The 62,792-nt window shown below is 34.4% G+C and overlaps 6 protein-coding genes across 6 annotated transcripts; 2 read left to right on the forward strand and 4 right to left on the reverse strand.

Moving 5' to 3' along the window:
- Nucleotides 1-2,192: 2,192 nt before the first annotated feature.
- On the reverse strand, nt 2,193-5,744 carry LOC132183940 (glycine-rich cell wall structural protein 1.0-like). Its single transcript, XM_059597409.1, has 2 exons — nt 5,727-5,744; nt 2,193-2,564 (listed from the first exon to the last, which is right to left on the reverse strand). Exons 1-2 carry the CDS (start codon nt 5,742-5,744, stop codon nt 2,193-2,195), a joined length of 390 nt encoding a protein of 129 aa, XP_059453392.1.
- A 12,145-nt stretch (nt 5,745-17,889) lies between these two features.
- On the reverse strand, nt 17,890-21,742 carry LOC132184568 (uncharacterized). The gene is made up of 6 exons (XM_059598247.1): nt 21,283-21,742; nt 19,475-19,601; nt 18,839-18,978; nt 18,632-18,694; nt 18,462-18,530; nt 17,890-18,302 (listed from the first exon to the last, which is right to left on the reverse strand). Exons 1-6 carry the CDS (start codon nt 21,481-21,483, stop codon nt 18,231-18,233), a joined length of 672 nt encoding a protein of 223 aa, XP_059454230.1. The 5' UTR covers nt 21,484-21,742; the 3' UTR covers nt 17,890-18,230.
- Nucleotides 21,743-28,272: 6,530 nt separating this feature from the next.
- LOC132184615 (NAC domain-containing protein 83-like) lies at nt 28,273-34,740 on the reverse strand. Its single transcript, XM_059598310.1, has 6 exons — nt 34,632-34,740; nt 32,873-33,101; nt 31,492-31,718; nt 31,230-31,397; nt 29,744-30,086; nt 28,273-28,872 (listed from the first exon to the last, which is right to left on the reverse strand). The coding sequence occupies exons 2-6, from the start codon at nt 33,021-33,023 to the stop codon at nt 28,643-28,645; spliced, it is 1,119 nt and encodes a 372-aa protein (XP_059454293.1). The 5' UTR covers nt 33,024-33,101; nt 34,632-34,740; the 3' UTR covers nt 28,273-28,642.
- A 6,342-nt stretch (nt 34,741-41,082) lies between these two features.
- On the forward strand, nt 41,083-45,207 carry LOC132184656 (methyltransferase-like protein 2). The gene is made up of 9 exons (XM_059598374.1): nt 41,083-41,402; nt 41,594-41,825; nt 42,385-42,524; nt 42,936-42,969; nt 43,335-43,410; nt 43,867-44,044; nt 44,156-44,245; nt 44,353-44,452; nt 44,722-45,207. The coding sequence occupies exons 1-9, from the start codon at nt 41,109-41,111 to the stop codon at nt 44,862-44,864; spliced, it is 1,287 nt and encodes a 428-aa protein (XP_059454357.1). The 5' UTR covers nt 41,083-41,108; the 3' UTR covers nt 44,865-45,207.
- Nucleotides 45,208-46,779: 1,572 nt separating this feature from the next.
- Nucleotides 46,780-48,782, forward strand: LOC132184160 (protein BRASSINAZOLE-RESISTANT 1-like). The gene is made up of 2 exons (XM_059597672.1): nt 46,780-47,201; nt 47,821-48,782. Exons 1-2 carry the CDS (start codon nt 46,962-46,964, stop codon nt 48,511-48,513), a joined length of 933 nt encoding a protein of 310 aa, XP_059453655.1. The 5' UTR covers nt 46,780-46,961; the 3' UTR covers nt 48,514-48,782.
- Nucleotides 48,783-49,775: 993 nt separating this feature from the next.
- On the reverse strand, nt 49,776-53,827 carry LOC132184298 (uncharacterized). Its single transcript, XM_059597877.1, has 4 exons — nt 53,028-53,827; nt 50,947-51,088; nt 50,717-50,858; nt 49,776-50,425 (listed from the first exon to the last, which is right to left on the reverse strand). Exons 1-4 carry the CDS (start codon nt 53,410-53,412, stop codon nt 50,090-50,092), a joined length of 1,005 nt encoding a protein of 334 aa, XP_059453860.1. The 5' UTR covers nt 53,413-53,827; the 3' UTR covers nt 49,776-50,089.
- Between the last annotated feature and the right edge of the window lie 8,965 nt (nt 53,828-62,792).

The raw sequence follows: 62,792 nt of genomic DNA on the forward strand, positions 1-62,792 counted from the left end.
TGCCACCAAAAGAAGAGGAAACCAAGTTTTAGGAACAAATGCGTTAACCAATTTGCTCTGATACCATGAAAATGTTTGAGAGAAGTTCTGTTTGGTTAACTTACCAAAACAGAGGATTCTGATCTTATTTGTAGAGAGACTCATGGTGTCATTTTACATAGAAAGGGCTTCAGATACACAGAGGAGTACCACGTGGATACAATACAAAGGGAAAACTAAAGGGTTAAATACCAAATACCCCTCTGGAATTTGGTAACTTTATTTTTACTTTCCTGGAGTTTCATTTTTATCACAGAACTCCATGGAGTTTTGATAAATGACCAAGTTAATCCATCCGTTAGTTGACTGTTAATTGACCGTTAGAACTAACACGTGGACCAATAAGATGTTAACACGTGGCACCTATTTAAATTTTTTAGTTTTTTTTAAAAAAAAAAAAAAATTGAGGTGTAGCCAGTGGTGATATGCGCTCACTGGGCGCTCCGAGGGGTGGTAGAAACCATATAAAACTAAAGGGAGTGAAATGACCACCCCAATCTAACAGATGGTAGGCCATTTTGATTTTTTTTTTTTTTTTTTTTTTAAATTTAAAAAATATATTAAAAAAAATTAAATATGTGCCACGTGTTAACATCTGATTAGTCTACGTGTCAGTCCTAACAGTCAACTAACGAATGAACTAACTTGATCTTTTATCAAAACCCCCAAGAAGGTCCTATAATAAAAATAAAATTTCAGGAAGGTTAAAATAAAATTACCAAACCCCATAAGGGCATTTGATATTGGGAAATTGTATATAAAATCCTTAGGTAAACGCGCCTTTTTTAAAAACTCCCTGGGTTTTTTTTTTCGAAAATTTACTCCCTGGGTTAATGGAAATGACAATAAAATCCATGCCGTCAAAAATTTTTAACAGCCGTTAGTCAAATTCAAAACGCACCGTTTCACCTTATTAAAATATTAATTTTTTTTTATTAATTTAATTTTAAAATTTAAATCTAAAAATAAAAAAATTAAAAAATTAATCTTTTGTCAACTCACGACTTCTTTCCTCAACCCCGGCGAACACACCCCAGCTCTCGAATCTCTCCGGCAACATCAACGGTGGTTTGGCTTCGGTGGTGCCTTCTCCAGTTGTTGGAGAACAATTGATTTCTCAGTTAGATTTCCAGTTGGTGACTTCTTGCCTTCAAATTGATTTTTCAAGTTGAAGAACAAGAAAAAGAGAATTTTACTGTTGGTTCTTGTTATTATATCTTGATGGTCTTTTATCTTTACAATTTCAGGGTCTCTACTGCAATTACCAAAGGGAGAAAAGGAGACTGTTGTCGATCTGATCATTGCTCAAAGTTTTTGGTTTCTTGCTCTGGGTTTTGTTGGTAGAAGGATTTTCTGAATGGGTTTTGCTTAGTCTTTTTTTTTTTCTTTTTATTTCTGGTATATGGGATTTTTTCAGCTTGTCAGATGTCAACGTTTGGAGAATCTGGTTGTTTCCCTCAGAGCCAAGCTAACGTTTACCCAAGTCAATCTGATCATTGTTTCCCTCTTGCCTTCAAGGAGAATTACAGCAAGCATCAGAAAGGTTTAAAAAAATTCCACAGGCGTCAAAAGATTCCAACTTGTTTAAGACGGCTAAAACACATTAGCAGAGGCATGCATAACATTGTCCCTTAAGATGTTGGATTCTCATACACAAGACTCAGGAGCCCAATTTCAATAGCCCTTCTCAGAAAGGGAATTACATCAAAATTGCACATCTAAAAAAGGGATTCTGGTAGATTGGTAGCGCCTGGTTTGATGGAATTGCGTTTTTTCTGGGGTTGTCAATACTGAGAAAATTTGAGTGTTTTTTACTTTGTTTGGTTTGAGGAAGACCTTTTTTGGCATTGGATTGTGCTCTGTAATTGTGTATTGTTTTGAGGAAAAATTGGAGGTTTGGATGTTTGTGATTACTCTAATCATTCAAATATGACAATGGAACTGTAGTAGTGCATTGTCGTTGTTAGGAAAGATCCATAGGAAGATGGACTCCACAACCCCTCCCTCCTCTCATGTGCGAATTTACCAACTTCCTCTGTCACCTCACCACCACCACCTTCTTCCCCTGCTCCGTCGAATTCTTCAACTACGCCTACTCAGACTACTGACACCCCAGCGCCTTCATCCCCTTCAACCCCTTCACCTCTAGCTCCTCAGTCTCCTCCACCGCCAGCCCCTGCTGCTCCTCCTCCATCCCCACCAGCTTCACCCCCACCGGTATTAACACCACCTCCAACCTCACTGCCACCTTCTCCGCCAACCACCATCAACTTCACCACCGCCATCGCTACCAGCATGACCCCCACCATCTGCCCCTTTGCCAGATCACCCCCTCCAGTTTTATCTTCGCTACCACCACCACTAGGAGGCTCTCCTCCGCAAGCATCCCTTACACCTCCGGTGGCATCCCCACCTCCCCCTCGAGCCATTCCACCAACTGCATCTTTACCTCCTCCACCCAATGATCCAGCACCGCCTTCCTCCAATCTAGATCTGGGAAATTCTGGGAAATTTTTACGATCTCTCTGGAATTTAAATTAATTTTAAAATTAAATTAATAAAAAAAAATTAATATTTTAATAAGGTGAAACGGTGCGTTTTGAATTTGACTAACGGCTGTTAAAAATTTTTGACGGCATGGATTTTATTGTCATTTCCATTAACCCAGGGAGTAAATTTTCGAAAAAAAAAACCCAGGGAATTTTTAAAAAAGGCGCGTTTACCTAAGGATTTTATATACAATTTCCCTATTTGAAAAGCCAAAAGCTTCTCACCAAATTATATATTTGTTTGATCTTTGATAACCAGAAGTGACATACTGTCATTGTTTATTTTATTTATTAGCTTGTGGTGGGCAGGTAAAGAAAATATAATGAAAATAAAATAAAATAGATATACTATATTTCATGAATTAAATCAAATTTCACACATTTTAATGGTGTATATGCTATTACATTATTTAAAAAATTTAAACTTATGGCACTGAGAACACTGTTAACTAAATACACAAAATTTAATATAAATTATGAAATAATGGAGAGAGGAATGTATGAGGAGGCTTTTATGTGAGTGATTTAGAAAAGTTGGTAAAGAAAGTGAAAGTGAGGTAAGTAGTGGGACGAATTGGTTGGTTTGTAAAAGGTTTTTGAATAATTTATTAAACTATCATTGTAATCATAAGTTTTTATGTGTTTAATTAAGAAAGTTGATAGGGAGGAATGCATTTCCAGGAATTAAAAATGACAAAGACTATTTATTAAAGGATTATTTAAGGGTCTCTTTATTAATTATGAGTAACGAAGTAGTAAATATTGTGCATATTATGTAATGATTTGCCAAATATTAAATGATTTGCCATATCAATGATGCATACAAGCACAGAAGGAATTAGGGACGGGACTTGACGGACCGTCTATAACTTTTAATTGGTTCATTTATATTATTAATAATTTTGCATACTTTATGACTTTTTGAATAAGGCTAAAGGAAAATTTTCAAAATTGGGAGCCCCGACCCTGCTGTTGCATCCCTGCGTGAAGGCGAAAGCAGCATATGCTAAAACAAGTTGCCAATATATATATTTTTTTCTTCCCCCTATTTTATTTCGAAGGAGAAAACTTTTTGTTATGTATACAAGACTGTAAGAAAGAAAATCAGAAAATGTTCAAGGCAAGTGAAATGTTATTTAAGCTCGATATATATATTTTTAAATATCTTAAAATTTAATATAATAAAAATAATTGATCAGTTTTTTTAAAAAAGTTTCTATACTCCCATTTCTTTGCACTACATTTATAATTCCACACATGGAATTTTGAAGGTGAGGAACTCTTGACCAATTGTTTTTGTGTGTGTCTCTCTCTTTTAATCAAATAGGGAAAAATGTTACATGGAAATAAAAAAATTAAGACGGCTGGGTTGGACTCTCCAACAACATATTCAAATGGAAATACAATGTAGAAGTTAAGAGCAATAAATATGAAATTGGTCAAAAAATGGCTCCGTCCTTGATATCTTGGGCAAAAAGCCAAGCCGCATAATGTGGTTTCTGAAGCAAGCCAAAAAGCTAACCCACTTGAAAGGGGATTCAAATCCCATGCAATTCCTAGGAAAATTTCAATTTCTGAAATTTCAGATCCAAGTCATTTATTTTTATTTAAGAATCATTATCATGCCACGTGTCCTACTACTAATAAAATAATAAAATAATGATGATTATTAATATTATTAAAAATTTATTATTATTTTATTAGTAGTTGAACACGTGGCAAGATAATGGCTCTTGGATGAAAATGGATGGCCTAGATCTGAAATTTCAGAAACTAAAATTTCCTTAGGAATTTCAAGTGATCCAGATCCCTGGAAAGGTACAACAACTACATAAAAGAAGTTGAATGAGAGACACTGTCATTTTTTGACCTAGAGCCGTTGAATATAAAAATTTGGCAAAATATATAGTGACATGTGGAAGGTGACATTTTAAGCCCAAAAAACTTATCTATTTAATTAGGGATGTTCGAATAGTGACATTTAGTAAATGTTCTTAAGTATAATGACTAGAATAAAAATTATGAACATTTAAACAGTAAAAAAAGTCAACTCGAATTACAAAGTCTCCACAATAAACAAAAGTCGCCACCGTGGCCGACCCCGCCACTGTGCTCATGTTGGAGATCGAGATCAGTGCTGAAACGTATAGATTGGATTTGGGTAGCATATTCTTCCATAGAACAACTAGTAAAAGCAGTATATTCTAGCAACACAAACTTCGTACGTCGACATCCTTATTCTCTTTCCAACTCCTGCACAATTACGTGATCTTTCATTCTTTGTCTTCCGTTTACAGATCGATTCGCATGATTGATGCATGTATTTACAGATTACAAACATCATGGAAATTTCTTTCTTTCTTTCTTACTTTCCCCTTCACTCCCCTTTGAGATTTCGTGACAGAATTTCTTTTGTCGATGATATGGGAAATTAATGGTTTTTTTTTCCTGTTTCTTTTAAGAATTCTTTCCGCCTCTGCTTTAGTTAGTGTCACATGATCAAGTGCAATCCCCGACAACCAAAAAGAAAATGAGGTGGAAGCAAAAGAATGTTGACATTTGGGAGTAGAATATATTTCATAGCAGAAATGCATGATCAATATACTAAAAACAAGATACTTTCCAGCGTTTTAAACAAATTTAAATATTAGTACGTGTGAAAATATCTCCAAATCTTATAAAGTTCCTCGCTAGGCTTAAAAAAAAAAAGTAGAGGAAAAAAAAAAAAACGAATTTAATTGGTATTAAATCCATGATTACATAAAGAATTACTCCATCATGAGCTTTTACTATCATCTTTTGTCATCGACCCTCTGTAGAAGAAGCTTGGACAATAGCACAATTAATAAAGATAATTAAATTATGGTACTTTTTCTTTACCATTTTATTAATGTCTATTAATTAAATGAAATGAGCTTCCCTACTCGGACCGATATCCCCTACAATTGAGGATCCCGGGATGTAATTTGGGGCATGTAGAACCCTTCTGTCCGGACAAAGGCTCTTTAGTATCCGAACAAATTTGCTCAGACAGTGAGCTTCCTACTCGAGCATTGAGCTCTCTTTTATGTTGTTGCTACAATTTTTATATTCTTCCTACGCAAATTTATAATTGAATATTTCCAAAAATTAGCATACCTCATGGATGTTGGCCATTGCCAATAATGGATTGTACATTCCAAAATCAAGTGGGACAGAGATTCCTAGCCTAAGAAAAAGGTGACAACTTTCATCAAAGGAAGATCGAATGACTGATTAAGCAAGCATCAGAAGAATGATCAGGCCACAAGGAAAAATAAAAATAAAATAAAATTAAAAGAATCTATAAAATAATGAGAAGAATTCACGCGAGAATCCTTGTCAGTTCACTGAATAAGAATTACAGAAATTCCAACAAATTGGGGGGAGAATCACCAGATTGTTGGATGCCATTGGAGAAATTCTCAGGGGGCCCTACCTAGTGGAAGTCTACTACCCCCATTTTCTCACGTGCCTTACGTGTGATCGACCTTCCCTTGCCAACTTCCTACAATGGTGGGGTCCCCATTCCCCAAAGGATTTGGATATGGTGCAATACTAATTAAGGTATTTCATTGGGTACGTGTATAGTTCATTTAAATAAACAGTTCAAACGATGAAATAATATTAAAAAAAAAAAAGTGAGTTATGCAACTATTGATCAGCAGGCGAACCATCCAAAAGGATTGGACAATATTGGGGTGGCCGAACCTTCTAAATGGGTAGATTTATCACACAAGTGAAGCTACTTTCTTGTATTTATTGTTACAATTTGAGCCGTTCATTTTAAATAAATGAAAAAAAGAAAAAAAAAAGAAAAAAAAAAGGAGGTTATCCAAAGTATTGCACCGCAAATCGCAATAGAAATGGATAACGAAAACTATTTGTGCATCATATCCGCAGTGCTGGTGTCCTACAAGTGTAACAGGTAGAATCCAAGTGTTGGAAATGTCGGGGAAATTGGCGTGCAAACTCAGGCACCATTACGATATCAAGGTTCCCAAAGTTAGGGGTCTTTGTCAGTGGGAATCTGTCATGGCCTCCTCTTTCAGACACTATAATAATTGATGCTGATGACATAATCATGGAACATGATTTTCTGTAAAGTTTTTAAGTTTTCTATCCAGGAATATGATTAATCGTGCTTTGTTAGACGTTTCTACGTAAGCCCACTTGAACATTTTTTTTCTTGTTTTTTTGTGGGCTATCATAATGAATAGGAAGCCATGGAGGCTAGCTAGTGATGCCATTTTGGTGACAACAAGAAGCTTTTTTCCGACGAGGTCCACTAAGGTTGTCACTAGGCACTTGAAAATTGAAATATGAAATTTTTGTGGCATGTTTTGGATCATGACGTACGTGCATGATTGATACAAGTCGAAAAGGATCTGCTCTTGTCACGCTTATTGATTAGCTGGCCACATATGAATGCACCAATCCCTTAATGGCTATAATATTGTCTAATTTGGTCGGAGTCTTAGTGAGCATTACCGTCTGAAAATGATTGGGCAAGATGAGAACTAGCTATGGCGTCAAAGCCATGGTTCCTGCGCCTCTCTGAGTGTGTGTTGTGTACTCCGGCATATGTTCTTGAGAGAGATGATCATGTGTTGAACTTGTAGAGGGAACACTCAATATTTTTCCACGATTCTTTTACGGAACTAGGATTTGAGTTTTTGTCTAAAAGGATCTGTTAAAGTATAAATGAGCGGCTAAGCTTAATTTTAAGAGAAAACTTGAAAAATGGGGAGCCGTGGGCCACGACCCTCTAACCGACACTTAGTTTGGTCCCTCGTGCTGACGTGCTTATATGAATGTTTAAAAGTAGAGGGAAAAAAAAATCAACCAATATATAATACTCTACTGTTTTGAAGTCAAGCTTAATTAATTTGTAGATCGAATAAGCTTCTAATCAACCAATATACAATACTCTACTGTTTTCTTTGTTCTTTGTTTGTTTTTTGGGTTAATGGCGTAACCATGAATAAACTTTCGGAAAGCGGGTCTCTCCATGCCCATTTGGTTAGTCCAAACAGGCCCATTTATTTCAAGTCCAATAGGACGATTGAACCTAGCCATGTCCAAGTGGATGGACGCATAAGCAATAGAGAGATGCCGTCATGTTCATAGTATTCGGATCACTGCTACCTAGACTCCTAACGTCTTTTTATTCTGGAATATAAGAGATGTTTATATAATGAAGTAGGAGTCACAGAATCAAATCAGTTATCCTATGGACCCCCCGTTCCCCCCACCTCTCCTAACAAACCAAGCATTAGAAAACACTCCATAAAGAGGTACGCATCATTCTAGCCAAACACTTTTCTTTTAGAATTTCCTTTAACTCATTAATTACATTCTTCAACTAATTATATTAACTTAAGTATCGGAGTAACTCCCAGTAGTTCTTAGTGGGACACTTTGTGATGGACTATCCTTTTTCTTTACATGTTCTTTCGATTCAGGATTTGCGTGCAACCAACTGTATTCTTCTACCAAATCTACTTCCTCCTTAAAATCTTATTCTTAACTCTTAAGTAAGTACGTTTGTAAAGAAAATAAGACATGTATGTCGACATAATCATCTAAGTAAAACAAATAGGAAAAATAAAATAAAATCATCTGAGTAAGACAATGTCACTAAGTTTTCATCACCTTTTTATTTCCTCCAAAAAAAAAAAAAAAAATTCATATTCAATAGTATGTTGAATACGGCTCCGATGACACATATTTGCACATTATATGTACTTAATTTGCGTTTTATATCTTGTGCACACAAAAAGCAAGAACCCGCTCTCTAAACGCAAAACAACCCTTAAATTCAACAAGGGGTTTTTAAACTTTCCGCCACGTCCTAAAGAGATTTAACTCTCTTGCATTAAGAAAGTGGAACAAATAATTTGGTTGTATATGAACACCATTATGCAACCTAACCCAACCAATAGCTTTTAGATATATATATATATATGGATGAAGAACTTTTTGGAACATTAAAACCTTATATATAATTAAACATAGTGGAGTAGTACTAGAACCAATTATATATATATAATATATTTATAAATTGTAAATTGCTTTTTAGGCCATATATATATTGTAGGGCCAGAAAGGAAGAGAGGCTTCCAAAATTTGCAACATGCGGTCCGAATCTGACGCACTAGCTAGGAGAGAAAAATAAATGCAATGGTAAATTGACAGCAGTGGGGAGGGAATTAAGAGTTGTTTGGGATTGTGTTTGAGGGGTAAAAGTGTTTTTAACACTTAAAAAGCTCGTTTGAAGAAAAAAAAATGTTTGTTTGGTAAAAAAAGTTAAAAGCGATTTTAAGGGTCCAAAAAGATTAAAAACAACCAAAAAACACTTTTGGCAAAAGCTTAAAAATAAAACTTTTGCCCAAAAACTTTTTTTGACTTAAAAGCTCTATTTCTCAAATATAATCTCAAATAAACTCTTAACCAGTGCCACTAGATAATGAAGCCTGAGAAATTGCTTCTGATTTATTTTAATAGGAATGGCAGCAAAGTCTAAGGTTTTGATGCCTGAAACCAAAATCTTTTTCTTTTTTTTAATAATTTTTTTGAAGAATCTTCTTGCAAATATGCTCTTAATTGGATGTGAATAGTAGCAAGTCGGTGCTTAATGGGGCTGCATATCTGCAAAGGTAGCCAAAGATTTGCCATGTCCACGTCTACAGTAAACAAGTGGAGCTTTTATTTTCGGGTCGAGGTGGATTTCAAGTTCTCACACAAAACAAATAATATGCTAAAATATGTCCGGGGTGGAAAAGATTCAAAATTGAGTAATATTATATATTATATTTTTATTCCACAATACTAATTAATGCTGTAATTACAATTAACCTATGAATTTTTTATTTTTTTCTTTAACAATGATTGGTTTCAATAATTAATTGGAACCGTCATGTTTGTGTTGTTGTCTAACATTTCTCTTCAAAATTACCTTCAATTAAAACCTTTTTCTCAAATATTCCTCTCGTCTACGAATAAAAATCAATTCTAATTTTGATTCCATATATAAATTATTTTGAATAAATTATCGAATACTTTTAATTTATGTCTATTTAAAAGGTATATGGTGTGTGTGTCACACTTTAATAATTAAAAGAGTCCTACAAGGTCACCCTATAGTTGGAGGTAGTTGACATTGTCGATCAAGTTGGGGAAGAAAAGCTGCCATGAATTCCTGTATCAGGACATCCATGGAGGTAGAATTTCAACTAGAACTAGCTAGTAGCACAAAAATGATTCCCACATTAGATTTGGGGGAATTCTAATCTCTATAGATGGTCCACTCTGGATAAACATAACCTATGGCTATGTTTGGCAATAGAATGGACTTGGGAAGTGGATCAGCACTGTAGCAGATTTAATTAATGTGAGAGAAAAAAGTAAGAATGTTTTGTTTAAAAAAATGAAAAATTTTGTTTTGTAGTAATTTTTTTTTATTTGAATTGTAATAAAAAAATAATTGATTTAATGTAAAAAGTAAGAATGTTGGGATTTATTTTAAGAGAAAAAGTGTAAAAAAAAATTTTGGGTAAAATTTTCACTTGTATTTTAAAAAGATTAACAAAGTATATTATGTGGCATCTGTACGTCTTTAGAGCACGTTATTTTTATACAAATTTTAAAGACAAATATCAATCTAATAGACAAAATTAAAAGAATTTATTTGAACCCAATTCGAAGAAAATTGTCCATCATGCATGTACAATTGGGTAGATGCTGTAGAGATAAACGTCATGCATGTGTGTTAACCATCTAGTGTTAGATGCGAAATTCCTTTTTATAATGCCAATATTGGAATTTGGGGAGGCTGCAGCTCCATTAAGCCTATGAATCTTTTGCTTTACTTCAAAATGAGATACCCATATTTACATCATTAGATTCATATCAGGTAGCTTTGTGACGACTTAGAAAGAGAATAGATGCATATATGTCTCATTACAATTATGATATATATATATATATGCTTGGCTCACAACGCCAAGAATGTTCCAAAGAGTGACATGAGATGAATACGATGAATCTTTCCACCATCACAACTAGACCCATTGACATACAAATTATGTCGTCACCATTGAGTATACGCATGTCAGCGGTTAATAAAACATATATAATTGAGCCAAAGATTATAAACTTAATTTTTCAGATTGGTTGGTGTCCCGACACTCTAAAATATTAATCTCCCTAAGAATGGGTTCATTAGATCCTTAAATTACCAAGCAATTTGAGAAGCCCCACAAACTTTAAAACATTTTAATTTGGACTCCTGAACTTTTAATGGTAATCTATTTGAACCATTCCATCAAATTTTAAACGTTAAAAGTGAGATAATAACATTTATACCTTTAACTTTTTTATAAAATTTCAAATTAAAAAATAATAAATAATAAAGTAAAAAATAAATCATGGATATTTTGGTCTTTTTATAGGTAAATTAGGGAAGTTAATAGTTAAATCTGATGGAGTGGTTCAAATTGACTGCAATTGAAAGTTTAGGCGTTCAAATTGAGAAGTTTTGAAGTTTAAGGGACTTCTGAAATTAATAATTCATGGGTCTAAAATAAAGTTACCCAAAAAAAAAAAAACTTACACAAAATGTCGAATTTTAAATATTAATCATGCAACTTTACTGATTTTCTCTTTCACTTATTTGCCTTTTCGATGATAGCTATGATCATTCAGTTGAATGTTTGACTGCAATAAGCTCTGTCGTCCTACTAAGCAGATATGGGTGAAAACCGATCGTCCAAAGCAGGAAGAATAGCTGTAAAGCTACTGCATACAAAGCCAAACAGAGAATGAATTTGCAAAATGGTTGGACGGGAATGGCCACAGTCCTTTCTCCTCCATTTCTCCTTTATCTTTTCTTCCATCAATTGCAGAACTTTTTCGAAACAATCTGGTAGGGCTAACTTCTCATATTATAACGTTACAGTGTGGGACTGAAACTCCATTAGCCAATGTATGAGGAAAAAGAACACATCCAAAAAGATGCCTTAATTGACTACTAAGAAATATCCAAACTTTAACCAAATTAAATTATCTCCTTTCATTAATATCAGAACAACACCTAGTTATTGGCCTTCTTTTCTTTTTTTTCTGTAATTCAACTCTGAAAAAGCATAATAGACAAGGGAAGCCATAAAAGACAACTGGTAGTGGCTGATTCATTGGAAAATAAAGGCAGCCCACATTGTGGAATCTAGATTGAATCTTTGACTAGAAGAATTCTCAAGTAAAATGACATCATGTCACTCAATTATGGAGAGTTTGCCAAGGTCACGACAATGGATCAGCAATGATAATGGTGGAGAAGAAGCAATTCTAGGTGGCAAGGGTTTCATAATGCGTGCCTACGAAGGCAAGCATGCAGTAGTCTTGGCCAACATGCACCTCAACTTTTCATGGTTGAAACTTGAGAGGGAGGGGGGGAGAGAGCTTAAGGAAGATAAAAAGAAACTAATTGATAAAGCAATCACCAGGCGTTACGTCTTCAAACTTTGGATACGTCTTAGAAAATTCACAATGAACTCTTTCTTCTAAAAGCAACAAAATTCGGTAAAATTGCAGTTTAATCTTAAAAATCGTGTACTCTTAAAAATGTCTACCTTTGTTTAGGAAATACAAATTTTTCTATGTTTTCAAACCAGCATTTGTCTAAAACGATACAATTTTCATAATTTTGTTTAGAAAACGTGAGATTAGAGATGTCTAATTATTTGTTCTTATCCCCAACCACCTCAGAATGGGTCCCCCACCTTAAAAGTGGGAGTTTGTGGGAAAGGCATAGGCCCAATTAACAAACATGGAGGACCAGAAACAAAAAGACTTTCGGTGATAAAACTAAAGTCCATAAAATCACTAGTTATAATTTTCTTCTCACTGGGCCTAGTGGGCTCAAAAACTTATTATCGTGTCTACACTTTCCACGTTAAACTCCCCCAAATATAGGTCCAATTTTTAGCAATATTTCGCCCATGCCTGTGTAAATGACATGTCCCTTTCTTTTCTTTTTTTTTTTTTTCTTTCTTTTTTTTTTTTCTTCTTTTTACAGTGATAGCATGTGCTTTTTGTCCATTTTTCGGATTTTTTTATTATTATTATTTGCTTTTGTTCCATGTTGTTCGGAATAAAAAACAATGCACACACATCTTAAATTTCGATGGAAAAAAAAAAAAAAAATTTAGAATGTCGTCAACTGTTTGAGTTAGACAACCTCGGCTAGGGAAAAAAAATTTATATGATAGCTAGATAACACAAGGATTTGGTGTAACTTAATTAAAATGAAAATGCTATGAGTCCTTACAAACTCACATAAAATTTTCATTCTATGAAAATGATTGTCACATGAATTGCTAGTTGGTAAACATAATAAGTATTATATAAACTGTTACATGACAATTCATATTTTAGTTGCTTACATCAGTTTGCAAAGGACTGTAAAAGCTATAATAACTCTAATAATAGTTTAATTAAAAATGTAGTACATTTTTTCATCATTTTCTTTGTTCGACCACAAAAAAAAAAAAAAAAAAGTTTTCATCTAACATTATCGAAGATAATGCTTGCTTTAATGTTGGAGTGTGCGCAAACATCCAATTGATTGTTCTTCTCTTGCGTAAATCACCCTTTGTGGACTCAATTATAAAACCCGACGCCTTGGTGAAAGTGGTGGTGGTGGATATGAGTATTTAGGAGAGGGTGGAGGACTAGGTGGTGGGGGTGAGTAAAAGTAGAACCATGCCGGTGGCCGGGGAAGTCGCGGAGGTGGCGGATTAAACTTCGACACAAGCGGTGGCGACGGAGATGATTGTTTTGGTGAAATAGAAGGTTGCGAATGTTGAGGAAAGTATGGAGGTGGGGGCGAGTAGAAATAAAACCATGCTGGTGAGAGTGGTGGTGGACTCCTCTGGCGGTGGTGGTGGCGGTGGTGGTGGTGGTGGGGATTGCCATAGTGTGGGGATTGAGGAGTAGAAATGTGACATGGGCTGGGGTTGGGGTTGGGGTATGAATAAAGAAGCTTACATGAATTGAAAAGAAACAACAGTAGAAGTAACACATTCATGGTATTTGGTAGCTTGGAGCAATGGCTAACTTGGTGGTTGTAGGCTTCTTGAAGCCAATTTATAGGCCAAGAAGACTGAAGTAAGTTTATAGGGAAGTGAATTATGGTGTTTTGTCAACAAAGAAGACAACCTTGTGGAAAAGGTTTCCAAATTTTTTTATGATTCCTGCGAATCCAACAACCTCCAACTTTTTGGGCATGCAGGTGCCGCTCACTTTTTGGTCTCATATCTTTCCTTTTGGCCAGGCGGGAATTAAGGCTATCTCTGTCGGTGTTTTTATTTGTTTACTTTCTGCTCAAAATAAATAAATTAATGAATAAATAACTTGAGACCCAAAATATTTCTTTATAAATATGTTTTCTTATTTTTTTGGGCAGGATTATTTTGACAAAAGATGGCATTATAGACATATTGTGAATGTGCGCATCTTCTATTTGTCGATCCACGAAAGTCATAGGATGATAGGAGCATTGTTTTTGTCGTTATAAGAAAGTCATATATATTAGCTCCAAATGGAGATTGTAAGGTATCTTATGGTTGACCAACTTACTGAACAACTATATTATTATATTAATAAAATCCAAGAAAAATATTTGAGTAGGTTTTACTACTTTTATTACAATTTTCTTATAACTTGTTATGATCGTTTATAATTGGTGAAATGATTATCAATTCAATAATTATCAATTACTCAATAGTAATTTTAGAAGTCATATCATTCAGTGACTTATAATATTACTCAATCAAAATAATGTCTTAAAATTGAATTATTCATTTTACTTATAATTTATGTATTGATAATTCTATCTCAAAATGGGCCTTCACTCCCTCTAAGCCCATCTATCTGGGCTATGTCAATTGTTACAATTGGATTTTACACTCTCCGTTTGAATGCATATAAAATTTGTAAGATTTTTTCTAATTCCCCAAAAGAAATTTTTTTTAATGCAAATCTCCCCTCCCTTTTTTTATATTTTAAATTTATTTTCTTTTTAATATATATAAATATATTAATCTGATATGGCAAAAATGCTGACTTGGCATTGACAAACCTTACTAAATTGGATGGAAAACAAATAGAAGGACCCAATTGCAATCACGAACAACTTAATGGTTTTAAAATTAAGATTGAAAAATTCAGGAAGCAAATTGTAAAAGCACTTACTCATAATTTTTTTTTTGTATACTTACCGTAATATTATCCCACTTGATCATAATCATCAATCAATACAGCCTAGTAGTGCATCTCATTTGCTATTTTCAACTTTATTTAGGGCCTGTTTGGGATTGTAATTGAGGGGCTTAAAAGTACTTTTAACACTCAAAAAGCCCGTTTGAAGAAAAAAATATTCATTTGATAAAAAAATTAAAAGCGCTTTTAAGTGTTCAAAAAACCTAAAAATAGCCAAAACGTACTTTTAACAAAAGCTTAAAAATGAAGCTTTTGCCTAAATTTTTTTTGTACTTAAAAATTCTATTTCTCAAACGCAATCTCAAACATACTCTTTATACGAATTCCTATAGACAAACATATAAGCAATTGTAGAACGGAAATAGTTTATGTGCTGTCATTTTTTCAACTGTTCAAATTTAATTTTACTATTTATTTTTCTCATTAAAAAAAAAAAAACTTGAAATTAAAGGTAATTTGGCTAATGCCTTTAATGATAGATTGCGTGTGACCACACCAAAATAATGCAACCCATTGTTTAAGTTATAATTAATGTCTTAATGGAATGGTAGCTAACAGCTGAAACCAATTGGATGCAAAGTGCGTATAAAGCAGAGCCACGTGGTCCCACAACCATTTACGGTGTTTTGTCAATAAAAATAAAATCCCTGAAAAAAGGTGTTCAAATTTCAAAAGACGACACTGCCTCTCTCCCACTCCACAACAAACCCCAACCTCCCAACTTTTTGGGCGTGCAGCGTTGCTTTCCAGTCTTTTTCTTTCTTTTTTCCTGGCGGGGAATTCAGATTTGAACGGCGGGAAAAATGCAAAATCCGTTATTTTATTTTTTACCTATTTACAATTAAACCCTTTGGGTTATAAAAATTTGGCTGGAAACTTTTTTTGGTAGGCAAAAATCATAAACAGTCCTGGTTTGTACTCAACTTTTTTTTTTAAAAAAAAAAGAAATAATTGTCTTTTTAGATACATATCAATTTAATAGACATTATGTGCCCATCACATATTTACATTTCATTTTTGGTAAAGTCTATGACATGTTTGGGCCAGAATCTCTCATATATCTTAAATGATAAATATTTTGCCTACTTTTATTTAGGGGCGGGCAAAAACCTACCGTCTCGACCATTTCCTAACCTGTCTCTAACCCCGCATGGGTTAGATGGGAGAAAAGTCAAAATAGGAGGTAAAAATTCCAATTCCAACCTAAGAATTATTCAAAACAACATCGTACATATGCCAAACATTAAAATCCACCTTTGACATTTTAGAGACAATAAGAAAAAAAAGCGGAAAGCCTATTTCCTAAGTTTCATCGTTGATTACGACAATTTTAGACCATAATCCTAGAAGCTTTGAATAACTAACTCCTTGAGTGCTCCTGCAAAGCTTGTATTCTCTACAAATTTAAGTTATAATAAGAGGTGAAAAATGTTGACCAGTGAGAAGCAACGACCCTGTTATGAGGAAAGCATCAATTGTTTAACACTATCCTCTTCTTCTTCTTTTTTTTTTGTTTTTTTGTTTTTTTTTTTTTGTAAAGTCTACTTAACCCTTTTAAACTACTACTCTAATGACAATTTACTCTCAAACTATCAATTGCGACAATTTACCCTAAAAACTACCAAAACAATGACAATGCACCCCTAATTTTAACAAAATGACGAAACTACCCTTACTAAAATAAAAACATTGTCAAAAATTTAAAAGTATTTTTTGTCTTATTGAAAATTTTATAACGATAATTTCAACATTTTGCTAGCATTAGAAAATACATTTTTATTATTTTGATAGTTTAGATATAAAGGGGTTAAGTAAACTTTATTTATTTATTTATTTTCTATTACTTTACCCCTTGGGTTGTTGGAGAGGGCGGGGTGAGATAGATAAATATAATTAAAGAAGTGGGTCCCTTTTTGATGCTAAAAAATCTGCCGATATTGACTTCGTAGGATGTATTATGTATAGAATAATATGGATCTTATCTTGCCCTACAATGCAAGCAATAAATTAATACTTTGCAGCATCACGTCAAATTCAATTCTGTCCGTATACCCCTTCTCAACAAGCCATTCAAACCCTCTCAGACAATAATGATAATAATAAAGAGTAGTCACGTGGATAATATTTTTTTTAAAACTAAATTTTAAAAAATTCAATTCGGTCTGCTTAATTCATATTTATCTTTAAAACATACATTTTTAAATATATGTGTCGGAATAGTCATTCCTTCTTGAAGCAATCGTTCACTAGTTCAAAGTTCCCCATTTAAGCAAGTAAAAGTAGTAAAATTATTAACACTAAGGGCATGTTTGCCAATTGCGTCGGCATCCAAAAACTTTAAAAGTGCTTTTAATATATAAAAAGTTAACCCAATCAAAAATCAATTTGATTTAAAAAAAAAATAACACATTTTGCTCTAAATAAGCTCAAAACTACATCAGGAGAAAGCTTGAAAATAAAGCTTTTTTTATAGACAAATGTTTTATTTTCCAACGCAATCGCAAACAGGCTCTAAATGACATAAGCAACATGCAAATAATCCCCGGTAGATAATACCTAATGAGATTTCAAGGGAATGGTAGCAACCATGTAGGAATCAAGAGATATGGACATAGCTCAATAACGTTGAGCCATAGTCCCCAAAGACAGACCACACCTCATGGAACAAAGGTTTCTAATTCAAATTTTCACACCTCCTTTCCGTCCTATAGTGCTGACATGTAAATATATATAACATTGAGCCATGAATTTCACTAATAACACAAGGCAAACAGAAAACAAGGAAGCAGGACCCATGTGATGGGATCCGAATCCACAATAATATGGATAGAGATTGGCAACAATTTTGGCAAATTCGAATTGCTAGTAATTCGAACCACAAATGTAAAAGAGCCCTACATAAAACCCACCAGACCAAGCAGCAAATGATATATCATGGGGCTCCTTATGGTAGAAGAAATTCAAATTTAGCACCACTTTGAATGACCAATAAATCAAAGGATGCAAAGTAATAACAAATATATACATTTTAAAACCCCACTTCCTCAAGTCAGCAGTACATTCAACCGAGTTTGGAAAGAAAGCCACAAGGGACTTCTTTAAAGGTCTGATCACGACCTTACATATATCTACATAACTACACTACCAAAAAGAAAGAAAGAAAGTAAGAACCTCTATAACTCAGAACAAAGTAATACTACCCTAGTAACCGAAACCGATAGACATAAACAAGCCACAGATAAATATGTTACAGAAATCACTGCAGAGGGAAGTGGACATTTAGGTACCAGTATCAGTTAGCAGAGACAACCAAATGCAAAGATCTCTTCATTTCTCTCCAGGTCATTTGCACACAGTCTTCAATCTCTTTGCAGCCTGAACAAATCCCAAAATGACCTGCAACTCGTCCATTTGCTTCACCACCAGAAAAGAAAAGAAAAGAAAAGAAAAAATGGATTTTCATTTTTCATAACAGAATAATGCTATCTAGTATTAAAAAGCTGCTGAACCTAAACAATGTAAGTGTAACACCTAGCAGTCCAATATGTTAGCAGCAACCAGTTTTGCAAGTACCTGTGACATGAAATGCCTCTGAACAACATCAACTAGTTGTTCTTTTGATGGGTTGGGGATAGCATCCACCTAGCAATTCAATATGTTAGTACACACCAAAAAAAAGAAAGAAAGTGACTCAATGCTGGCAACAGACCAATAATTAACTTTCTCCTATTAGAAAAACTCACAAGGTTAAAGTGTCGCCAATATCTCCACAAAGCAGCCATCTCCAGTTTGCTTAAGTCAACCCTCTGGCAAAGAAGATGTTTTAGTAGTAAATAAGTTTAATAGTAAACCCCAAAAACGTTAAACACCTTTTACCGCATAAAAGCTAGATAGCCTTAAGATAGGAGAATAGGAAAGGGTAAACAGAAAAATAGTACAGGCTTACATACCATGGACCCACGAGGAGTAGAAACAGATCCCTTAGACTGCGAGTCACATGAGAGAGATCTGCTCATAGTCCTATGAGATGACACGGATGATTTGTGCATTCTATGCCTCGATCTGTGGGACTTTTGGGTGTCATCAGATCCTGGGAAATCAGAAATAGCAGTACCACAATCAAAAAGTGTTGCGGGTCCAATAAAAAGATAAAGAAATAAGACAACGAAGCTTTTGAGAATAGTAAAAGTAAAAGTTGAAGACAGAATGGATCCTATGTACCAACCTCAATCACTTTTCTCTAGAAAACATTCTGTTCCAAACCCACGATTACAGAGGCCCAAGAAAATAACAAGTAGATTATCAAAAGATCACAGGCATGCATTCAATATGAGCAATGGCATTCAGTATTTGATATTACACCCAGTAAAATATAGCTTCACTAGATCATGAATCTATATTCAGACTACCATTCAAAAGAAATTATTCTTCAGATTCCATATCAACACATGAAGAAGAAAATCAAGGTTTTGCAAAACCTATGCTCTACTAATCTCTGTAACTTTCCAAACAAGTCTCGAGTGTCATGTAACAAAATTTGGTGACAGCAGCACACTAATCATATAGAATTCGTTATCGAAACTCACCCATATCTGAACCATTCCATGGCATGTGCTCAAATTCAAGGTCATCATCTTCCTCATTACCGGTAGGAGCTTCAATCACGCTCAGGGCATTCCTCTGTAGCTTTACTTCTATGCCATTTGTGAGAACCTGCAAATTGCACAATCAAGTACCATTGTCAAGACCAAAATAAATGCCTCATGTCAGAATGTATGACAAGAACAAAAAAGAAACCCAGAAAACTAGCAGCGCACAGGAAGAAAATAAAAAGTGCAAGAAAGGATCAATCCAATTCAAATCAAATAAAAAAAGTTGCATTTCAATTCAGAATTTAAAAAAAAATCAAGGAATTTGAAGAAAAATTGCAATTATTAATAGCATCTTACACCTAATCATTTCAAACCCACATATTAAATTAATAATAAGGCTTAAAAGCACTCCATGAATTTCATCCATAGAAAAATGATGTACCTTTCATAGTTAATTAAAGCCATTTAAACTAAGAACTGAAATCTAAATCCTTCCCTGCAAATGCTTCCGTCAAATTAAACATCAATTAAGTTCTATTCCGGTACACTAGCAGAGCCCCCCTGATTTCAAAACTTTTTTTTTAATTTTAGGATTAAGATCAAGTAAAACAGGGTCCAAGAAAAGAATTGAAGAATCAAAAATAAGAGCTTATAGATATTGACGACAAGAATTAAAATGGGAGAAAAAAGTAGTTGATCAAAAAGGTGGCCAGCCAGCTTAACCATTGAAATGATAACATGCGAAACGAAGTTAACCACAGTAATCCAAAACACTCTCTCGATTTCAACTGGGCACAGTAAAATGAACAGTAAATTCAATGCGGACTGCATTTCAAGGAATTTAAACCAAAAAAAAAAAAAAAAAAATCCAATTAAAATTGCATATCTTAGAGGAAAAGAAACACAACTTCAATTCACCACAACACAATTGCGTTTAAAAAATGACATTATCCACTAAATATAGAAGTATATCAGAAAACAACAGGAGTATCTTTCAAAAAAAAATAATAATAAACATAGAATTATTTCCAGTATAAACAACTTCAATAACTGCTGAGCATATGAACCTCAAGATAAACATACAATTATTTCAAGCAATTCAATCACACCATCAAAAGCAAATACCAACATCCAAGAAAAGAAAAAAGAACCGGTTAAGTGTAAATCATTTTCAGTCCAAGCAATCCTAACAATCCGAGAAAGATCCTTCCCCATAAGCCAATCATGCAAAACTGCTAATCAACCCAAATTTAACGGAAAAATATCAAGGCTTGCACTAAGATAAAATTGGAAAGTAAAATCTAAGAAATGTACACCCAAAAAATTTAAAAGCCATACCGATAACGCAATTCGAAACCACACATATAGAAAACTTATCAGATCACCAGATCCATTGATAAAACCAAGCATGCAATCAAAACCCTTATCCAAAATCTAAAATTTGAAAGTATTTATCCTCACAGATCATCTTAAAACTCACAAAAATTAGAAATTTTGTATCAAAAACTACATGCTGGAACAGACAAAAAATGCACTAATGTCCGCACAATGGTGAATTCAAACTGGAAGGCTATCAATGAACAGAGTCAATGAAGCATACAAGCAACCAGCATTACCAAATAACATTGTTAAAAAACAAAATGACCCACATTGCTGACACAATTCCAATCAAATGTCCCAAAACACAAAATTCAAAGACCAAATTTGCAAACGAAACACATTACAAACCAAAATTTAGACCCGGAAAACCCAAAATAAACCCAACCCATTCCCCGAAAACTCAAATTGACCAAGCCAATTACCAGCCAATGCCACCCGCCTAGCCCAACGGCCTTCTTGACCACACCTTGAAGACCCACAAGCACCGATTTGGTCCGATTATTCCCGGTCACCACAACCTTGGTGTGACGAGGCAGCACCGAGAGCTCCTCTTCGCTACTGTCTCCACAGCTCTGCAACTGCGAAAACCCGCCATTGATCGAACTCTCAACCGCCTCGAGCATTTCCGGTCGGACTCAGTGAGTTTAGCGAGCGACAAACTCCGTGAAAACTCGAGAATCAGAGCTCGAAACCATACATATTAGAAAGATCCTGTAGTGCTCATCACGTATTCGTGGGTTTCGGAGGCAAAAGCGAGAGAAACGGAAGAGAAATTTGGGTTTTTCCGGAGAGAAAAAACACAGAGTTAGAGAGAGAGAGGGAGAGAGAAAGCAGAGAGTGTTTTGTGTGTGTTTGTGAGAGAGAGAAGAGAGAGAGAGAGGGTGAGAGTGACTGGTATCGTTTATTGGTGTGTTGCTATGAATCCCGGAGACGCGAAACAGGCTAATGGGAGAGCGCCACGTCTCGAAGAAAAGAAAGCTCGTTAATCATGCACTTCGAGGGCGCTTAGGTTGCGGCATGACGCTTCATACCACTAGCGGTTTGGGTTTTGGGGGGGGGGCTTTTACTGGAGGTTGACCGTTTGACTAGTTAGGAGCATAGTTGGCGAAATGACCACTATGCCATTGTCTCTGTTTTCAACTGCAATTAGGCAACCTGCAACGTGTGGTTTCAAATTTTTTGGAATCATAAAAGGTTTCTTTTTAAAATTTTTATTTTCTGTTTCTTCTTTTTATTTTCTTTTTTTTTTTTACACGTCTACGAAAAAGGAAAAGAATGAGATGAATTCGAATTAGTGATTTCTGTTTCATTAGACGTGACATCAGCCGATTGAATTATCTCTTGAAAACTTTATTTTTTATCTTTTAAAAATAGTTAAAACACAAAATACCTTAAAAAATATTAACACGCTAATTTCTTAATTAAATCATTTAAAATACCTTTAAAAATATTAACACGTTAATTTCTTAATTAAATTATTTAAGTTGATCTTAAAATAGTGTTTTTTGTAATTTTTTTTTCGTTGGGGCTTATTGAATATTTATATATCTTATATAAGCAATGGGAGGGAGGGGTCTTCTTCTTGAATTAAGGTCCCTTGCATAAAATTACAGACACCTACAAATTACATGGCTATTAGCGTACATGTGGCCTGATTAGGCTTAGTAAATAAATAATTGAAGACCAATAAACACTAACACATCAACCTATATTCAATGTTTGCTTAATCAACCGAAAATCATGTTTCATAAAGCGATGAACATGTAAAAAAAAATAGGGATGTGAATATGAAGGGGAGTACCGTAATTTACAGCATATCTCTCTCTCTCTCTCTCTAAATCTTAAATTAATCTTAAAGTTAACAGCATATATCTTCTTTTGATATTTTAGTTAACATAAATAAAACATAACATTGAAGAGAAGTGGCTGGTTGGTAATTTAGCCTAGGAAGGCACAAAAAAACAAATTAAGGAAAGTGTAAAGTAACGTAGAGGGGAACGTAACGGACACCCGACATTCATCCAACGGCCCCACGTGTAGTGAGGCTCTACCTGCCGTCGGTGTTGTCTTATCCAACATGGGATACCCATACCTCCCTCCAAAAACAAAAAATTTAATTAAATTTTTTTTTGTTCACGCACAATTTTCCCGCCACATCCGAGCAACATTAGCCGTGGATCTTGGCTGAGCAGCATGACTGCCGTCGAATCATTCTGGCGTCAGTGTAGCCGTTGGATTCTGGATATCCTTAGCAGCAGCTACAGTGGTCGTAGGAAAAGCAGACATGTTCACACAACATGTGTAATGATCATAAAGTTGAAAGAGGGGGTGGACCTTTTGGACTCCTCGGCATAAAGCGAAAGGATAGGGACGAAAACATAAATTAAAAAAACAAAAAAAAGAACGAATGGTGGAGTGTATCTGGTGGACAGCACAGTAAAATGATGGTGATCCACCAGTTCATCTCAGCCGTTGATCAGTGGATAATTCTTGATGAGGCAGCGCTGTCAGTGATCTGAAACGTGGACCACCCTAGTCTATGGAGGCAGCGGAGCACAGTTACATTGGCTATAAAAGTATGGAAAAGTAATAGTAATGCATTTAATCAAACAGTATTAATTATTTGGTGTTTGTAGGCTTAAGTTTGACTAAAGTCTGCAGTGTGTGGTGGTATTCTAGGCTTGTTTTTTCAGCTAATTGTGTAATGTGTATCACCGTCTTTGTCTTTACATGGGGATTAGAGAAAGAGGACCTTTAGTCCTCGATTCCTTGTGTGTTACGTTACTGACATGATAGAGATTTTCAACAAATCAGAATGTTATGTGCTTAATTTTTTATTTTTAATGTAACAATCACGCTGAACTTTTCTATAATTTTTTATTTTTAATGTAACAATCACGCTGAACTTTTCTAATTTTACTGTGGGATAAAAATGTAATTTTTTCGTTAATCTTCAACAATTTAATTGTAAAAATTTATAATAATTTTGGACAGTAAATATGAAAGAACGTTCATAAAACTTACTTATCCAAGTATTGAACAGCTCATGTACCCAAATGGGTGCGTGAGTCTCATAAAAACTTTTATATTTAGTGTCAAAATTTGTAGCAATTCAAACAAAAAAATTGCCAAAAATTCGAATCCCATTGGCTACTGCCTTTGCTCAGCTGCTTTATATTGCTAGCAATTTTTGTTTTATATTCCACTTTTTAATTTAAATAGAGCATCTGACATGCCTTTTTAAAAAATGTATTTAAGAATTAGATAGTTTAAAGATAAATGTTGGTTTAATAGATTATTATTATTTAAAAAATAAAAAATAAAAAAAAATAAATCCAACCCAATTTCTCCTTATAAGTATATTTAGAGAAATGCTAAACATCTTAAATTTTTGTTCCAATTTCGGCTTACATGCTGTAATTTAATTAACGGTCAAGATTGAATTTCTCAAAATCTCTCTTCATTTTTTCTCTCCTATTAAAAGCTTGTAAAAGTAAGTCAACTTTAAGATTCAATCTTGATCGTTGATTAAACTACAGCATACATGCTGTTATTAAAATAACAGCATGTAAGCCAGATCCGATTCTTCCAAATAATGTGGAATCCGAATCCCCTCCAATTGAGAAGAAATTGGAGATTATCCAGTTGTTAATCGTGACCCTTCATTTTAAATTCAATAGTATATAAAATCATTTAAACCTTGGTAAAACAAAAGCCAGCATTTAATGTCCCGGTTATACAAAAGCAACTGGTATTTTATAGACCATTAAATTTAAAATGAAGGGCCACGATTAACAATTGAAAAATCTTCAATTTTTCCTCAATTGGAAGGGATCTCAATTCAATAATGTGTCACCATCCAATGAGTTAGTGATACATTTTCCAAAATAATAAATCTTATGAAATAATGACACATCATTTGATAACCAACTTTTGAAAAAAAAAATTTAAAATGTGTAGCTCTTCTCATGTATTTATGGCGAGTAGCTAAGCACGTGTTTGTACTGAAATGAATGTAATCCAAATTAATACAAGTGTGTATGCCGTGGTAGCAAAGACATAGAATCTTACAGTAACTGGAGAAGGTTGAAGATAGGAGAGAAGTACGAGCCCGAGCCCCTGAAATGGAGTGGGTGGCTAAAGCAGACAAGCCATGGGGCTCCACCATGCAACCACTTTGTCGCCCCTACTTATTCTGTTTGTTTATGTGGTTTGGAAATATTTGTTGCAGATAATTAAAAACAAACATCCTCAGTAATTTATTTGTCCATATTATTAGTAATTTGAATAATAAATATAAAAAAGTTTTTATAAATCTCATTAGTCCGAACACTACTTAGGTAGAACTCACCTACTTTTTAGGCAAATAGACCTTATAGAAGCTTTCATATATTTATTATCTAAATAGTTATCAATTCGAACAACAGTAAAGGTACTCACATCTCTCGTTGAAAACAATCAGAGATTAATCGATTAGTTGTAGTGTAGGAATAAAATGGTAATACATTACAACTAACCGATCCCTGTTCGTCTCACAACTGATTCATTGCCATTGGCCAATGTTATTTATGATGTTTTTATTTAGGTCAAAGGTTGATTGGAAAAATATAGTCAAATGAATAATGTAGGAAAATTTGTTTGTTTCACCAATTCTTCTTCGTCCTTTCATTTTCTTTCTCTCTTTTTTTTGACTAGTTGTTATTAATAGATTTGCTGGTTACTTTTGTGGATGACATGAGTGTCAAGTGGGTGCGTTCTTGATTGGGATTAGCCCTTGCTTTATCCTTAAAAAGAAAGACATGGGAGTTAAGTGGACATTTCAATTGAAAACAAATTAGTTACGTCGGGGGTAAGTTTGGAAGTGATCTAGTAACACCAATGACCTCCCATATATACTAAGAATAAAAACATTTAGAACAAAGTTAGAAACGATAGATTATGATTGAGTGTCATCTATCTCATTTATCGTTCGACAGTTATTTATGGGCTTTAACTGATAATTCGAGTTGTTTCTCTTTCAATAATAGAGTTTATCTCTCATTGGCTCACTGGCCGACCTTGACAAATTAAAAAAAGAAACAATAGTCAGTAATTTGAGTTACAAAATAAGATAAAACTTAGAAAACTTTTTTCATTGCTTACCCTATTGGGCTGGAGTTAGAAATTTCATGTAGGAAGTAACAATGAGTATGGGCGGTAGAATGCACAGGAAGAAATGATTATTACATTAAACATTTACGTCTAGTTTAACCACAGTAATTGTATACAAAATTTACCCTTAAGTAATCATAGTTGGGTTTTACTTTGTCACTTTTTTTATTTTACTAAACCTAGTTTACACCTATTTATTATTATTATTTTTAAGTGAACTCTCACATGTTTGATAATGGTTTTGAAAAGTGATTTTTTAATATGTTTAGATATATTATAAAAGTGAAAAATATTTTTTTGTAAAGTCTACATTTAAAAATTGTTTTCTGTTTTGATTATCGATTTTGTAATTTAGTAAGAGGGCCAGAAGAAAAACTAGAGGAAGAATATCAATACAATTTTTAAACATTGGTAGAATTAATAAATTAAATAACAAGTGACCTTTTGTGTTTTCGTTAAGCTTATAAACATAAACAATTAATTTTGTAATAATTTAATACTCTAACTGTTTTCTTTTTTCGTTTTTTTTATAAGCTAGCTAATTGCTTCACCTAACCTCTAATTAACTCAAAGAATATTCAACCAAGTAACTCTTGCATCACTTGAATGGACGGTCATCAAGAAAGTATTTGCTTCGTGTTTGTTAATACGTTTTGTATAATTTTTTTTTTTTTTTGAAAAAGTATTTTGATATGAGATAAATATATTTTATAAATGTTTTAATATTTTTATTATTATTTTTTTTTTTAAAAAAAAGGAAATTTTTGTTACTTCCAGACAAAGCCGTAGCTCGTAGTATATTCCGTAGTATATTGTTGGGCCATATTAAAATATCCTCTCAACAGTCTTTATTTTGGCGGGAGAGACACGATCCATGTGGGGGCCACGAAAGCGGACGAAAATCCTGAGTTTTGTATGTGGACCATGGTTTGTTGGTCATTATGTAATAGAAAAAGCCAATTTGCTGTATCCTTGGGAAGACAGTGGTCAGTGGTCATCTCCCTCTTTCCTTCCTTCTTTATTTTATTATTATTATTTTTTTATTTTATTTTATTAAGGTGTAACACGGATACTCTGTTCCACATGAATAGTTCTCAAAATATCGATCCAACAATTTATTATTATTTTTATGAATACAATTTTCTTTTAAATTATATTGAAATAATTTATTATACTTTTTAACATAAATCAAGAATCAGTATTCATAATAGGCTTTTTAGATCTGGTGCAATAAGCAGTTCATGTGAAAGCTTTTTCGAACATAAGTTTGAACCCAATTTATTCAAACAGACTGACTCTCATATAAGGTTATCCTATTCCACAGGATCCCATCACAAGATTGGCTAACACTGCCTGAACTAGAGGGTAATTGGGAGGGGATTCTACTTTCTAGAAGTTGGATATGGAAGAGACAAATCATATGGGTAAGGGGGACATTCATGTTTGGAGATTGACTTCCAAAGCAAAAGTTGGGCAAATAACATTGGACCGAGGATGTTTTTATTATTCTCTAGTGAGTGCTGGTAGTTGGAGATTTAATATATCTATCTAAGAGAAATACAGAATTGGTAAATAGATCCCTTTATATTTTATCTGTATCCAATATGCTTGTACGATGTAATTAAATACTACTCTCTCTCTCTGCCTCCTATTTCAAAGGCCAATAAAGTAGGTTACAAATATCAATTCTGAAGGGGATGCTCCGAAGGTGACTAAATCCAATTTTAGATGCTTCTGTCCGCCCGAGAAAAAAAAAACACACACACACACACAATGCAACCCGTATGCTAAAATGACCTCACAAAATTTGGCCCAGTGGGCCTCATTTATAATCATTCTAAGCCCCCCACCATTATACATTCTCTCCTAACTGAATACTTTTACTTTCATGAGTGGATGTCATTTACTATCCCACTGATACACTCTTTTCCTTTTTAATGATTCTTAATATTAAAAAAAAAAAAAAAAAAACCTAAGATTTCAAACGTTTTATGGACAAGGGAATCTTAATCTTCAATCATCTTGATCTCAGATTCTCATCTATCTATGGGAAAATAAAATAATGTAGTACGATCAGAAGTGGAACTACAATTTACGTGCGTGTGTGTGTGTGTGTTGGGGTGGGGAGGTTTATCAAAATACTTATCCAATGGAAAGTTATTTAGAGGTGTAACATTGACAAAAATAACATGTTGTACAATTTGAACCTAAATCTAAATTTAGAATCTAGTATTGTTATACAGCACTAAAGAGGAAAAAAAAAAGTGAAAGGCTGAATTTGCATGTATGTAATAAATATAATTCTAAGTACAACTAAAAGAAGAAATACAGGCAGCTCAACAGACAGAAAAAACGGCTGAAAAAACACCTATTCTTCCTGCCTCTGATATCAGTCTCCCTACATTTTGTTTTCCTTAAATTAGTCTCCTACTCTTCCTGCCTCTGATATCAAATGCCACCTAGATGTACATCTTCCACTTACCAGCTAAACCAGAAAACAAACCAATTAATTTAATTACATATGAAATGACTTTTTTTTCTCTTTTCTTTTTTTCTTTTTCTTTTTTTGGGCACAGATACAATTGACCTACATATGCAAATTCCATACCACCTATTAAATGCAAGGAGAATCTAAAATGACATAAAGCACAGAAACTTCATCAAGTATTTCTTTCTGCCTCCGGCAGCCATGATTTTACCAGCTGGGGCTGCTGGGGTCACACTCTGATTATTTGATGATGGACCTTCATTCCTGAGGTTTGGATTCTGATTTCTGCTGGCAGGCTTTGGGGCATCTTTTGAGTTGATTGTTTTGGGGATTTCTTCAGGTGGCAATACGTCTGTTCTACTGCTTATAGGAGCTGCAAAGCAGACATCAAATAAATTGATTGATGAGTATGTGCAGCGAAATTCAGGAGAGAAACAACAGTAAGCAGTGAACAAGATCCTCTCAATTTCAAGTAAAATGAAAATGATCAATTTCATGACTCATATTAGATTTCACAGATCAAATGGTGTATGTGTTGCAATGTCCACTTTTAGATGCAATGTAAAATGGAGAGGGGAAGCTATTCCCATCAGGTAGAGGGTAGGTGGATTTGCTGTTTATGGCAATAAAGTAAAACTTAACCAAAGCACATATTTGAGCAAGGGTCGCAATTAGGCAAGAGTAGCATGATAATAGAACAAGAGAAATTCAGCACTTGGTAAAAGATGATTTGAACTGCAATAGACCACACTCACTCAGCATATCTAAATGAAAGCAACTGACGGAATTTAAAATCCCAATCTCACTAAAACACATCTGGTCTTACTTGACAGCCTGCATGGTTCAATAAGATCAAGATGCCAATAACATACACTTGCACTACAATTTCCACATATATGGAACTCTATCTTCAAAGTAAGAGGGTATTTTTTTTTCTCTTCAAGATATCAAGAAAACTAGAGTCTTCCAACCAGCTTGATAAGGTAATTCTTGCATCTTTGAGTTTCATTGAAATCAAGACCATAAATCTAGAAACCATGTGGCTGCTCAGCTTAAGCTAAAAATGGAAAAGAAGTAACCAAGTCCTCTTTGACAAACACCATAGTCACATAGTTATCTATATGTACCTTAAATTTCCTCGAGTTAAAAGGATATATATGTTTTCAAGAAAGATGATAGTAATAACAATAATAATTTATAACAGTGAATGTGACGCAGGGGACTGTATAAAAATGTTGACAGACCTGAAGTGGCTGGAAGCACGACCACCTCGTTTGGTCTGTGAGATGCCGACACACTGAACTTGCAACCAGCATCCTTCTGGCTATTTTCAGGCTCTAGGTCTTGCAACAAAGCCAATGAATCAAAACATTCACCTGATGATATGCTCAAGCAACTGGAATTTTCTGAGCTTGAAGAAGACAATGCTGGATTATCAAGATAAGGTGGTATTGGGTTATCAAGATCCAATAATTCCAAGTAATCACCTCCGGAAAAGTAATCTATTTCAAGCGAATTTTCTAGGCAAGAATCTGGAACTCTCTTTGTCAAAAAAGCCAATACACCTGAGCTGTCATCCTCACTTACCTACAAAACGAAATTACACTTTTAAGATATAGAGAGAACCTCTTCCCCAAACCCAACCCAGCAAAGAACCAAACCAATCCCCACAGAAACTGAAGAAGGGGTAAAATCTTCTTAGTAAGTCCCACTAACAACCAACAGATAAAAGTAGACCAATTCTCTACATGTCAAGGAATGCATAATGTTCTCAATGTGTTAAGATCCAGAATTCTCATTGTCATGAAGACCTTCTTGTAGAGAAATATCCTCATTAAGTTGATAATTAGCAATAAAGAATATTTCATATGGTAATTGTTATGGAGAGAAACACCATGTAAGTCAAACAAGAGTAAGTTAATATATTTTACTTATAAAAAAAAAAAAAAAAAAAAAAGTAAGTTAATATACATATTAGGACACCACTTCTAACCCGAAAGCCTAAGCTTAGGTATATATATATTAACTACGCATTTTTTTTATACTTTACTAATGTGGGACACAAACCTCATAAGTGTACTCACAATAAATCTTCCACTCGCGTGAGTCTCTTACACAAGTGTCACGCGTACTCCAAGAGCGGAGCTAAATTCTTTTGTTGGAGTCAAACTAAACGCATCGAACCAAGACACTTGTATTAACAACGGAAGTTAATCATGGCCCTGATACCAATTGTTAGGGAAAGAAACACCATAAGAGTCAAACAAGAGTAAGTTAATATACATATTAGAATACCACTTCTAGCTCAAAAACCTAAGCTGATGGACCTGGGTCCACTTAATATACATATTAACTACTCACTTTCTTTATACTTTACCAATGCAGGACACGAACCTCACATGTGCCCTCACAATTTACTAATAGAGTTATATCTTACCAATAATTTCGTTGCTTCATTGGTTAAAGGCATTTGGTGGTTCTTGTTCCGAGTAATCTCAGAAGTGCATTCATGGCCATATGAAGGCAAATAGGCAAACAGGAAAACTATTGAACCCCCTATAGAAGTCAATAACTCAGAAAATTAAATTAAATTAAATCTTGTGCAAAAGCAGCTTCTCGTGAATTAGTGTCAAACAAAGACATGAATATTGATATTTTTCTATCAGGAAATAAAGCTGCAAAATCCAACCCAAGCCGCGTACGAATACCACCAAGCTGAGGCTGACAAACCTGAGGCCTACTTATGGAACTTTGTCCAATATCAGCATCTGGAACATTTGACTGACTAGGGCGAATGTTGTTTGCCCTTGCAGTGTCAGTGCTAGCCAGTTTCTGCAGCATTTGATGGGTTTTGCTTCCTTCATGGTCAAGGAAGACTCTACATAGTGAGCTTGCTTCCTGCACATCATCCAACCAAACCGGCAGTTGAATGGAAGGATGGGATGATAACAAAAAGAAAACAACAATAGTTCTAACAAATTCCATACAATACCTTAGTGTTGCTGCCTTCACACAGTCCTCTCTGCGATATCCTATATTCTTGCATCACCCAATCAGTTTTACACTGATGAGGGGCTTGGCCTTTATAGAATTCAAAAGTACTTCTCCAACCAGAGATCCCAGAATGAGAGAATATCTTACAGGGCTCGCCTTTGGTCTTCCAGAGCCCATCTTTGTTATCCTTATTCACGTTAGAGTGAATGAGAAACCAAATGCAGCCTGCATATACCAAATTACCAACTAACTTCATAAGATTCTTTCATTATTGAGTCTAGCTGATCTGGCATGTTATTGTTTGTACAGAAGAGAAGATCGGCATTCCCAAAAGAAAGCCAGCAGCATGCTACATGCACTACGTTGAAGAGAAGTAACTTGCTCAAACTAGATTGTAGTCTGTCACCTAAAATGTTTGCTTGACATGGGGTCATACTACATCTACATTGAAGATCATTATTGCAACGAAAAATGCTATGGGTACCAAATTTTTTATCAAAAGATGGGTACCAAAAATGATGTAGAGCTTATTCATTAATACCCTTAATATTTTTTTTTAATTAATTGTTTTCATCATCTCCAATGAATAAGTTCCACATCATTTTGGTGCCCATCTCTTGATAAAAGATTTGGTACCCCTGACATTTCTCTATCGCAACCAAGCCAAGGCATGATTACACTTAAATAGTTCAAAACATTAAAGAGAAGCCAGAAATATATTAATAAGAGCAACTGTTACTCAAAGATTGACACTAAATTGAGCATACGCACAAGAGAAGAAAACTAACATCTTTTCCTATTATAAAAGTACTATTCTATTCTCTAAATATAACTGGAAATTCTACTTGTTTAATAAGACATGCTTACTAATTGATAAAGCTTTAACATCACACTTAGTAGCAGACTGTTGCATAAAATTAATTCAAAAAAGAAAAAGGAAACTCATCTTATGTCTTACATCTAGTATGAATAAATAGCTGTAGCCTGTAACATTAAATTCAAAAACCCTTTATGGTGTTTCACTTATGCACTTTAGAAATCTTTTACCAATTCAAAAACATATACATGCAACACCAGCATTTATGAATGCCAACGGAATTAAGCTACAGAACCTAGGAACGTATAACACGAATATAATCTTTGCAGTTAAGATAGAACTTTAGAAGTAAATATGTAAATGGTTAATATCGAAAAACATATTATGTCTATGTATACAGCCCATTAAAATTTAATTAATGATTAAAACGAGAGTTCAAATAAGTCTTAAACAATGGGTGAGATTTTGGGAGAAGAGAGAAGGGAGGTGGTGGGTGGTGGGTAAGATGCCGATAGCTTACAAATGATCACGATATGATAATCTGAAAAAACATGACACTTACCAGGTAGATTTTCTGGCATGTGACTGAAAGGATTGATATCATCTAACACATTGTCTGGGAGAGGGGCTCCATGGATCACCTTGTTCAGAGACGAAATGCCCTCCTCATCCGTGGGATTTGATTCGGACTTGGAAGCTGCTGGGGAATACATGGTAAGACAATTCAAAGGGAAACAAGACCGTGATCGAAATCTCTCTGTGGGTAGACTGTCAAAGAAAGGTTCGTCAAGCTGTCAAAGAGGACAACAAATTAGATGAGGTAGTCAGATACCAAGTTGCCAATTATAGAGTCAAAAAAGAAAAAAGGACAGAATTATGTAGAACTAAGAAATGATTTGTTAGTTTCAGCATGCAAGTAGGAATCAAATTCATTGAAGAAAACCATGTGGAATCCTTGGACATCTGTTTGCCACCAATATTGAATGAAACAGAAAAAGAGTAACAAAAAACAAAAACAAAGCCTTGCATTCAGGCAAATTCCATAGAGGTCATAAACACATGGTCTAAAACAAAAATCAATCACTAATACGAATAGTGCATAAACCCAACATGATTTTCATCAAATAATAATCAGTAGCCAGATTACATATCCCTGCAAATCTAACATGATTGCTCAACATCGTGCTTAACCCAAAGGATTTAAGACAAAAAATTCTAAGCCACGAAAATTCATATCTTTAAAAAAAAATCACTACCTTGCAACGAAATAATTTATAGCAATTTCATTAAATTGAAATACTGGTTGGACGAAAATTAATTCTAACCACAAGAACAGGGCGTCATAAGAAAATTAATTTTTCTACCAGACACAGACCAAAACCTCTGTCAGGCATAAAGTAGAACAAAAAACACGAGAAACAGTTTAATATGGTCTTTTTCCATTCATGAAACATAAAGTAGAATTTCAAAAACTAAAAGTTCCTTTGCACTGTTCTTTTATTTTTCTTCCACTTTCACGTCAAACAAACGGATTGCTCCGTTTAAGCAAACGAACAACTAATAACGGAATCGCGACTCTAATCAATAAATTACCGAAAATTAGGAGGTAAGATAAGATTAGTCGTAATTAATCGAGTTTTCCTTTTCATCCACTCATCAAACTAACGGTGAAAAAATGATAAAAAAGAAAGCAGATAACGAAGAACGAAATCGTGGTTCTCATCAAGAAATTACGCAAAAAAGAATTAATCATAATTAAAAGTTCCGTCGCACTTTCCTTCTCTTTTTCCTGCACTTTCTCGTTAAACAAACGGCGAAAAAGAAAAAAGACAAAAAGAGCAACGCATAACAAACAACGGTACTTTCAACTTAATTACCAAACAAACGGCCAAAAAAACAAAAACAAAACAAAAAAAGAGCAACGGATAACGAAAAACGGAATAGCGGTTCTAATCAACAAATTAGGGAAAAAATAATCATAACTACAAGTTCCGTCCTACTTTCCTTTTTCTTTTTCCCCCACTTTCTCGTCAAACAAACGGCGAAAAAAAAAAAAATGCAACGGATAACGAATAACGAATAACGGAATCGCATTTCTCTACGGAAAATTAGGAATGAATCATAATCGAAAGTTCCACCGCTTCTTCCACTTTCTCAGCAAACAAACAGAGAGAGAGAGAGAGAGAGAGAGAGAGAGAAGGCAACCGATAACGAAAAACGAATGGTGAATTGCGATCGTGCGATCGTAATCAATAACTACGGATAATTAGAAAGTAAGATAAGATCAATCGGAATTAATGAGGTGAACAGTGAATCCAAACCTGTGAGACGACGACTGAGGGACGACTTGGTTGGACTGAGTGAGTCTGCCTCGTTCCTTCGTCGCCAAGCTAAACTTAGGTCGACTCTGGTTTTTTTATAGGGCATCTGACTAAACCATGGTTACTTATTACCGCGCCCGCAGTTTCCCAAATAGATTACGCGGGCTTTCATTTGTTGGCTGAGCTCATGCAATCACCGGTTGGTCCGGTTCCTCTGGTGGGACTCCACAGTGGCCGCCCTTACACGGAAGTAGGAAGGAACCTTCCTTCTTGCTTCTTTAGACTCGCGATATTTTCACACGTTCTCGGCTACGGATATGTTGAGCTGTGGGTAACACTTACGTGGCACGGTGGCATAGTTGGTCTTTGTCAATATCCTTTTATTTTCAGACATCAATTTATTCCTCTGTTTAGAGCAATAAATGGTAGTGTTTTGTTTCTTAGAGCTTAGTGAGATTGATTTATTATTATTATTATTATTATTATTTAGCATTTATTTTTTTTAATAAGGATTTATGGAATAAATTCAATAAAAAAAAGTAATTTTAAAAAAAAATAAGACGGCCTAAAAGTCATGGGTTTTATACTTTTATACAAATAAACGCTTACAACAAGATAGAAATAAATAAATAAAACTAAAAAGATTTACATCACAAAAACCCTAAAACTCAACTAAAAAGTAATTACCAAAGAATCATTAATAATCTTAAAGAAATTAACTTTAAACTTAACCCAAAATATAATTTATGAAATAATATATCCAAATCTTAGACAGACAATTTATTCAATGAGTGTGTTTTGGAATTTTTTTGTTATTTTTGTTTGCTTGAGTGATAATAAAAATTAATTGATGTGATATAATCGTGAAATGAGTTTTAAATTTGTTTTTAAGAGCAAAATAAAACAAAAGTTGTTTGGTAACATTAAAAGAAAAAAACTTTTGACTTTTTAAGAAAAATGAAAAAGAAAAGAAAGGTAGAAAGAATTGCCAAATACAAAATATATCTAATCGTGGTACACCTTTTGTACCTTGATATTGAATAAAGTTAAACCTATAGTAATGCATGGAACATTCCATTGATACATCACATGATATTTTGAAATCATGACACACTATATCACTCGTGTCATATGGCAAATTGACAAAATTGAATAATTCGTACATTAGGTACATGTAACCTAAGTGTAGCAATAATGAGCATGAAAGCACGATGTATGCATGGTTCAATGTTTTAGCCAAGGGAAATGCTATAAATTTTATTGTTATCTTATAATCATTGTAGATTGTTAATGTAAACAAAATTTGGTCAAAATGGTCACGTTAGTATATATATTTTTTTTCCTCCAAAGTCCAACCCTCCATTATTATTATTATTATTTTTTTTAGGGAAATCTTTTATATTCATTCATTGAGGAAAGATCAAGAGTATAAAGTTAGGACAAATCATAGCCAAAGTTATGAGATTACAACGTCATAGATACAAACTTCAGCATGTATCGATGATAGTAGATACATACTTACAACTTTGGCTATGACTTTAACTTCTGTTAACCCATATCCAAACTTCAGTTATAGAACGGATAGATTAAATCTAATATATAAGTAGTTCATATTCTAAACTTTTATTTTTCCAGCTATAAGCGCAAAATCCTCATACCAAAACTAATCATTCTCGACCTAAAGGCTCGGACAAAAACTTCCACTCCAAATATTGCTTATGAAAACAATTTAAGGAGAAGTCAAACTCTTATTAAAAAAATAATATATGTCACATTAGTATTGAAAGATAATTATAAGACAAAAACATAATATATGTCATTACTCTTTTAGGAAAACATCTATTCATAAATAAGTAATAATACTATATTTTGATCTCATAATATTAAAGTAATACTTTCAACTAATTTTTTTAAATGATTAATTAAGATTATCTAATCAAGTATCAACTTTATAAAACAATTTATCGCATTTCTCATTACCTATCGTTCCTGTGGCCGTCTCTTGTGCGTCCAATTTTGTCCGTCAGCAACCAACTTGGCGAGAATTCAGGCAAAAAATCGACTTGATACGTAACACAATAGAATCCCTGTCAGCACGGTGTTCTAGAAACAAAAACATCACTCGCAATCGCACCAAGCTCGTTCGCTTATTACTTGCTGTTTACGCATATTGGATTATTAATCCAGCCCCCATCGTGGCTTTATACGGATTGCCCTGTGCTACTATCAACTCAAGTTGCAAATAACAGTAAAACATTAAAGCTTACAATGAATTATAATAATTTTAAGAATTACATTAGTTTAAAATAAGCTCTAAAACGTCAGAGAAGATAAACAGAAGGTCTTAATTGCCCCTATCATTTGACTATGATAAGATGCAGGAGAGAGCTTCATGCCCCGAAACAATCTTATCATGTCCATAAGACACAAAAAAATTGATAAAATAGTGGTGAAGAAAAGTACAAAATTTTCGGCAAAATCAAACGATCATATACAGTTCGGGACCATGTTTGTTTGTTTTATATTTGATTTAATCTCCCTACAATTACAAAGTTGTAAACAGCTATTAACTAACAACTGTCATCCTCCTGGGGAAATGGATCGGGTTGGTAGCAAAAGTAAATACGTAATATTCCAATTTCCAACCACAAATGTCATTTTCTGCGGGTCATTGAATTTTTAATGGAGATACATAATACATTGGATGGTTCGTTTTATGATTCATTTATGTCTATTTATTTGTTTTTTTTATAGGCGCTGTATTTTTTATTTAGATTTTATTGTTCGGGCACCAATTCCTCTTATTTTTATGTTTTCTTATAACCCTTTTTTCTATTTTTTATTATTGAATATAAAAAGAAATGTAAGCTTTTTTTTTTTTTTTTTTTTTTTTTGCGGAGTTGACTATGCCAACGGTAAAACATAGACTGAGAATGATAAGTTCCAATGTGAAAAGCATTAGGGTTAAATAAACTTTTAAAATGTGAAAAATTTGTTTTACGTGATCGTAATTAATATATTATTATGTTATTAATTTTTTTTATCAATGCAATATTATATATGCCATTATATAAAACAAAATAAAATAACGTGCACCATTAAAATCCACCCATGGTTTTGACGTTGAAAGAAAACACGACTTCATAAGTAGTTGGAGATAATAGACTTTTACTTCACATCCTTGTGTCCAAGTTTGTTAAGTACGAAAAATAAAGGAGCCAAAGAATCTTGGCGACAAATTCAGTCAAGAGATCGACCATTTTAATTTTAATTTTATGTGATACGCAACAAAATATGACCAACTATTTAGAGTTGGACATCGTTTTCAATTCACACACACCAAGTAGTCCAAGCTCGTTTGGATATTACGGAGAGATAATTAAGACTGTTTGGTATTGCTTAGAGGTGTTAACTCAGTTTAATTTTTTGGTTTTTGGCCAAAATTAGGGATTAGAATTGGGGTACCCGATTTACTGGGGTCCTGGTTACCGGCTGGTCCGGTTTATACTCAATTCGATAACCAATTTGTATATATATTAATTTAAATACCTAAAGTATATATATATATATATATATATATATATATATATATACCCAGTAAAAACCGGGTCCCAGAAATCAGGTACCGAAACCAGGTACCTGGTTTTTGGTTTTTTCAAACCGGAACCGGAATCGGTTTCCTAGTTCTAGTTTCCTGATAATTTGTAACACCCTTCTTGCGATTCTATAAATAAAAAAGTGTAATTTTAAATTAAATTGTAAAAAATTAATTATTTAGTATTGTGTTTTTTAAAAAATTGCATCACATGGGTAAAGGATGTGTTTTTTTTTTTTTTTTTTTTTTAACACACAATTTTGAATGACTAAACTGTGATTTTAAACATCAAACTTTAATTTTGCCAAATGCTTTAATTGTACTTTTTAAAATTGCTATTTGTTAATGGCTCCTTTTGAAATCACAATCCAAACACACTAAATCTGAGAATGAGCAAAGTTTTGCTTGACTATCAAGGAAAATGAAAGCAATTATTGAGGCATGAAGGCGAAGCACCGCGTATGAACTTTATTCCATCCATGACAAGTCAAAAGGATAGTGGAAGAATGAACCCACCACAAAACTCTTTTACTTCCTAAATTGAATTCTTAATAATGTTCAAACTAAACAGTTACAAGTGTCATTTTCACAGCGTTTCTAAGCATCCTCCATCTTATTTAATATTTAATTTGGAAAGAGACCAAGTCTAATCTCTCATGCACTATTATTAAATCACTATATATATCATCGTCCTTAAGAGGTAGCTCAATCAGCTGAGATTATGTTTAATAAAACAGAGGTCACTAGTTTAAATTATTCTTCCCCCTCTTATGCGGACATATAAAAAAAAAAAAAATCATCATATATTTAAAATGTTTAAGATAGTAAACAAATAAAATTTAATTAATATTTTAACACTTATTTATGCATGGATTCAATTTTATTTATTTTTTTATTTTTAAAAAGCGAGGCCTAATGGATAAAATATTTATTTGAAATTAAGTAGATTAAAAAGTTAAGACTTGAATTAAAAATATCTAATTTGATATGATATTAAATTATCATTATTAAAAATTGATTAAAGATGAAGATATATGTATTTTACTTTTACAAGGACCATAAAAAAAAATTGTAATTTTAAATTTTTTTTTTTTTATTTTAATTTTAAAAAAAGCGAGGCATGAAGGCGAAGCACCGCGTATGAACTTTATTCCATCCATGACAAGTCAAAAGGATAGTGAGAATGAACCCACCACAAAACTCTTTTACTTCCTAAATTGAATTCTTAATAATGTTCAAACTAAACAGTCACAAGTGTCACTTTCACAGCGTTTCTAACCATCCTCCATCTTATTTAATATTTAATTTGGAAAGAGACCAAGTCTAATCTCTCATGCACTATTATTAAATCACTATATATATCATCGTCTGTTTCAAAAAATATATATATATATATATATCATCGTTCTTAAGAGGTAGTTTAATCAGTTGGGATCATGTTTAATGAAGCAGATGTCACTAGTTTAAATTATTCTTCCCTCTCTTATGCGGACATTTAAAAATAAAAAAATAAAAATCATCATATATTTAAAATGTTTAAGATAGTAAACAAATAAAATTTAATTAATATTTTTACACTTATTTATGTATGGATTCAATTTTATTTATTTTTTATTATTTTTTTAAAAAAAGCGAGGCCTAATGGATAAAATATTTATTTGAAATTAAGTAGATTAAAAAGTTAAGATTTGAATTAAAAATATCTAATTTGATATGATATTAAATTATCATTATTAAAATTTGATTAAAGATGCAGATATATGTATTTTATTTTTACAAGGACCATAAAAAGAATTGTCTGCATAGACCATGCCAAATAAAGAATTAGGTAATTAGAAAAAATAAAAAAATAAAGAATTAGGTGAGAGTCCTAGGGCTGTTAAGTGAGCGAAGCGTCTCGCGAGCAAGCTTGGGCTCGGCTCGCATAAGCTCGGCTCGTGCTCGACTCGAATATTAAATAAAGCACTTCATGAACACAAATCCTAGTTCGAATATTAAACGAAGTAAGCTCGGCTCGACTCGGCTAAGCTCGTGAACAGATTGTATAAGCTCGAGTGTGTGTATATATATATATAAACTAAGTAATACGTAATTAATTATAAATCTCATAATTATTAAAACCTTAAAATTGCATTTATATTTAAGCGTTAGAGAATGGAAAATTTTAGACCCTTTGTGATCAAAGAGAGAGAGAGCAATCATTAAAAAGACCTCGATTCAATTAGAGCATATCCAAACGAAAGGAAGAAGAATCAAACAGAAATTATTGAGGGAGATTGCGAAATGCATAAACTATTGAAGAATCAAACAGACCCAAACACTATCACTACCTGTCTGATGAGTGAGAGTGAGAGAGTGAGAAATGAGAGTTTAAGTGGAAGATCCGTTGTGACTGGTGAGGCGGATTGAGAGAGAAACATTAAAAAAATATTTTTTTGTAAGGGGTGTTGTCCCAATGCAGTTTGAATGGAACATGTTAACTTTTCCCACATTGTTAAGAAAACATCAATCTCTAAGTTTGCTTATCTATAAAAGGATGCATATCCTCTCTCTTTGAAACCAAATGCCTTGCTATATTAACTCAGGCTCCATACTCGACTAGTCAAGCTAAGCAAATGCTCATATGCAAACTAACTTCTTAAGCCGTTTAAGAGTATTTGAAGTTAAAAAAAAAAATTTAAAAACAAAAACATTAAATATAAGAGCCAGCTGGACTTATTATTAGCTCGAGCTCGAGCTCGAGTAAAATTTAAACGAGCCAAGCCTGAACAAGGGAAGCTCGCTCAAGCTCGGCTCGTTTACACCCCTAGGTGAGACTGCTCCATTCTCCCGCCACTACAACTTTGTTTTTGGTTAGAGTTATGTCGCCGCTATAAGTCTCCATGGCGACCGGCGACTCAAAGGAGCTCCGGAAGATGAGCGATAAGCTATCGACGTTTCTGGAATCTGGTATCTACCGGTTCGAAAATCCGAACGCAGTTTTCATCGATCCGGTTCGCGCCCTGAACCGCTCTTACACCAGGTTTAGGGTTTCCCCGTCTGCGTACTATCCTCGTTTCTTCGAATCCAAACAAGAATCCAGGGTTTCATCTTCTACTTCTAGAAAGCGAAAGCGGAAGGAGAAGAAGCCTCAGGCTCTCAACGACAGAGAAAAAGTCGCCGAACGAAGACACCAGGTAACTATCGACTATTGTCGTTTGGTTCCGGGAAAATGTGGTGGAAACCTTAATTTGTGTTACTCAGAGTTTGTGAAATACGAACAGAAACACTAGATTAAGTAGCTGATGAATTGGAAGCGGGGTTTAGGGTTTTTAGACGGTTGTGGTGGCGATTGCGGGTTGTGAATTTGGTTGTGCGTGCGTTGCAGGAAGCGAGGCCTTTCTTGCTGAAGGCACATGAATGTTTGCTGAGAGCCACTGATCTTTTGGAGGTTATGAGCAATCTGCGGAGAGATTTTGATTCTTCGAGAGAATGCGGGGACCTGTCATTGCCAGATGTTCCACAACAATCTTTTATTGAACTGGGACGGGTCTGGCAGACCCCTCTGTATGAAATTACTCTTAATTTCCATCAACATGAGAAGCTGAATGCTGATGGAGGTCAGTTGGTTTATGCTTCTTTCCATTTTCTCAGAAAATATGTAGGAAAATTATGGGATTGAAACATATTGAATTTTTTTTGAATTATTTCTGTGAATTGACCAAAACCCAGAACAAAGTGAAATATTAGCGTGAGATATTTATTTCTTTGTGTTTGTCTTGATTTTCTCTGCAACCTAATGATAAGCTGGGATAAGTGGTTAAGATATGAATTTCTTACAATTGATTATAAGATATCAGCAGCATTTTTGGTTATTTTAATTTCCAGGTAGGTTTTAACTATTATAATTGACTCAATTGTCTTTGTTTTACTCAGTTAGTGGCTTCTTACCAGGTTGTTTTGTTGTAGAGTCTAGGCATATACTTTTTAAATTTTTAGGAAGAATGTGAACTTGAATATTAGTGCGTAATGCTAATGTATTTATGGCACTGGCACTCTCTGGACCTTGATCCTATTGGGTGCAGCCGACAGATTAGGTTTTGAATTCTGTGCTCTCAGTTTCATATGTGAAATTATTTCCCAGTTCCTGCCAACTTATGCTCTATTGTTGATTTTCAGGTTCACTAATCATGCAAAACAGTGAAGAAAGTGTGCTCCCTGTATTTAATAATTTGGTTCTCAATGAGACTGGTAATGATGTGGAGGCTGAATTTTTGAACAGTCCATATGTAATGCCACGAGAGAGTTGCTTCTACATGGTATGTTCATGTTGGCTTATTATTCCTTTTTTTTTTTTTTTTTTTTTTTGTCATGAAGGAAAATCCCTAAAAAATTTATGTTCGTTTGGTATTCAATGTCTAAGTCTACATTTTCTGCTTTTATTTCCTGAGAAAAGATGTACTTACATTTTATTTTTTTATTTATTTTTCTGTGTTGGGCCTTTTTCACCTTGTTTTTGTGAAAATCGTTTTTTATTCTCAACAATTAAGATGCAAACAGTTTCTCATTTCACTTTCAATGAAAATAGCATTGTTTCAATAACCAATCATGCCCTTAGTTTCTAACTTACTATGCTTTTTTGAAGTCTTCTGTGAAATATTCTATTTGTGTTATTATTCATTTCAGTGTCTTACATGTCTTTATATGTCTTGTTTTCTGTCATGTGGAAGTCTGATATCGGGCAGATTCACAACCTGATTCCTGGTAATGGTTATATAAAGAAGTCAGTTATTTTGTTGAGTCTATTTTGAATGTGCAAGCCACTTAGATTTGCAGCTAAAATTCCAAGATCATTGCTGCTGAATTGCGTCCATTTATCTTTACTTCTAATTTTATTCTTCTTTGTGCCAAATTGACAAATTGCAAAAGTTTGATAGTCGCTTGAATTGCAAGACATGTGATATGGATTTATTGTCTAGTGAAAACCATTCTCAACTTGTTATCATGTGCCCATGTGGACCTCTTGGCTACTGCTTCCCACCCTTTTAGTTATTGGCAGCTTATCACCAATTCACCATACCTTATACTCCAAGTTGGTTTTCATTAGATTTTATCAATCTTCTATGCAGCCGAGCCTGGTCGTGGATTCAATCTTATTGTGGTAGATCCACCATGGGAAAATGGGAGTGCCCATCAGAAGTCAAGGTATATGACATCCTTCAGCTGGAATACATGCTGTCTAGCTTTACAAAATCTGCAATCTTCTGAAAATTCATCTATGAATCTCCTGTAAATGCAGTCTTGTATCTGGGGCATGCATAGCATAAAAAACTGTGTAAATAAGGTGTTTCTCTTCATATACTATAGAGATAATTAACTTTGTCAATTGCATTACTTTGAAGGAAAATTACCTACAGAGAATGTAAGATATTAGATCAACATATTGGCTTTCTAATCTTTACATTTTGAGGCTTAGATGGCTTGTGATTTTAATTATAGACATTGATGGCAGTTATAGATTTGTGTTAATATGGTTTATGAGCTTCAAAGCATGGAACTACCTATTTTCTGTGACTGTGTTTTCTAAGATCCAAGTTTAACAGAGTTTTGAGGAGCATTCGTGATTATTATATCTGTTTTATGGTTTCATTGCCATTATAGGTACCCAACTTTGCCCAACCGTTATTTCTTATCTCTTCCTATCAAGCAACTTTCTCACACAGATGGAGCACTTGTGGCATTGTGGGTGACCAATAGGGAGAAATTGCGTGGTTTCGTTGAGAAAGAGCTGTTTCCTACATGGGGAGTCAGATATGTGGCCACTTTTTATTGGTTGAAGGTGATCTCTCCCTCTCTCTCTCTCTCTCTCCCCTTTTTTCCCCTTGGGAGATAACTTGTATGAATATGTGACTTATTGTGCCAAGATTATGGTTTTACTCGAGTCTTGCAGGTGAAAGCTGATGGCTCGATGATTAATGATCTAGACCTCTTTCATCATAGGCCATATGAATGCCTTATGTTGGGCTATTGTCACAGGGAGGTGAGCCTATACAGTTCAAGCAATCCCAGGTTTAATTGTTGATGCCATCTGGGTGTCGGTTGTTTATTCTTATATATGTTTGCCACTTGCGCTGTTGATCCTTGCAGCCTGTGGATTCTGAATGCCTGCCAAAATTCAAACCTGTACAAGATGGTCAGATTATTGTTAGCATCCCTGGAGATTACTCAAGGAAGCCCCCAGTTGGAGGTACTGTTGTCTTTACATAATAAGAAAATATATAATAGCCAAAACATATTCATCGTGAAATGTTTATTAAATCTCTAGTGAAATTGTTTTGTTCTTGTTTGATCATTATCAGTGTCTGGCTTTATCCGTGGTTATATATTTCTATTTATTATAGAGAACATGAGCACATTGTTCTTAAATTCTGAAATAATTTTCGCCATTTATGTATTTGAGTATTAACATAATTTATGTAGTCATTGAATAACATCTACCAATCGTATTTTGTGTAGGGTTGCTTCTGGAGTATGTTCCAGGGTTCAAGCCCACTCGATGTTTAGAACTATTTGCTAGAGAAATGAATTCTGGATGGACTTCTTGGGGTAATGAACCCCTTCGCTTTCAAGAGTTGAGATATTTTATCAAGGATAGATGAATGGTACGTCGTATTGGGGGGGCAGGGGGGGACCTCAAACTAGCATAGTTCCTTTAGAACGATTAACAAATTAGGAACTAGTTGATTATCTTATTTAATTTGTCATTATTTGGTTTATTTCTGATGCTGAGAACAGGGCTTGAATGTCCGTGTCCCCTGGAGAAACTCATTCTTGTACGATATCAAAGCATCCATCATGTCATAAGAGATGTCTCCACCTTTATTTCGTTATTAGGCAGTAGGCACCATGTTATCTTTTCCAAAAAGAGTTCGGTGATAAGAAAACTCGAAAACATGAAAGAGCTTTCAACGAACTATACAATAAACCAACCACCCTTTTACATGATAAAAGTCCTTTTAAAGTTTTATCCTAAAGAGATGATTCGGGAATGAGATAGTTAAGGTAATTATCATTTTCAAAGTGAAAATTGTGAAGCTCTTGTAGCAACTTTTACTTTTTAACCATTGGAATATTCTGCTTCACTCGTTTGCTCATTTTTTAAGGCGGGCCTTTTGTTTTCAAAAAAGAAAAAATTCTTTAAATTTGGAATCAACAACAAAAGGTTTTAACAATATCCTTGATTGGGTTAGAAGACCAGCGATGATTGCATTGTTATATGAGAAATGTTGCACAATCCAATCTTTTAAAATTATTATTGGATCATCTAATTATAAATTTTAAAAGTTGCGGAAGAGAGAGAGGGTGTGTGTAGTATTTCTCTTGTTATATTAGAAGGCATAGACGAACCTAAATTCTAATTTCCTTGGCACTTGAAGGACTTGAAACTTAATTCAGTGACATGACCTTTGCCTAGCATCTTAAAAGGTGTACTCGCTTTAAACCTACAAAATTTGTTTATATGTTGCAACCAATATAATTTCTTGAACACAATAAAATTTAGTTTAAGAAAACAAGATTTTTAGTTATGAATGTTTTAAATTTCTTATAAGCTGATGTGACAGTTCACACTAAACAATTAAATTTGATTGTGATTGACGTGATAGTGTCATGTGGACTGTGATATCCATTTGTAAGTTCATGCGATATTTATCACGTTAACCACTAAATAGTGTATTGTTGATGTGACAGTGTAACTTTGATTGTAACATTAATTTGTAAGTCCATGCGATATTTATCATATCAATTACTAAACAATTTTTTTTAAAAAAATCTTTATTTTTTTTATTATGGCAAGGAACCCCTCCTCCCTAAGGAAGGGTTACTTCCTTCATCTACCTCTTAAAAGATAAATATTGGACTCTGTAATGCACCCACACAAATCAATTAAATTTGGCTTTTGTCAAAAGTGTGGCCGATGAATTTTTTACACTAAATAATTAAATTTAATTATGACTAACGTGACAATTTTACGTAGACTAAATCGTCCGTTTATATAAAAATTATAGTAAACACCATTGTAAAAGCTCTCCTTCCTAGTTCCTAGTACCTACGCAAGTGAAAAAAAAAATGTTGAACGGTGGATTTGGGTTGGGCCTGTTACCTTACAATGGCAGGCCATGAGCCTTACTAGTAAATAAAAGTTCCTAATAAAACTTTCGGACCTTTTGGTACTTTTCGGCCACAATCTTTGACCCGAAAAAAAAAAAAAAAAAAGACAGGAAAGCAGCAGCGTGGGCCCATCTTCTTCATGAATCAGTCGTTTTATGACTGATCCTACGTACCTGAGGCCCCCCTCAGATCACTGATTGATCGTCTGGAACTTGTGGGTCCTACCAAGCCGTCTGGGCCCACTCGAGTAATAATTAGGTCATCAGGATTCAGAAGGCAGTGACACAAACCCTCCATGTGGCTGGCAAAAACAGTAGCCTGCACTCACTAACCCAGTCCTACACTGTATCTGACCAATTATGGGACAAGAACCTAAGAACTTAGCTGTACCCGCACGCACCTTAACATTCCCAGAAATCAGCTTTATCATTCGCTCTAGACACGGAGAGATTCTTCTATACGTCCAGCGTAGAAAGGCAAGCGTATTCCTCGTGAGCAACTGGGTTTAAATCTCCTGCGACGCACCACAGACACAGAGACTTAGAAAGACACAGAGTGGGGGACAGAGCCAGAGGGATTGCCGGAGAATGACGTCAGACGGGGCGACGTCAGCGACGGTGGCGAGGAGGAAGCCGTCGTGGAGGGAGAGAGAGAACAACCGGAGGCGAGAGCGGAGGAGGAGGGCCATTGCCGCTAAGATATACGCGGGGCTGAGAGCTCAGGGGAACTACAACTTGCCCAAACACTGCGACAACAACGAGGTCTTGAAGGCTCTCTGCACCGAAGCTGGCTGGACCGTCGAAGAGGACGGCACCACCTATCGCAAGGTTTTGCTTTACTTTTACTTTTACTTTCTCTTCTTTTCTTGTTGTTGGCCCAGAATTCCATATGTCTCGGTGTGTGGTCTTGTGGAGCGTGTTTTGTTCTGTCTTAGATCTATAGGCAATGCTATGCGTTTGGCTTATGTGGGTTTATGGGTAGATCATGATTTGGGAAGAAATGGGTTGTTTTCTGGGACTTGGTCTGAGATTGTGATTTTTCAACAAGCTAGAGGGTGAATCTGCAATGTTTATTTTAGCTGTTAATTTTCAGAACTTGTTTTTGGGTAAGTCCAGTTTTTCTGCTTAATTGTTCTTTTATTTATTGGGGGGAGGTGATTTGATGTGCTGGACAAGTGACAGAATTTATTCTACATCAGTTTATAGTTTCTAGAGTGCAATCAAAGAAGCAATTAATAGCTATTTTTTTGGGGGGAGGGGGTGTCTTGGTAGCCAGATCTCCCAAAAAGAAAAAAGAAAAACCAGAATTGATGAAAGAATTCTATTAATTTTTCAACCAGATTGTGGTGCTCAATTTGTAAACATTGCTTCAGCATTGCGTTTGTAAGTTGTAACCATAATATATCTAACATAAGCTAGTAATGTATCAGCTTTGGTATTTGTACAGGGATGCAAGCCGCCCCCAAATGATATGGCAGGCACTTCCACCAGAATCACCCCATACTCTTCTCAGAATCCCAGTCCTCTATCTTCCTCCTTTCCAAGCCCAATTCCATCTTACCAAGCCAGTCCCTCATCCTCTTCCTTCCCCAGCCCGTCACGCAACGATGCCAACAATTCATCTTTCCTTATTCCCTTTCTCCGCAATGCCATTCCTTCCTCTCTCCCTCCTCTTCGGATCTCTAATAGCGCCCCTGTAACCCCTCCTCTATCATCACCAACTTCAAGAACTGCTAAGCCAATCCCCATTTGGGAGACCATTGCCAAACAATCCATGGCTTCCTTTAACTACCCATTTGGTGCTATTTCCGCCCCGGCAAGCCCAACTCATCGTCAGCTTCATACTCCGGCTACTATACCCGAATGCGATGAGTCTGACTCATCCACCATTGATTCTTGCCAATGGATTAACTTCCAAGCATTTACCTTCTCTACGTCCTCAATGACGACCTCTCCAACCTTTAACCTTGCGAAACCCTTTGCTCAGCAAATTATACCCACTGTAGCTAATGAGAGGGGGAGAGGTACAGAGTTCAACTTTGGAGGTGGGCAGGTTAAGCCATGGGTTGGAGAGAGGATTCATGAGGTAGGATTGGGTGATCTGGAGCTCACACTTGGAAATGGGAAGGCTAAGATTTAGTGTACTAGTGGAATGCTTATAGACTGGTTTATGGAAAGGCAGAAGAAAAGAGATCACTCTGCTGGTTCATGGTTCACTCAGCAACTGCATTTTGCAGTGGTGACTCAATTCTTTTCGCTGTGAATTTCACCATCTTTGAACGAAACTTGTCATGAGGGATTATCATTCCAAAGTTTGTGTCATTCCTTCATATAGTGATTAAGAACTTAATGTGTTTGTTTGGGATGCTTTAACAAGTGTTACCTATACATATGGTGCGCTATTTCTTATTGGATTTACCAATTACTGACACCTCTATAGACTCCTCCTGAGATGAAACTGACAAAATTATTCCATTTATTGTATTTATTCTAGATGGTTTAGTCTTTGAAGGAAAGCAAACTCTTCTTTTCCTTCATTTTCAAGTTTTAATGATTTTTTTTTTCCCTTAATACAGCACACGCGCACACACAAACAAGCAACTTCAATACTGCTCATATTTTGGATGCCTTCCAACTCTCTAATAGAAATCCGTATTAAAATATTAATGAAATATTCAAATTCATTATTTTTTTATTAGTTTAAAATTTTGATATAATTGATAATATAATTAAGGTTTTTAAAATAATTAGCCTTGAAATGGCTGGACCGACAAATCCCTGCTCATGCTAATATATGTCGTTTGAGAATATTAAAATAAAAGATTAAAAAAATTGGGAGTTCCAAATTATGAAGGGTTGTCGCGTAGGAAGGCCATTTTCTGTTGTCTCTGACGAAGGGTCTCGTCTTGTCCGTATCTCTAAACTTGAGTCGTCTTTGTTGTTACTTGGGGCATGTGACCACCTCATGGCATGCCCTTTTCTTTAGGGGAGAATGAATTGGTTTCAAATCATTGTACGGTTTATTTTGCATGTTACGATCCACAAACAATAACACAATCCTTACATATTGATGCCTATAAGCAATCTACCATGGAACGTAATTGGTTGCAATCCGTCAATGAATTGTGAATTGCAACTTGTCCGATTTCTATTTGAGAAGTGTTTAGACAGCTCAAAATTACAGCATTCTCTCAATTGCTTATTCGGATTGTTCGGAGGAAATTCTAATCCATCTACCGATAGATTTCAAATCAAACACTCAAAACTACAAAAATGCTTGAATCGAATGGGATTTATTTACTAGAACTTGATTACACAAGGGCAAACAATGAGAACCACACAAGTTTAAAAGCACCTCTCCCAACAAGAATTTTTCCAAACAGTATTCTAAGCCCAAAAAGATGAGAAAAACACGCGTGTGGAATTTTACATTGGAACATTTAGTGTCAAACAGCAAGAACATACTTTTAAGGTTAGGTTAAACGACACACAAGCAGATGAAGGATGCGTGCTACAAGACCCATGTAGTCTATGTAGATGTAGGAAAATGTAAAACAATACTTGCTACAGACCTTTACTCTTCACCTCTCTAACAACAAATATCCTACTTATTTTGATTTGTGTGATTAGTAAGGAACAAATTATGGCTTAGGCGGACCCAGATCCCCAGTAACTAGCAATTCGGTCAGCAAAATTGCTAGAGATTTCTATCCAATTCATTCCTGAGATAAGCATGTATTCTCGAGAGCTTCATTTATTTCCTTAGTCTCCTCAATCTTGGGATTCAAATCCTTCTTCATATTTGAATTGCACTCCTGGTGTCTAAAGCATGTCAAGAGATGATCGTTGACAATTCCAGCGACCTGCATGAATGAATAAACAACAGTTGGCCCAACACAACGGAAGCCTCTCTGCATCAAATCCTTGCTTATGAGTTCCGCTTTAGGTGTCTTAGCTGGTACTTGACGTGCATAACGAAATCCATTTCTTATTGGCTTGTGGTTCACAAAGCTCCAGCAATAGTTACTTAGGGAACCAAACTCCTGCTGAACCTGCAAGAGTAAATGTTAAATCTCGACTTTTGTTTTCGTATTATAGAAAATCGTGAATTTATTTATTTAATTAATATTTTAACAGTAAATCATATAAAAATGTATGATTCAATTAGTTACTTTAGCAAAAAGAAATGGCTAGATGGTACTGTGCTCAGCAAATTATTATTAGAGAAGAGAGTAGAATGTAAGTAATTCAAAAAAGTTCAAAAAAGTAATTATTTAGTTAAAATTTAGCTAAATTTGTTGAGCCAAATATGAATGCTCTACCTTGACCTGATTATTCATTACCTTAAGCACTTGTTTAGCATTCTCTACAACCGCACGAAGCTTTGGTTCAGAGAGCAACGGGATGCCATTTACTTTCAGGGACATCAACTTCTTCTCAGTAAACTGTGCAATGGATGATGGCTCAAAACTGTCAAAAAGTTTCCTGCCAAATGGATCAAAAGCAAACATCAAGTTTCATGTATATGGCCAAGATTTTCTCTATTGAAGCTTAAGTGATAGAAACAGAAAACCTGAATATGTCTCTCTTATTAAGAATTGCTGGCCAGCTTAGTTCTGCTAATGCTTGTGAAAAGACAAGTAGCTCAAACAACTTCCTATCCTCATAAACTGGAACCCCCCATTCCTCATCATGGAAAATAGTATAACTTGGGTCTGTCACACAAAAAGAAAAAAAAACCCAACTAGGTGAATCACATTGAATTAGATTTACAAATAAGACAAGTAGCTATTGGAGATGACGGGCATCGACAGCAAGAGGATAGCCAACGACCAGCCTAAAGGAGTCAACCCTGTGGTGGAGCTGATCGTGGGCAGCAGAGGAGGGGCCGGCGGCTTAAGCCTAGGCAAGGTCCAAGCCGTTGGAGAACATGCGTGGGTGGTGCTGGCTCCTCTTCCACCACCCGTGATAGGCTATTCCTTCAGGTCAATCAATATGCTAAGCTGCTATTCCAATCTACTACGAGTCTACGAGATTAAGAAGTGAACCCTATCACTACCATTTTGACTAGGAAGTCTTGTTCAGGCCTTGCTTGGTTTCTAGATGCCAAAACCAACTCATTTCTAACTTTGCAGCTGTTATTTAGGCTTTGAAGAAGTATCTATAATATTAAGCATATCTCTAGCATAGTTTTATTATCTCCAATTTTCATGTGTAAATCACATATAAACACCTAATTAGCTAAATCCTACTCAACTACCAAACCTCTCGTCGAGTAAACTCCGGATATCCGACGCCTACCCTTAACTTGGATATCGATTTAGTTATTGTTGTGAGAGATCGAACTAGGGCATCCCAGCTTAAAGATGGTACCCCTGACCATTTTGGTAACCAAATTTGGCTCGACTTTGTCAACTGTTCAATTTATGTCATAAAGGATTACTATTGCTATGCTATGTGAGAGGAACAGGAACAGTGGAACACTATATCCATCTTGCTAAAAAAGGAAAGTGCAAAGAATTAAAGCATATTCATAGCAACCGACAGAAATAAAGGCCGGTTTGAAACAGAGGGAACTCATTATTGGTGAAAAGCAACAATTCATGGTGCCTATTAAATAGCTTATCAAGAAATGTGAAAAGTAGGGACTTTAAGGGCCTTTTTGTTTTGTTTTGTTTTTTGTTCCAATAGTAGCAACCAATAAAAACAGCAGCAAAACATATTCCTCAATGAATTTTTCAAAACAGTTTTCTGAATTTATTTTTGTCTTAATAAACTGACCGCTTTTTGCATTATTTTCTCTTCAAGGAAAATAAAACCGCGCACATTATTAGATTCCACCACTATAGCCTTGGACCATCCCAAAATTTTAAAAATTATTATAAAAATTAAAAATTTTCTTTCAAATTTCAATTACTTTTATAAAATAGACCCCTCAAGATTAATTTTTACTCCCAAATAACTTTTTTTTTTTTATTATTTTTTTTTGTCTTTTGTTTTGTCACCCGCTCCCCTAAAATTTTAGTTCCGCCCTTACGGCTGACTATCTATATTTTATGAAAATTAGTCATGTGCTAGTCAATGCTAACCTAACAAGCGGCGTACAAGTGCTACATGAAATGTTATATCAGTGAACAGGGAAAGTAACAAGCGACCAAACATACATGTGATAGTCCATATTTTAATGACTGATCAACAACATCTTGTGAGCTATAAAGTTGAATCTCACTAAAAGAAATAAACAAAAAACCATGCCCAATTATATTGTTCTCTCATTGATAAATGAAAAATGCTAAGTGTTCTCCTAGTGTTTTCTTGGTGTCCTCTCAACTCAACTGTGACGCAGCTTTTAAGAAAACGTACTTTTACTCTCTCTAACAACCAAAATGACAAAAATATCCTTGATAATTTATAGAGATATTTTTTTATGTACACAGTTAGTTAGATAGACTAATTTGGATAGTATCCATAATGTAATGTACTAATTTTTCAAAGGAAGATTCCATGATATTTGAGGTGACATTGAAATAATTAATTTAGAGAGTATATCCAAGAAATTACTTGTTGTCCAAAAACAAATAGAACAAAAAATGTGAACCCTCAACAAAACAGAAAACAGAAAACTCTATAACAAGCATGGCAGAAGTTACTCACCAGAGTGAGCTGTTATCCAATCGCATCGTTTCGGCGGGCCCAAAATCTTCGGGGAAGAAAACGCCACGGCCTCCGCGCCGTCCGGGGCAACCTTCACGGGCCCAAACCCGTTGCGCCTCACCATCCGAGAATTCACCGTTTTCTTCGCTGAGGAACCGCTCGAAGAAGAATCCGAAGAGCACGAGCTGTCGACCGAGACATTGTTCCGTACGGCTGGTTCTGGAATTTCGGAGGCACGATTTCGCAGCCGCTGTGGCCTTTTCGTGTTCTCGGCCTTCCGTTTCAGTTCTTCGGAAACCCTAAGTCTATTCCCCGCCAGACCGAGAATAGCTCGGGGCTCCGAAACCGGTTTAGCGGATAATTGAAGCTTAGTGGCCACAGACATTGCTGTACAAAGTGTAGCACTTGAAAAAAAGGCGCTGTTCTAGCCTTCCGTGTTTGACTGGAGCTCTAAAACGACGACGGGTTAAGCCAAAGTTCTGTTTACAATGGATTCATTACTTAATATGGGCGAAAGCTTTTTGGATTACTGTGGTGAGAGGAAATTAGGGGGAGAATGGAGGGTAAAATGGTCAAAAAAATTTGTGAGAATAGAAAGGAAATTGGGTTGAGGAGCAGAGAGGAGAAACAGAGGCGGGCGTGGAGCGGAGACAGTGCACTGAGCAGAGAAGGACGGTTTTTTGGAGGTTTTAAAAACGGCAAGTTGAAATGGGGTAAGGTACCGGTGACAGCCGGTGACAGTGCTTGCGTGTGGGTGACCGTTTACGGCTTTGGCTTTTCGAAGAGATGGGAAATTTGGGCCAAACGCCGAATTTGCCCCTGATTGGTGGCTCGGAATTGCAATGGTGCCATGCGATATCTTTGTGTCTTTGACCATGGATGGCCATTTATGTTGGTAAATAGATCATTAAGAAATAATTACTACTGTGTTCAGCATTGCTTTTAGTACAAATCAACCGAATTAATGATTGAAATGATTATATTTATGGGGATCACACCAATTTAATATTGTTTAAGGGTCCCTCTCTCTTTGACCCTCCTAATCTAATCTAGGAGCACTGAGATGATCATCAACCTCATCCAAAATAGTTAAAATTTGGTCAAATGGGTTATTTGGTTACAAAAACATATCAAATAACCGTGCTTTTATTTCACTATTATTTTATCTTGTTGACGTAACGGTGTCAGTCAATTTTAGACTCTCTTTTTTTATTTATTTAAAGGTCGATTGGCAATGTCATTTTAGTATAAAGAGATGATGATAAAATAAAAATGTGATTTTTAACATTAGTTAAAAGATGAAATTGGTGGCGGTGGGTAATTGAGAAGAAGCTGAAAGGGTACCAAGGGTATTTGGTTCAAAGGCGGTGGGTAATTGGGAAGGAGCTAAAAGGGTACCAAGGGTATTTGGTTCAAAGTATACAAGCGAATCAAGTGAAGCTTAGGCTTCATTTCAAAAAAAAAAAAAAAGTGAAGCTTAGGCTAGGCGTCGCATTCGGTTGGTAATGTAAATGGGTGCCGTGTGGTATATAGCTTGGTGGGGAAGTTCCTTTACCGTTAACAAAAAGGATCCAAAGTTCCTCACCAGAAAGGGGGACAAGAGTGGGTAGCCAACGGCTACATGACCTGGTCGATTCCGAAGATTCTAGAGATGGACTGGGCCTTATCCGCCCTGAGATTGATTACGAAAGTTGGGCTTCAAAGATGGGAAGCTTCCTAAATTCAAGGCCCATTGTGTCCATGAGATATAGGTTGGAGCAAAGCACACATATGGGCCAAGTTGCTTTAATATCGTAAGAATATATGTTAATTTAATAAATTAAATTAAAAAATTGTATATTCTTTCAACCAAAAAAAATTATTTTTGCCTGAAAAAACCTTTGTCCGAGTTGAGTAAATTACTTCTAAGTTCCCAACGGAACGTCATATTCTCAAAACAAAAGATTACGAAAAAAGTCAAAAAATGCACCAACCTCGTAAATAGGCTTTGGTGAGAAGCAAAAAGAGAAAAGGCCACAACCTGGTGTTGGCGGTCGAAGAGTCGTAGGGTTAAGTGGGATTGTGACGATATGTCAATACGCTAATTGACACATAGATGGCGTGCAAGGAGATTGCATCGTGCTATTTAGAAGCAAAAAAAACAACAAAAAAAAAAAAGCTACTGTAACACGATCCTAGTGTGTCATATGAGTTAAGTATAATTTTGACCATTTGTATATAAACTCTTTGGCACCCTTCTTTTGTAAGCAAATTTTCAATGGTGAGTTTTACCAAAAGTTTGTAACATTTGGTATGAAAACTAGTCACAAAGTCGAGGGGTTCAAGTCACGAAGGGAGCGACCTATGAGCAATTATTTTTCTCGCAGTAGAAATTATTCTTCATGTAGTGAGTTTGTGCAGATTTATTTCAAGTAATATAGAGATTTTTTTAAAAAAAATAAATAAATAAATATATATCAATTTAATAAACTGTAAATTGAGAAATTTTCTCTGAACGGAAAAGTTTGTCCATTAATTTTTATATGGTTGTTGCTCTTTTGCTCCCCCATGTGTGCTAATGAAATTCAAATATATTATGTGTTCAACAAAGTACTGTTAATCAAACGAAAATTAGGAGGGTAATTGCACCCGATCCAAGTCCTTATCCAACAAACCATGTCGTGTTCTAGCCATCAAAATGGTCCATTTCTTCCAAATGATGTTTTTGTTTCCTTATAAACAATTCAAAGGAATGAGATTCTTTCAAACAAATTTAAGTACAAGACAAGACAGTTAATAACTTAATTGTACCGAACCGATCCAGAATTGGACAAACCCCAGAATTGGACAAACCAAGTCATGGTCTAGCCGTCAAAGTGGTCCATTTCTTCCAAAGTTAGCATTCACACTGCAGATGAACAATTTGTACTATATACCACATTTTTTTTTCTTATAATATTGATCTGATAATCTCAAATAAACTACGAGGGTTTACAAACCGATAAAAAAACCAAAGTTGGTTGAAACTAACAAAATATCATTATGAAATAAAATTATAGTGTGATTAGAATACTTCACACTACACGTAAGTCCATCTCAATTTCAGGCTGGGCCTGGGTACAACCGTACAACCAACATAAGCCTGGTTCCTAGATATTTCCTTCCTTTTTTTATCCTAAAAATGTCATAGAATAACTAATTTGTCTTACTTTTCTTGAAACATTTGTAGCCATCAAATATATTTTTAACAAATCTTTTCCTCTAAAATTGATAAGAAGAATTTCCTCTAAATGACTATTAAACTTGCATGTATCTAAAATGTACTTGATTTTCAAGTGTATTTTTGTCACGTGAAAATCACATGTATTTTGAAAACATGCCAGTTTTATAGAGTGAATTGAAATAAATTCTAAGTAAGACCTTATGATTTTCATTAATAAATGATGATGAAACAACTTGCTCAGTAAATACAATATCTAGAATAAATATACATCATCCTGCAAGGTGAAGCTGTGTACAAGTTTTCAAGAGGAAGATCACTAATCGACGAGGCATGGCAATATGATTGCGGATTCATTGGTTATTTTGAACAGTATTTAACAATGATATGTGGTGCATATAATAATAGAAGCAAATATGGCAGCACATTTACTAACCAAGGCGGCACTCCAAACTTCTGCAGAATATATTAATCTGCAATAACGTGAAATAAAAGTGTGATATACGACATTTTTAATTGAATTTTGCACTGCAAATTGTTCATCTGCAGTGTGAATGCTAACTTTGGAAGAAATGGACCACTTTGACGGCTAGACCATGACTTGGTTTGTCCAATTCTGGATCGGTTCGGTACAATTAAGTTATTAACTGTCTTGTCTTGTACTTAAATTTGTTTGAAAGAATCTTATTCCTTTGAATTGTTTATAAGGAAACAAAAACATCATTTGGAAGAAATGGACCATTTTGATGGCTAGAACACGACATGGTTTGTTGGATAAGGACTTGGATCGGGTGCAATTACCCTCCTAATTTTCGTTTGATTAACAGTACTTTGTTGAACACATAATATATTTGAATTTCATTAGCACACATGGGGGAGCAAAAGAGCAACAACCATATAAAAATTAACGGACAAACTTTTCCGTTCAGAGAAAATTTCTCACTTTACAGTTTATTAAATTGATATATATATATATATATATATATTTATTTATTTATTTTTTAAAATCTCTATATTACTTGAAATAAATCTGCACAAACTCACTACATGAAGAATAATTTCTACTGCGAGAAAAATAATTGCATCATTGATCAGAAAACTTAAGCAAGCCCCATAGCAAGTATCTAGAGGCCATATTCAAGAACATCTCATGATAAAATGGAGTACTATCTCAAAAGATGAAAGAAAAAAAATGACGCTTAGATATGTTATCTCTCTAAGTACACTATTTTCATCCAATTATTTCGTCAAACGTTTATGAAAACTAGTGGATTTTTAGTTACCATTTTTTCTGTTGTATAGGTAATTCGTTGTTGGTCCGACCATAAAAAAATAAATAAAAAGAAAAAAAACAAAATTCCCTTTCTCTTCTACTAAAGTCAGTGAAGTTGATAAATCATAAAATGGTAGGGTCATAATGGAGTGGAATGGTATTGTAGTAATAAAAAATAATTGATGTGATGTAAAAAGTAAGAATATTGAAATTAATTTTAAGAAGAATTTTTTAAATTTTTAGGTCCGGTCCAGCCCAGTCCTTTCCCAAACACAGACAAATGGGTCCCCAGTGCAGCAATTATTGTCTCAATGCATGCAAATGCTGAATTCGTCAAATCATTCCCCCTTTTTTATTTCATTTCTTGGAATCTTTTTGTCTAATTTATATATGATCATCCCCAGACTCTTTCATTTCATGGAAGTTTGACGTATGCCTTGACGTCTTGTTTACCTTGTCAAAAGTTCTTTTTATTTTTTTCAAATTAAGTGAGGTTTTGATGTAAATATTAACTTATTCTAAAAATTTAAATATATTAGTTTGGATTTTATTATATTATCTGTTAGATTAATCACAAGCAATTTCGCCACCTCCAACCCATAAAAACTAAAAATTGCAAGAATCTCACCTTGCTCGAAAAAATAAACCAAACCAGAAGGCGTTAGTGATTTTGGTGAGATGATTCAATGTTTTCATATATCTAGATATTTTATTTGGTGTTTTTAGCTTACTTGTCAATATTTTATTAGAGACTGTAAAACAAGATAACATCCTGATAGTAAGAATTCTCATATTATAAAAACTATACTAACAATGACAACATGTTAATGTTAATTAGTATTAACTAGTATAGTAATATTACTATATATTCATATAATTATTTAATTTAAAATTAATATGTTAGATTGTCGGTGTATATTATAAAGTTGATTGATATTAAAGTTTGTCTTCAGTCTTGATCGTGTTTATGAAATAATTTTCTATGGTCTGTTTTGGCAATGGCCAAAAATTGGTCTAATACTATTCTAAAATTTTAATATTTTTATTTTTTATATCATATCAATTACTTTTTATTAATATTTAAATAAAAAATACTAAAAAAATAAAATATTTTCACTTCTATATATATATATATTTTTCACATCAATTATTTTCTACTAAAAGGAAGCCCTAAGGCCATCACAGAAGATTGTGTTGACCAGGGACGGGCAGATTCTGTCTGGGGTATCAGGTTCACAATGCCACTCAACACCTGCTTGTCTCGCAATGGACATTGTACGTAATTTTTGAGTTTGAAGTAATTGATGTAATATAAAGTAAACATTTATGTACGTGGCTAACATTTCTGTCAATAATTGATCGACGACATCGAAATCGAAGCGGTGAAATGAAGGTCAGTTGGCTGGTCACCAATGTCGTCTTCATCGATAAATATTTCTGTTCTATCTGTCAGGCTGTCAGCTATAATTGAGAACTCTTGCTGTACTTGTATCTCATTCACGAGACATCGACGAGAGGTGAATACACAAATGAAAGCTTTTGAGAAATGATTATTATAAGCATTAAATGATCTCAAATCATTAATTTGTTCTTGAGCGATTAAGATTATAACTTTTAAGCATTATTCAAGATAACAATTATGTGATATAAATTTGTTGCAAATTGAATGGTAGGAATTTCTGGACAAGAGAATATGAATATGAGAATCTTTCATAAGACGAATGGGGTGCGTATTCTTCATGAACAAGTAGAACAGGCATCAGGTTCTGGAACAAGTTCTAATGAATTATATGAATATATAATTTAATTTTGGTGGGTAAAACTAAAAATATATAATAAATTAATTTTAGATGATAAACATGAGAATATTTTAACATTTTAGAGGAAAGTTTTATGCTAGTTGTCATGTCACTCTCTCCCTCTATTTTTGTCGTACTTAAAAAAAGAAAAAAAGAAAAAAAGAAAGAAAGATATTATTGCTCCTTCAATGATTTTTCGTTACTTTTATTGATGTGGATGACAATTTTTCAAGCAGATGTCCAAAAAATTTGCAGATGTCCAACAAATGATAGGATAATAGCTACGGGTAGTGTGTCGGTGAGAATAGTTTTGAATGTCTAAATCAATAATTGATTTTAGAGGGAGAAAGTAATAAGCAATGAGAGCTTGTGTGAAAGAATTTCTTATAACCAAATAATGAATTGGATTTTTCCTTTTATCGGCATCAGGTAGCAGTTGTTTCCCCATAATAGTCGGCCTTACTTTCTCAATGATCTACATGTTTAAACATTAGAGTTATTTCTCGCCGACATACCACTAGCAACTTTTATCTTATTATTTGTTATTCCTTGTAGACTCTTCAAACATTGTGCCAAGTCACTGCTCGAAAAACTGTGATCAAGTATCAACAATTGAGTTTCATTTTTATTGTGTGTCATTATTATTTTGTTGTCTTTAGAATATTTTTCTGTTATTACGTATTTTATTTTCATGCAAGATTGTTCGCGTAATATGCTGGCTAAAAGATATTATAATAATTTTATTACTATTTAAATAAAAAAAATAACTTTCAAAATAAATTTATTTTGTATTTTTCTATTTTTTCATACTAAACATTATTTTTACATATCAATTAATTTTTGTTACAGTAACATGTCACTAAACAACAACAACCAATGCCCGACGCATCGTATATATATATACGGGGTGTTTGTTAAACCCCCTCACATTCCCCCACATCCATCCCACTATTCACTTCCATTTTTTCTCAAAAAAACATTCTTACTATTATATCAAATCATTCACTTTTTATATATTACATCATTTACTTTTTATTATTTTTAAATAAAAAAATCACTACAAAACAAAATTTTTTACTTTCCAATATCACTTTTTCATTTTCCTATATCAATTATTATTATTATTATTATTTTTCTTCTTTTTATCCATAAACAGTTCCGTGTAGTTTAACAAACACAGCCTACAACAAAAGCAAACAAAATATATTTTTGTGTGTACGGAAGATATTATTGATCCTCCACTGATTTGACATTATTTTCATGGAGTTTCACTTTCTTATTTTCTTTTTTATCCGAGTAGAATCTTCTCTATTTTTTTTTTTTTTTCTTTTGAAAAAAGAATCTTCTCTATTTTAAATAAAATTGATAGTACCTATTAACTAATGTAAAATAAATAGTAATATTGTAAATTTTATCCTTCAACTTTAGTGTTTAGATAATATTACGGTTATTACATCTCATTTTACACTAAGGCTTCGTTTGGTTCACAGATTCGTTTGGGTTCCACAGTGATTTACTGCCAGCTGAACCTGTCTCTCTATTAATGAAAGGGGTTCCACAGAAGTACATAGGAACATGCTGGTGTGAGACAGAAGAGAACCCATGCCTCTGAACAGCCACGACGCAAGCATTATGTTCCTTTGTCGTTACTCGTTGCATTCGAAGCATGTGTCGTGACAATTTCAACACCACCATCACACAAACGCTGTAACACGTACGACACCAATAAAGGCAAAAAGAGAGAAATTGAAAAAGAACAGTGTCAGATGCGTTTTTGGGTCCAAATATTTGCGATTCAGCGATTTTTCTTCATGGACGAGCTGTGAGATGAATTCTTGCGATAGAGATAAGATTATGATTAGATAGGACAATTCAATTTATTAGGATTAGATTATTTGAATTTGAATTAGAATTTTAGGTGTTATTTACTTGTATTTCTATAAAAAGACCGTTTGATTATTAATGAGAATTAATAAATAATTTAGTCAAATTGTAGTTTTTTTTTTATCTTGAGTGGAATATTGTGGTGTTTTTCTACTCTAAGTGAAGAGTTGTCTCTCTTACCTGAAAGGAGCTCTTAAATCACATCTTATGTCATTATCCAACTTTGAATACCTATCAACTTGCACTGCAACAGAGTTATGCAAAAACAATAACATGGTCAGAGGTTATTGGTTGGGGTGGAAATGATAATTTACCTATAACATTCATGAATCAGCGAGAGAAAGAGAGGAGCCTCCAAGAGAGAGACGTGGGATGGAAAGGTCTTTTGGGTCCTGTGAAGGGCTTGCTGGCTGCAAGACAGCAAGAGAGAGGCGTGAGTGGAGTATTTTTTGTGTGTGAGACATGCTTCTCTTTCAGCCCTTTTTAGAAGGGTTCGGCGGAAGAGAAAGAGGAAAACCCTTAGACAAGGTCCCTCCCCTTAACAAGGTCCCTCCTCGTTTTATTACTGACGTGTGATATGGTGAGTGAGCGTGGAGATATGGTAAATTATTGTAAGTGAGTGAGGCTCTTGGGAAGATATTTGCTCCCCAACAAATAGCATGCGGGATTCTTATATACTTTCTTTAAATTTATTTTGTAAATACCAAAGTTAAAACGCTATATAAAATACAATGATAATATTAATATGGGCTTGTAAAATGCTTTGACAATATAATAAAAAAAAACTGTTATACTGATTCAAAGATTTACTTCTCCAATTATTACTTCCAACCATCCACCTATAATTGCTGGCTCCATCAAGATCGTACCATAATCTTTTAGATGTGACAGTCTTAATTAATAGACAAAATAGAAAATGCATATATCAATTAAGATTATAAGGGGGTGAATAACAAAAAAAAAAAAAAAAAGAAAAAAGAAAAGAAAAGAAAAGAAAAAAAGATTGTAGTGTGGTGAGAGTGGTAAGACCACTTGCGGAATTCTTATTTTCTTAAAGAAAAAGGTTATCAACTGTGCAGGATTTTTAATTATTTTGTTAGGAATAAAGTTTTCTACGAATAATAATAATAATAATAATAATAACAAGGAAATCTTGTCCTTTAGAAGATGTCCCTGTGTATTATCAACCGTGCAGGATTTTTAATTATTTTGTTAGGAATAAAATTTTCTTCGAAAAATAATAATAATAGGGTTAAATACTAAATATCCCTCTTGTGGTTTCATAATTTTATTTTTTCTTCTAGGGTTTGATTTTTATCACAGGAGGTCTCTGTGGTTTTGATAATAGACCAAATTAGTCATCGGTCAGTTAACTTCTATGTGAACCAATCAGATGTTGACACGTGGTACATACTTAATTTTTTTTTAAAAAAAAAGGAAAAAAAATTGGGGGTGGCTCTTTGGGTGCCCACCCCCAGTGGGTACTGGGGGTGGCCTGGCCCCAATTTTTTTTTTCGTTAAGTCAACTGATGAAGGACTAATTTGGTCTATTATCAAAATTACAGGGATCTCCTGTAATAAAAATCAAACCCTAAGAAAAAAAAAAAAAA

Source organism: Corylus avellana, chromosome ca6 (genome assembly GCF_901000735.1).
Source record: "Corylus avellana chromosome ca6, CavTom2PMs-1.0".
NCBI lineage: Eukaryota > Viridiplantae > Streptophyta > Magnoliopsida > Fagales > Betulaceae > Corylus > Corylus avellana.

Excerpts from the sequence above, each read along its gene's own strand:
- LOC132184568 (XM_059598247.1), bottom strand. The coding sequence starts at position 21,483 with ATGCTCGAGGCGGTTGAGAGTTCGATCAATGGCGGGTTTTCGCAGTTG. Across the intron at positions 18,979-19,474 it reads ATGGAATGGTTCAGATATGG|GATCTGATGACACCCAAAAG; the intron begins GTGAGTTTCGAT and ends CTGATTTCCCAG. Across the intron at positions 18,531-18,631 it reads ATTGGCGACACTTTAACCTT|GTGGATGCTATCCCCAACCC; the intron begins GTGAGTTTTTCT and ends TTGAATTGCTAG.
- LOC132184615 (XM_059598310.1), bottom strand. The coding sequence starts at position 33,023 with ATGTATTCCCCAGCAGCTTCCAAGTCCGAATCAAATCCCACGGATGAG. Across the intron at positions 31,398-31,491 it reads GTGAAGGCAGCAACACTAAG|GAAGCAAGCTCACTATGTAG; the intron begins GTATTGTATGGA and ends GATGATGTGCAG. Across the intron at positions 30,087-31,229 it reads GTTCCATAAGTAGGCCTCAG|GTAAGTGAGGATGACAGCTC; the intron begins GTTTGTCAGCCT and ends TTCGTTTTGTAG.
- LOC132184656 (XM_059598374.1), top strand. The coding sequence starts at position 41,109 with ATGGCGACCGGCGACTCAAAGGAGCTCCGGAAGATGAGCGATAAGCTA. Across the intron at positions 43,411-43,866 it reads AGTGCCCATCAGAAGTCAAG|GTACCCAACTTTGCCCAACC; the intron begins GTATATGACATC and ends TTGCCATTATAG. Across the intron at positions 44,246-44,352 it reads TGGGCTATTGTCACAGGGAG|CCTGTGGATTCTGAATGCCT; the intron begins GTGAGCCTATAC and ends TGATCCTTGCAG.
- LOC132184160 (XM_059597672.1), top strand. The coding sequence starts at position 46,962 with ATGACGTCAGACGGGGCGACGTCAGCGACGGTGGCGAGGAGGAAGCCG. Across the intron at positions 47,202-47,820 it reads ACGGCACCACCTATCGCAAG|GGATGCAAGCCGCCCCCAAA; the intron begins GTTTTGCTTTAC and ends GTATTTGTACAG.
- LOC132184298 (XM_059597877.1), bottom strand. The coding sequence starts at position 53,412 with ATGTCTGTGGCCACTAAGCTTCAATTATCCGCTAAACCGGTTTCGGAG. Across the intron at positions 51,089-53,027 it reads TTGGATAACAGCTCACTCTG|ACCCAAGTTATACTATTTTC; the intron begins GTGAGTAACTTC and ends TTTGTGTGACAG. Across the intron at positions 50,426-50,716 it reads ATGCTAAACAAGTGCTTAAG|GTTCAGCAGGAGTTTGGTTC; the intron begins GTAATGAATAAT and ends TTACTCTTGCAG.